At 39.8% G+C, this 70,089-nt stretch overlaps 7 protein-coding genes across 15 annotated transcripts in view; 4 read left to right on the forward strand and 3 right to left on the reverse strand.

Moving 5' to 3' along the window:
- The first annotated feature begins 8,285 nt into the window (after positions 1–8,285).
- LOC129743946 (uncharacterized) lies at positions 8,286–9,606 on the forward strand. Its single transcript, XM_055736197.1, has one exon. The coding sequence runs from the start codon at positions 8,344–8,346 to the stop codon at positions 9,598–9,600; it is 1,257 nt and encodes a 418-aa protein (XP_055592172.1). The 5' UTR covers positions 8,286–8,343; the 3' UTR covers positions 9,601–9,606.
- Positions 9,607–10,742: 1,136 nt separating this feature from the next.
- LOC129743945 (uncharacterized) lies at positions 10,743–12,645 on the reverse strand. Its single transcript, XM_055736196.1, has 3 exons — positions 12,012–12,645; positions 11,526–11,957; positions 10,743–11,461 (listed from the first exon to the last, which is right to left on the reverse strand). Exons 1-3 carry the CDS (start codon positions 12,180–12,182, stop codon positions 10,787–10,789), a joined length of 1,278 nt encoding a protein of 425 aa, XP_055592171.1. The 5' UTR covers positions 12,183–12,645; the 3' UTR covers positions 10,743–10,786.
- Positions 12,646–18,037: 5,392 nt separating this feature from the next.
- LOC129741097 (uncharacterized) lies at positions 18,038–19,450 on the forward strand. Its single transcript, XM_055732800.1, has 3 exons — positions 18,038–18,224; positions 18,292–18,723; positions 18,779–19,450. The coding sequence occupies exons 1-3, from the start codon at positions 18,054–18,056 to the stop codon at positions 19,448–19,450; spliced, it is 1,275 nt and encodes a 424-aa protein (XP_055588775.1). The 5' UTR covers positions 18,038–18,053.
- A 6,847-nt stretch (positions 19,451–26,297) lies between these two features.
- LOC129743944 (uncharacterized) lies at positions 26,298–27,939 on the reverse strand. The gene is made up of 3 exons (XM_055736195.1): positions 27,562–27,939; positions 27,061–27,492; positions 26,298–27,005 (listed from the first exon to the last, which is right to left on the reverse strand). The coding sequence occupies exons 1-3, from the start codon at positions 27,730–27,732 to the stop codon at positions 26,331–26,333; spliced, it is 1,278 nt and encodes a 425-aa protein (XP_055592170.1). The 5' UTR covers positions 27,733–27,939; the 3' UTR covers positions 26,298–26,330.
- Positions 27,940–34,972: 7,033 nt separating this feature from the next.
- LOC129743947 (uncharacterized) lies at positions 34,973–36,354 on the forward strand. Its single transcript, XM_055736198.1, has one exon. The coding sequence runs from the start codon at positions 35,036–35,038 to the stop codon at positions 36,278–36,280; it is 1,245 nt and encodes a 414-aa protein (XP_055592173.1). The 5' UTR covers positions 34,973–35,035; the 3' UTR covers positions 36,281–36,354.
- An 8,001-nt stretch (positions 36,355–44,355) lies between these two features.
- Positions 44,356–45,880, reverse strand: LOC129743943 (uncharacterized). 2 transcript variants are annotated; one of them, XM_055736194.1, is made up of 3 exons: positions 45,634–45,880; positions 45,137–45,571; positions 44,356–45,073 (listed from the first exon to the last, which is right to left on the reverse strand). In XM_055736194.1, the coding sequence occupies exons 1-3, from the start codon at positions 45,838–45,840 to the stop codon at positions 44,399–44,401; spliced, it is 1,317 nt and encodes a 438-aa protein (XP_055592169.1). In that variant the 5' UTR covers positions 45,841–45,880; the 3' UTR covers positions 44,356–44,398. The 2 variants fall into 2 exon arrangements, with proteins under 2 accessions (XP_055592169.1, XP_055592168.1); XM_055736193.1 differs by having other exon boundaries at positions 44,359–45,073; positions 45,137–45,574; positions 45,634–45,877.
- Positions 45,881–64,062: 18,182 nt separating this feature from the next.
- The window catches only part of LOC129743940 (uncharacterized), a 6,988-nt gene continuing 961 nt past the window's right edge, over positions 64,063–70,089 (forward strand). For 2 of the 8 annotated variants that reach the window (XR_008736743.1, XM_055736188.1), the window contains exons 1-6: positions 64,063–64,466; positions 64,542–64,643; positions 64,705–64,813; positions 64,999–65,061; positions 66,652–67,640; positions 69,727–70,089. The exon at positions 69,727–70,089 is cut by the window's right edge. Coding sequence is in view for 2 of the 8 variants with exons in the window: in XM_055736188.1 (XP_055592163.1) it covers positions 64,436–64,466; positions 64,542–64,643; positions 64,705–64,813; positions 64,999–65,061; positions 66,652–67,640; positions 69,727–70,089 (1,657 nt within the window). In the remaining 6 variants the exon portion in view is untranslated. Of the gene's footprint in view, positions 64,467–64,541; positions 64,644–64,704; positions 64,814–64,998; positions 65,062–66,651; positions 68,295–69,726 lie in introns of all 8 variants that reach the window. The other 6 variants (XR_008736744.1, XR_008736745.1, XR_008736747.1 and 3 more) reach the window with 6 other exon arrangements.

The raw sequence follows: 70,089 nt of genomic DNA on the forward strand, positions 1-70,089 counted from the left end.
CAGTCTGGGAATGCCGTTTAATGGCAGATTGCTTAAATCGTTTATGAATAATAAGAATAATAATGGCCCAATATTACTGCCTTGTGGTACACCCATATCAAGGGGTTCCAAGGAGCTTTCTGTTAGGTCGATAGAAATGGATTGTTTCCGACCTGTAAGGTAGCTTTTAATGATGGTATTAGTAACACCTCTTATACCATACCGATCAAGTTTTTTGAGAAGGATTTCGTGATCTTAAGTATCAAAGGCCGAATCAATCACTTCACACATAGCTATCAGTGTACTGCAGTCGGCTTGGAAGCCGTATTGCAAGTTGTATAAAATATTATTTTCATTTTTGAATTACTTTAGTCTGTTTATTAGAAGTTGTTCAAATACTTTACTAAAAACACTAACCGTTGAAATTGGACGGTAATTGGTGATAACATGTGGGGATCATCTGATTTAGTGCTCAATTTTTAGACACTTTTTCCTTCGTCTTCTTCTTCTTTTACCAACATAGCCAAAACATATAAGCATCCTGGAAAATGGAAGACTTACGTCCTTCAATTTTCTGTTCAGAGTAATCTCTGTTTCATTTAAAAATGCATTGCAGAGATTTTCTACGGCCAGGTCAACCATGTGGTTAATACCGCATACAAGAGGAGGAATAAAGCGTGGAGTTCCCTACTAAACACTTCATATGATTTATGTACAATAGCTCTGTATGAAAATTATACAATACAAAAGTCTAAAATCGTAAAAGCTGTTGGATCACACCAAAAAGGTTAATTATCTTCGACATTTGGCGGGAGCCAGTCTGATGCTGTTTTGATATCGGAACCTACTGCAACCGAAGTTTCTGAAGCTGATTTGCTTAACGTTCTTTCGATATGTGATCTAAAAAGCAGTTTTTCGTCAAACATTAGTCCTAAGTAAACAACCTCAGTGGACCATTGGACCCTTGTGCCGTCCATGATTACCGTACAGTTGGATGGAGGTTTAAGTTTTGGGAATTGTTTGTGGAGAAACATGATTGCTTGAGTCTTTGAGGCTTGATTTTGATTTTCCATGTTTTGGCATAGTTTGCAAAGGTGTTTAGGGATCGTTGCAGTTTGTTTGTGATTTCACGGGGCTTTCTTACCTTAACGGCAATTGCGGTGTCATCCGCATAAAGGTAAAACATGCAGCCGTCCCCAAGGGGAAGAATGTCAGAGGGGTAGATGATGTAGAGTAGTGGGCCCAGCAAACTACCTTGCGGAACACCTGCCGGGATGGAGATGATGTCGTATAAGCAACTGTTCAACGACACCCTAAACGACCTATGCTGAAGATAGTTTCGGGTGATTTTGATGAGATATACAACTAGTCCATCATGCCAAACATTGTCAAACGCTTTCTCGACGTCTAGTAGGGCCATGGCTGTAGACTCAGATACACTTTTGTTCCTTCTGATGTTGTTTATCACCCGAACTAGTTGGTGTGAGGTTGAATGCCCTTTCCTGAAATCAAATTGCTCAGGAAGGATAATTTTGTGTTCCTCCACAAACTTAAGCAACCGTTTTAGTATAAGCTTCTCAAAAAGTTTGCTCAGCGCTGAAAGAAGACTTATTGGTTTTTTCCAGGTTTACGGATGGGGATGATTTTGGCTATTTTCCAGCTAATCGGGAAGTAGTGAAGCTCCAGGCATTTATTAAGAATAGTACTAAGTAGTTGGTATACTTTGTTGCTGAGCTTTTTAAGAATTAGGTTAAAGATACCATCAAACCCAGGGGCCTTCATATTTTTGGAAAACTTCAGCGCTGAGCAAATCTGGTCAGCAGAGATTTTGTCTGATAGAAGGACTACACAAGGGGAGGAATCTAAATTGTGGACGCATTGCGCAACCTGAGATTCTAGCGGGCTTTGCACGTTAGAGCCAAGCAAATGCGATGTAAGAATATGGCCGCCTATGGCATTTGCCTTTTCTTCAGGGGTGACAAGAATTGAATCAGCAATTTGAAGAGGAGGGACAGGTTTGGGATGGGACCTAAGAACTTTGGCTATTTTCCAAAAAGGCTTGGAGCGATCATCCAGATTTTTCACGATGCGTTCAAAACTCTCGTTTCTGAGTGCAGTCAACCTGGAGGCAATCTGCCTATTCAGATCGGTCATATGTTGTTTAAGATTAAGATCATCGGACCTCTGAAATTGGCGTCTACGCAAATTCCGCAATCTAATAAGCAAATGGGTATGGGAATCAATGGCTACAAACTTACCCCTCACAGGAACACGCCGTACCAGAGCCACGTCAACCACAGATATGGCTCGTTGTAGTCCCGCGATTGCCAGGTCGATGTCCTCTTCTAAATTCAACCGTGGGTTCTCGTCGATGTTTCGGTCCACCATACGGCTGAAGTGAACCCAGTTCACATGATAGTAGTCCTTGCGCTGAGATCTCGGGACCGGAGTAACGTTGGAATCGACTTCTGCCACCACCGGTTGGTGATCGGAGCTGAGGTCGTTGTAGGTCACCGGCTTGGATAGGCCGATGTTCGTTAGGAAGAAGTCCAGCGTGGAAGTATTTCCCGCCGGAAAGATGAAAGTGGGCTCGTCTTTTTTTTATTAGTTGATCACCCAGGTGGTAAATCCTTTTTACGGATTGCATTCCAAGGCACGGCGAGCGACCGAGTCTCCCCAGTATGCTACTCTGGGTCCATGGGTGCAATTGGACGACTCATGATACTAAGTACCCCTACGCCATAAAATCCACCTGGGGCCTCTGGCCATAATTCCCATCCGGACCTGCAACGAAGGCTGTACCCAAGATGGGAGACCAAGTCCGCGCTTAAGCGCTCTTCGGCAAACTCCAGTTCGAGTCAAACTCCAGCATATATACCCTGCCTCTTGTTACGATTCAAGACTAAGGACCTCTCCTCTAACGACTCGAGATCCGGCCTTTACTCGCAACTCGAGACTAGCTTGGTTCCCACGAAAATCGTGCGCTCCGCCTCTGTTCGAGACCACTGCAAGAGACCAACGACCTCTCCTCTAACGACTCGAGGTCTTGGCTCCGCTTGGTTTGGCTCGAGGCCCTCTCCTCTTTGCCCGTCCGTGTGCCGATCGAGAGCAGCTTATCCTAGACACGCGCCTGGCACAGCACACGTCCGGGGCTTTACGAAAAACTACTCGGATGATTCCCGGCGAAGAATTCATCCTACACCGACTCAGATGACTCACCCGCCGACGACGTGAAGTCACCCTACCCGAGAGTATTTCGCGACGTAAATACTCTTCCCCCTACGAGTTCGACTACGAAGAAGGTCAAGTCTTATCCCCGCAGCCTCCCTCGTAGGGAGCGCGTTCTACTCAGATACTCCGCGGCGGTGGAGGTATCCTACACAACGATCGCGACGTACCTAAACAGCTCGGCATACGCAGAAGGTAGAGTCTTGTCTTTGTATGCTTTACTGCTAGGATCGGACGCACTCTACTCGAATGCCCCCCGCCGAAAGGACATTCTACTCCGACCGTGGTCCGGTCTTCCTCCTCCCTTTTTGGCTGGCAACCCTAGGGTTTTTGCCCGCCGTGTGCCGAATCGAGAGCAGCTTATCCTAGACTCGCGCCTGTCACAGCACACGTACGGGTCTTAGACGCTTGCGACTCAGATGAATCCCGACGGTGATGTCATCCTACCCGACTCGAGTGGCTCATCCGGCGGCGACGTGAGACCACTCTACCCGAGAGTATTCCGCGGCGTGAATACTCTTCCCCCTACGATTTCCACTGTGGAGAAGGTATTGTCTTATCCCCACAGCTTTCGTCGCAGGGAGCGCGTTCGACTCGGATACTCCGCGACGGTTACGTTGGAGGTATCCTACACACAGACGCGCGACGTACCTAGCAGCTCGGCATACGCAGAAGGTATTGTCTTATCTTTGTATGCTTTACTGCCAGGGTCGGACGCACACTACTCAGGAGCTCCCCGACGAAGGAGTCACCCTACACCGTTCGCGGACTGGTGCTGGTTCCAACTCCTCTGCAGGGCAGTCATGATGCGGGTGAACCCATCGCTGACCACGCGCCAAGTATTGGCGTCCTCGCACATCCTCCGCACGATGTTGTCGGCTGACGTGTCAGGTCCGCAGGCGGCAAGCATGTTAGCACGTACCTCTTCGAACCTTGGGCAGCTGAACACTACGTGCTCAGGTGTCTCTATTATGTCTCCGCAGGTTAGACAGGATGGCGAAGCCACGTGTCCAAACCGATGGTGGTACTGCATGAAACATCCATGACCAGTCAGGAACTGTGTCATGCAGAAGTCCACCTCACCATGTCTTCGATCCATCCAGGATCCGATATTAGGGATCAAGCGATGGGTCCACCGGCCACGTTCCGAGCTGTCCCACTGGTGCTGCCAGTTGGACAGCGAGTTCTCTCTGGCATGTTTCCGCACGTCGGGCATGTGCCTGTGCTCGTAGCAGAAGGTGTCTTCCTCTAGCAAGACCGAGATGGGCATGACCCCCGCCACAACATCAGCAGCTACCGAGGACACCGTTCGGTATGCGCTGATTACACGCAGGTTCATCAGCCGCTGCACACTGCAGAGCTTTTGCAGATTACACTGCCTGCACAAGGCTGCCTTCCAGGCTGCCACTCCGTAACGCAGAATGGACGAGGTCACGCTCGCCAGGACCCTCCTTCTGCTGCAGCGGATCGCCGAGTTGTTCGACATGGCCCGTGAGAGGGCTGCTGTCGCCATTGCCGCTCTTTTGCAGGCGTAGTCGACGTGGGCCGTAAAGCTCAGCCGGTCGTCGATCATCACCCCCAGGTATTTAACCGCACGCTTGGACTCGATCGCGCACGGTCCAACTGCGATCGTCCCTGATTGTGCTGAAATCAAGTTGGTGATCAGCACCATCTCGGTCTTGTGGTGAGCCAGGCGTAGGCTCTTGGAGCGCATCCAGTTTTCCACCTTCTCAATAGCTACCGTGGCGAGTAGCTGGACTTCCTCCGTTGACGGGCCCGATGCCAGGAGAACTACATCGTCGGCGAATCCCACAAGTCTCACTCCTGTGGGGAGACGCAGTCTCAGCAGTTCGTCGTAGACGATGTTCCACAATACCGGGCCAAGTATCGATCCTTGTGGAACCCCTGCCGAGACTCTCACTGTTTCCAGTCCCTCGCTGGTCATATACTGTAGTTGGCGGTCACGGAAGTAACACTCCACCATCCTACAGATATATGCCGGAATCCTCATGTTGATGAGCGACGACGCAATCGCTGCCCAACTGACGCTGTTAAACGCGTTCTTTACGTCGAGAGTGACCACTGCGCAGAACCGGTCACCTCTCCGTTTTCTCAACCTGGCTTCATCTGCCCTTTCGATGACCAGTCGGATGGCATCCACCGTGCTACGACCTTTCCGGAAACCGAACTGTTGGTCGGATAGGCCATTCGCACCCTCGGTGTAGAGCCGGATCCTACTCTGCAACACCTTTTCCAGAACCTTGCCAGCAGTGTCCAGCAGACATATCGGGCGATACGCTGATGGTTCACCAGGTGGCTTGCCCGGTTTTGGCAGGAGCACCAATCGCTGCCGCTTCCACACATCTGGGAAGACCCTATCATCCACGTACTGTTGCAGTGAAGTGGGCTCGTCTGGGAACTGCACCGTGTACAGTCCGTGCTGGGAGTGGTCGAACAGTAGTCGCCCGTTTTGGTTTTGCTGGTAGTTGCGCCATGCTTCGTGACGAGCGTTCAGATCGCCACCTACGACGAAACGGGAGCTGTTGCGAGTGATGGCCGTCAAGTCTTGCTTGAATTGGGCTGCTAGATCGTTGCTGTACTCTGACGGGGGCAGTGCACAACGATGACTTGAATAATACCGGATGATTACTGTAGTTCCACACCGAGGGACTCTATCACAATAGAGCGGAAGTGTGGCAGGATAAGGTACCGGATACCCTTTCTTACGATGATCGCAACACCATCCCTCCCCCCCCCTAGAGCTGGTGCGATCAAGTCGAATGATGTTGTGTTCTGGCAACCAGAAGCTCTCGCCTGACTTCAGGTGGGTTTCTGTCAAGAAGCCCACATCGATGTTATGCTTACGAAGAAAATCGGCAAGCTCGATTGTTTTCGCTCTAATAGAACGAGTGTTCCAAGTAAAGATGGTTAGTGGTTAAGACGCCATATTGGATGATAAATTTTCCGCGCACTTGGATCTGCTCGGGTTTGCTTCGACAATTGCGTAGGGCACTAGTCATGCTGACGAAGATTTCCATCAGTTCATCCGCAGAGAACAGATCGGATTGGTTGTTTGATGGAGCTGCTTGCCATTGGAATCCAGGGGGGATGATGATGAACCAACGGGAGGTTGGGCAGATGGCTTGGGGACCGAACCACGCGTTGGCAGAGTAGGAAAATTCACGTCAGTGAACGGCGGGGCAGCTCGAATCCTGTTTCGGCCTGGCTGGTGGTTGGTTGATGCATCCTTTCGGATCTGTTTGTATTCCTCGCGTTTTGGGTGTTGGCGGTCCGAACCCTGATGAGCCCCTCCGCAGTTCACACACTTGAATTCAACTGCTTCCGCCACAGGGCAGGTGGATGTTGAGTGTTTTTTCGGGTACCATGACTAAAACTTAAGCACCGCTGGCACTGGGTGACATCACGATGCGGTTCCCACCGGAAGATAATCGAAAAAAGCGATCGGACAGCTTGTAGGGCGTCCAGCGTAACTGTCCCTTTCTGAAAATGTACCAGAAAGAGACAATCCGGATGTTTTCGGGAGCTTTCATTCTTCCGTATTATACGAAAGATTCCTATGGGAACCAGCTTGTAGCGATTCTTGATTTCAGCCGCAATCACCTCGGTTTCGATGTTTGGAAGACCCCTGATGACGCCCTTGAACGGTTTTTCGCCGGGGATGTCATGGGTGAAGAACTCTGTTTTGGAATCCTTCAGAACCTTTGTGATCCGATCAAATTCATCCTTGACATGTAGCAGAACTTTGATGCCAATTGACGTGAGCTTGTATTCAGCTTGGGCGTTGACGGTGGCTAGCAAGCTAAACCAGTTTGTTAAGTGAAACATCCTTCACTACCAGTGGCGGGAGTTTCACTTTGATTTCAGGTTGGTTGATTGATGCGGTTGGGTTTCCGTCAGGCGTGAGGAACGTTCCGTGGTCGCTGAGGAACGGGAATGGGCCACGCTGGGAGTGAAATGAGATGCACTGGTCTCACTAGCAGATTCCATACTCTCGGATTCACGCTATGAGCGGTCGCTTCTCGAGCGAGCATGGCTTGGAGGACGCTTCCGTTTCGGAGAGGCACAGTCCGACGATTGTTGCCACCTTCGGCATCAGCCGCTTTCTTGCTTTTGGAGTTATTACTCTTCTTCCCTTTGCCCATCTTGGGCGACGGTAGGGGAACACAACTTATGCCGCTTGAAGCTCAAAAAGCACGACTGAACTTGTCTGCTCAACGGTCGAGCACAGAATGAAAAAAAGGACTCTCTTTTGCGAATTAGCGCTTCATAATATTGCACATCTTTTTAGTAAGTTGTTTACTGAAATGCTCAATCTAAGGGTAGCTTTTTTATTGATTGAAAATATCATTATTTCAAAAATTCATAATTTTGGAGAAGTAGAAATATCATACATACAAATTATGAGTTTAAAAAAGTTTTTATTTTTTTTTTAGTTTGAAACTCACATTAAGAAATAAATTAAATAGTTAAAGAGTCTGATTCATACTTTTCTAAAATCTGAGACTTCAATTAGGAGAAAGTGTTAAAAAAATCACCTGGGTGCCATTCTGTCCTTTGATTTTTATATCTAAATTTATCGATGTTTTTTCTCTAGTTTCGTTTTTCCTGAGTTTTGATATTCAACAGAACATTGTCAAACTACACAGATACGAATGGTGTTGATGAATATGCACCAATTTTATGACCTTCAGAAATAAGCTCGAATGATAGTCAGTTGTTCGAATGTCTTTTTTAAATTGTCTTTCAATTGCCATCAAATTAAATCAAATTAACTCAACCGAGTTTTAAATATTACCTTTTGTAACTAGAAATGTCGATATCATTCGAAAATAAAAGAATGTCTTCCATTTTCTAAATCATAGAATTTATATGTGTTATAGTTTTCACGCACCCATTTGTTTGAGGACACCCCTCAAGAACAAACCCTAAGCACATCACAAACACACCTCACATTCCGTTGTTATCGCTTTTCCCTGTTCATTTACAAACATATTCCAGTAAACAGTGGCCGATAGAGCTTTGTTTGTCATCATCTACAGCCAGTTGACTGGAGCCGGTTGTAAAAACATCATTCCATCATTCGTTCTCTTAGATAGGTCAAGTGCATTTCAATCAATGGATCCGGCAAGTTTCAATCTAACTCGAACGGACCTGGAAGAAATTTTACGGGTTTATGAATCGCATTCTAGGGTGCTGGTGACAGAAATCGTTGGTGCTCAAGTTGTACCATTCAGTAAAAGTCGTGTTGGATATTTAGGAGACCACTTTTTCCTGGAAATCAATGTAACGATTCGGAAGGACGAAGGAGAAGTCAAAACAAATGAGAGTTTGAAATTTTTCTTAAAGCGATTGTCCCAAGGTATTCCTGCGTTGGCCGAGTACCTGCAAGCGATTGGAACCTGCCGCAAGGAGATTCGTCTGTATAGAGATTTGTTTCCCAAGTTGTCTGATTTCAGTCGTTTTGCCCCACGAGCTTATCTGGGAAAAGATGATAGCTTATTGGTGCTAGAGAACGTGAGCTCAGAGGGGTTCCGAACGATAACCAATGCAAAGCTGGGAATTTTTGATAAGGCACATCTGGAGCAAGCTTTGAAGGCATTGGCTAGATTTCACTGTTCTTCTTTGTTGCTGGAAACCAAAACTGGACGTACCCTTACGGAATTATTCCCCGGAGCGTTAACCGAAAATTGTTGGATTCTCAACGATAATAATCCACGTGTCGCAGAGCTTGAAAATGCAATCAAAGTTTTGTGCGAGTTGGTGAAAATCGTTGAAAAAGATAACCCCGACTTGAACGATATTTTGAAAAAACTACCCAATTTTATTAACCAAATCTACGATCTGGTGAAACCGTCGGAAAAATTCCGCAATGTGGCCTGCCATGGAGATCTCTGGGGAAGTAACTTGATGTTCAAATACTCCGAGGAAAATGTGCCAATCGATTGTTTAATCGTAGACTTCCAATTCGCTCGCTATGCACCCCCAGCTTACGATCTGAACATGCTTATAACTTTGACGACTACCGGCGAATTTCGGAAGAAACACCGGAAGCAGCTCCTAGATTTCTACTACCAAACACTTCGGAACGAAATAATCCAACAGCACCTGGCGCCGGATGAAATTTTACCTAAGAAGCAGTTTTACGATTCCTGCTACCACTACGTAACGTCCGGTTTGATTGATAACTTTCTTATGAACCACGTGACACTGCTGCCGCGATCTTGTGTGGACGAGATTTTTTCCTCGGCCGAACAGTACAACAATTTCAGCGGAGATGATAAGATTCGGATGTGCCGAAGGATTATGGCGGAAGATCCGGAGTATCGTAATCGCATCGGTGGAATCATAAAAGACCTTCTCGAGGTGCTGTGATAAATTTTCGGCAGAGCTAAGTGCTTTTGACATTCCATTTTTTTAGGTAAATCAATTAAATATAAAAAGTTTAGAAATTCAAATGAGTTTCATTCAACTTGCGAACAATAAGTTAATATTGTTTCCAGATAAGATTCCAGATTTTAATTTTTCAATTTTTTATTTATGATTTCAGATAACAGAGTCAAATTTCCGACTCAGATTTCAGATTCAGATTCAGATTTCAGATTCAGATTTCAGATTCAGATTTCAGATTCGGATTTCAGATTCAGATTTCAGATTCAGATTTCAGATTCAGATTTCAGATTCAGATTTCAGATTCAGATTTCAGATTCAGATTTCAGATTCAGATTTCAGATTCAGATTTCAGATTCAGATTTCAGATTCAGATTTCAGATTCAGATTCAGATTTCAGGTTCAGATTTCAGATTAAGATTTCAGATTCAGATTTCAGATTCAGATTTCAGATTCAGATTTCACATTCAGATTTCAGATTCAGATTTCAGATTCAGATTTCAGATTCAGATTTCAGATTTTAGATTCAGATTTCGGATCAGATTTCAGATTCAGATTTCGGATCAGATTTCAGATTCAGATTTCAGATTCAGATTTCAGATTCAGATTTCAGATTCAGATTTCAGATTCAGATTTCAGATTCAGATTTCAAATTCAGATTTCAGATTCAGATTTCAGATTCAGATTTCAGATTCAGATTTCAGATTCAGATTTCAGATTCAGATTTCAGATTCAGATTTCAGATTCAGATTTCAGATTCAGATTTCAGATTCAGATTTCAGATTCAGATTTCAGATTCAGATTTCAGATTCAGATTTCAGATTCAGATTTCAGATTCAGATTTCAGATTCAGATTTCAGATTCAGATTTCAGATTCAGATTTCAGATTCAGATTTCAGATTCAGATTTCAGATTCAGATTTCAGGTTCAGATTTCATATTCAGATTTCAGATTCAGATTCAGATTTCAGATTCAGATTTCAGATTCAGATATCAGATTCAGATTTCAGATTCCGATTTCAGATTTCATATTCAGATTTCAGATTCAGATTTCATTTTACTCTCAGATACAGATTTCATACACAAGATTGTGTTCGCCTGAGTAACGGGAAACGAAAAAGAAAACGGTTAAATTAAAAAAAAAAATCCGAATTTATTCCATCACTGGTAAACTATTTGAAACCAAACAAAAACTCGACTGTTTCGTTGATAACATCCAAAAAACAATCCCGGAAGTATCCACCCTGCTGCAGATGCTCTTGGAGCACCTTGTCTCGACACACCAGACCAAACTCGTAGTACGCATCGGGATCTTTCTGTAGCAACTTTGCCATGTAGCAATCCGGTAGATTCACATACGGCAGCAGGTATCCGGATAAGAGAAGTCCAACCAGGCGGAAGTGTTCTAACGATGTCAGAAACTGACTCTTTGGTAAAATTTTATCTACTTTTAGGTTTAGTTTAGATAGATTTTCGCTTAGTTGTTTATAATAGTGCTGTACATAAGTTTCAAATAGTTCATCTCGATGGGCTCTTTTCGTGAGCAAATAAATTGCACACATGAAATCCACTGCTGGAGGTAAATACCTGGACAGTTGGAAGTCTATCAATAGACAGCTCGTGGGTTTGGTGTAATCTACTGATTCGTCCTTAGACCCTTTAGCAAACTGGAACATCATGTTTCCGTACCATAGATCCCGGTGATTTATTACGCACTGATAGCGATCAGTTGGCTGAACAAGATCATAAACTTTATCCATTCGTGGCATCATTTCTTCTTGGATCACTTTTCGGTATTTTGCATTTTCAGAATATTTCGAGTAGGATAAAGCTGCTTGCTGAATGGCCTGAAAATTACTTAGAGTATTTTAAATACTCTCACTGAAACTCAAGAAAAGTTAGTTGTCATACCTTTAATCCAACTTCGAACCAGGCATTGTCCCTTTTGATTGTTCCCTCAAATAGTATCGGTGAAAACTTTGGTTCCAATTTTTCTCCACCCATGCGGTTGTACTCCAAATTCAATGAACAGGCATGCATCTGAGCCATACAATCGAGCATCAACAGCATATGCTCTTTATTAAAGTCCTGTCCATAGGGCATCGTCTTGAAACCTTGCCCTTGTAGATCCTCAATAATAAGCAAATCATCTTTCATCAGCCAACAATTCGGTCTCCATTTGGTGACTTTTCCCTGAGACTGCTCGAAAAGAGCAAACAAGTCCCTGTAGATGTGTGCCTCCTTGGCAAACATTCCAAACTCTTGAACAATCTTTCGCTGCTTGGGATCACTATATGGTAAACTTTTAACGAAGTACCGAAGCTCATGGTTGCATCCTTTGATCTAAAACAGAATTCTTAATAAGTTTAATTACATTTTTTTTTTAATTATACTGACATCCTCTACTGTAACCAGCAAATAAGCGTACTCTCCCAAGTAGCCAGGTTGATCGGAAAGTTGTTCAACTCTGATGTTGAGAATCTTTTCCGGAGCTCTTTGGGGACGAGATTCGGCTACAACAGCTATACAATCCTTCAGACTGACAAGATTCGCTAAAGACACAGCCATTTGACAAGGGATATACAGCACAGGAATGCCAAACAGAGTTAATACTAAATTGCGTAGCTCTGTTCAAAAGCTCAACACCATTGCTACTGAACGATGTGTTTTTGCTTGATGATAAATCCCCTCTCGGCCGTTTGTTGTCCATCACTTCCAACCGGTTGCTTATCATTATCAGCTGTTCCCATACGAATATGTAAATACGCCTACAGCGATCACATAAAGATGTTTCGGAAATCGGGAATGGATGAGCATTTTATCAGGAGCGATAGTTGTCATAAAACATACAGTTTTACACAGTTTTTCGGAATTTAAGTACACAAAGCTTTGTAAATATTTCTTCACAATGGGAAAGGTCCTTTTTACTGAAAAATTCTTGAGAATTTTCCGAGGATGGAACTTTTTAATGTTACTTCGAGCTATTTTGGGATTTGTCATAAATGACCGGAAGTTGCCTGAATTCTTTACAATATGCGTATTGAAAGAAATTGTTCAACATGTATAAGTCAAATACTGTTGTCCGATGCATTCTTGAAATCCAAAATGGCAGATTGGCTCAACTTAAAAAAAACTGTAAACTTCCGCAAGTGTAATGGAATCTCTACTATATCGGTATTGGTTAAAAGGGCTCTACGAGTAGAATTAAAATTGTTTTTCGAAGCAATTCACTAAACACGTCTCATTCCTCACTTTTTATATAGCACAATCTTACTTCTCACGTTAAACGTCTCTTCTTCTCACGTTTCTTGTCTCATGCACAGTAATTTTCAGAAATGTCTGGAAGATTTTGAAAAAATCTCTGGAAAAGTCTGGATGGCGAACTTTATAGGTGATGACCTTATTTTCGGTCGCCAGGTCTCATTACTTGATAATAATCATACATTCTATACCCTTTTTTTTTAGTTGGTAACCACAGGTGGTAAATCCCGGTTTACGGATTGTATTCCAAGGCACGGCGAGCCACCGCGTCCCCCCAGTTTGCTACTCTGGGTCCATGGGTACAATGGGAAGACTCATGATATACTCCGTGTATACCCCCTACTCCCTAAACTCCCCCTGGGGCCGCAGACCTGGTTCCCACCTCGAACTGTTTAGTACACTATGCTTCAATAGTGGGAGGTCTATTCGCGCTAGTGCGCTCCAAGGCAATACTCATTAACGAGACCACTTTCAGCTAAACCTCTCATCCTTACGATTCGACGCCTGAACTCTCCTCTAACGACTTGAGAACCGACATCTCCTCGCAATGACTCGAGATTCCCACACAAACCTCTCCTCTTCGCGACTTGGGGCCTGATCTCTCCTCTAACGACTTGAGATCCGACCCCTCCTCGCATCGACTCGAGGTTTACCTCTCCTTTGCACGATTCAAGGCCCGATCTCTCCTCTAACGACTTGAAATCTGACCTCTCCTCGTAATGACTCGAGGTGACCACTTGTACCCCTCCTCTTGTTGGTAAGGGGCCTGGTCCCTCCTCTTACGACTCGAGACCCGACCCCTTATCATAAAGACTCGGGGTTTACCACGCAAACCTCTCTGCCTGAAGGTTTGAGGCCTGACCTCTCCTCTAACGACTCGAGGACCGATCTCTTATCTTCAGGGTTCGAGGTTTGCCACCTTGCCCGTCGTGTGCCAGATCGAGAGCAGCTTATCCTAGACTCGCGCCTGTCACGGCACACGCGCGGGACTTAACGCAACGACTCAGATGATTCCCGACGAAGACGTCATCCTACACCGACTCGAATGGCTCGCCCGGCGTCGAGAGCCACTCTACCCGTGGGTATTCCCCGAACGTGGAATAACCCTTTCCCAACGATTTCCACTGCGAAGAAGGTCATGTCTTATCCCCGCAGCTTCTGTCGTTGAGAACCGCTCTACTCGGATACTCCCCGAAGCTGAAGCATCCTACTCACGAACGCGGCGAACCCACGGCATCCGCTACGCAGAAGGTAGAGTCTTATCTTTGTAACTTCAAACCGTGGGGTCGGACGCACTCTACTCGACAGCCCCCCGTCGATGGGGTCAGTCTACTCCGACCGTTGTCCGGTCTTCTTTATCCGCCTTGGTTGGCAACCCTAGGATTTTTGGCCCGCGGATTTTCCTGCCCGTTGTGTGCCACAACTTGGATGTTTCCCGACGGTGACGACATCCTACACCGACTCGAGAGGCTCGCCCGGCGTCGAGAGCCTCTCTACCCGTGGGTATCCCCCGACAGTGGTTAACCCTCTTCCCTCGAGATCCGCTACGAGGAAGGTAAAGTTTTATCCCCGCAGTTTCCCTCTTAGGAAGCGGAACTACTCGGATACCCCCCGACGTTGGGGTATCCTACACACGTTCGCGGCGCACCCCTGACCTCCGCTACGCAGAAGATGTTGCCTTATCTTTGTAGCTTCGATCAAGGGATCGGACGCACACTACTCAGATGCTCCCCGCCGATGGAGTCATCCTACACCGTTCGCGGACTGCCGTTGGTTCCAGCTCCTCTGCAGGGCAGTCATGATCCGGGTGAACCCATCGCTGACCGCATGTCAAGTGTTGGAATCCGCACACATCCTCTGTACAACGTTATCTGCTGTCGTGTCAGGCCCACAGGCGGCAAATATGGAAGTACGTACCGCCGCAAACCTCGGACAGACAAACACCACATGTTCGGGTGTCTCCTCTTCATCACCACAATCTGGGCAATATGGCGAAGCCACATGTCCAAACCGGTAGTGGTACTTCATGAAGCATTTATGACCAGTCAGGAATTGCGTCATATAGAAGTCCACTTCACCGTGCCTTCTTCCGATCCAGCTCCCGATGTGCGGGATCAGACGATGGGTCCACCTTCCTCTCGTTGAGCTGTCCCACAGCTGCTGCCAGTTGGACATCGAGTCCTCATTGGCGAGATCTCGAACGTTGGGCGTGTCTTTGTTGTCGTAGCAATAGACATCCTCCTCAAGCAAAACCGAGATGGGCATAACACCCGCTACTACACAGGCGGCTTCGGACGACATGGTCCAGTATCCGCTGATAACCCGCAGGTTCATCAGCCGCTGAACGCTGCTAAGTCGCTGCAGGTTACAGCTTCCTCCCAAGGCCTGCCTCCAGGTCGCTGCTCCGTACCGCAAGATCGATGTGGTCACACTTGCCAGGATCCGCCTTTTGCTGCTTTGGATGGCCGAGGAGTTCGGCATCATCCGTGTGAGTGCGGCCGTGGCCATTGCCGCTCTCTTGCACACGTAATCGACATGGCTCGTAAAGCTGAGCCTGTCGTCAATCATCACTCCTAGGTACTTGATTGCGCGTTTGGACACGATATTGCACGGTCCAACGGCAATGGTACTTGTTTGGGGTGATTTCAGGTTGGTGATAAACACCATCTCGGTTTTGTGGTGGGCTAGACGCTGGCACTTGGAGTGCATCCAGCGTTCCACTGCCTGGATAGCTACCGTGGCCAGCTTTTATAAACGTTTCGTCGTCCATCTTTGTCAGCCTCTTCTCGTAGAGCTACCGTGCCCGAGTTTTAGCCGTCGATTGTTGCCGTTCATCGCGGTTTGGGAAGATCTGTACCTTGTAGGTATGTATGTAGTCCAGCTCTCTTCTTTGCATTCTGGTCGTAGCTCTGCGACATGCTGATAATTTTAGCGTAATCACGGCTTGAGACGTTGGGATTTGCTTTAATCATCCGCCTCACCTTTCATTCCGTCTTTTTGTTCTCTGGTCCCAGTTTTCTTCCACCTCTTTTGCCGTGGGCCAACGTCAACCGTTCTGTAACCGATTCAACACTCTGGAGACGGTTGAATTGTGAATGTTCAACATTTTTCCCAACTGCTGGTGCGACAGGTCAGGAAATCCCAAGTGTTTGGAAAGAATTTGTTCTCTCGGCTCGCGTTGGTTCACCTCTATTTGATTGAATCGAAAAACACGACTTCGAGTTTGACAGCATGTAAACAATACACATGAATATGAAAGTGTGCAAAATTTGGATGATTTTTACCCAATTGAAATTGTAAAAAAGTTATGCCCTGTTGAATATGTCGCAATAATTTAGTGTTCGGCCTTTACTGCAAGAATCTGTACGGTGTAATTTTTCAAAATTTCCTTTCTAGTTTTTTAATTTTTTCAATGTTTTGTGTTTTTGAGCAAATGTTTTAAGTCAAGCTACTGTGTTGTGTTCGTAACCGTAGCGGAGGCGAGAATTTAGAAGCTGATATAGGAACGATTCAGAGACACTTTGCCAAGACTCGTTGGCGCTCGGTCAAATCTTCCAGAAATCGCTGGAGTTAAGTATTGGATTTGTGGCTTTAGAATTTTGATCTGGCAAGCATTGTTGCGGCTTGCGGAGAACCGTGGTTGCTTTAGGGTGACCAGACCGACGCACAGTGGTTCAAATCCCCAAAAAGCTGGAAAAAAGTCCATTTTTCAAGTCGGCGACAGCCAAAATTTTTATGTTTGAACTCCAATTTTCAAGGAACGTTATGATGTAATTAGATATTTTATAGGACCTTTTATACACATTCCATGGAACAAACATGAACGACAACTTAAACACAAGAATTAAAAATAGAATTTTTTATTCTCATCCCAAAATAACTGAAAAAAGCATATAAGTCTTTAAAAATTCATAAATGTCTATAGCGAAGTGATATATTATAATCTACTTTACAATTTGGAGATAAAAATGTCCTCTGTATCATGAATTTACATAGTTTCGCTTGATTGAGAACCCAAAATTAGATTATAAGAATTTTTCAATTTACTCTATTTATTTTTCGGAAGCAAAAATAAAGCTTGCGCTGCCGATCGCCGTGGAAAATTATATGCCGTTGGATAGGTGAAGGGCTCATGAAAAACATATCTTAAAATCAGCTGCTAGTTTTTGCTATATTTTGAATACGATGTCTTTGAGTGGAACACTTTTCGGTTCAAAAATGAAAATTTTAAAGTATTTATAAAGAGTGAACCAAGCATTGTTTGCTTCGATGTATTTGCAAATTTACCATAAAACATCAGTTTTAATATTTATACAACTAACCTAGCTGTATTTAGGAGACCATACTTAATTTCAACAAAAATATTAATAAATAATTGAAAAATATAAAGTATAAAGATGAAACCCCGTTTTGGCAATAATAGAAAAAATAGCAAACTTTAAAAAAAAACCCTAATTTCTTAATTTTTTCAACTTTTCGCCTATAATCTTTAACAAAATAGATTTTTGTTAATTTTTTCCGCCTTTTTTTGATTTTGAACCACTGTGCGACGTCTCTAATCGTTGCCTAGAAAGAGGTTTTTGTAAAAACCTGGTGTAAAAATGCTTAAATATGAAATTTTCACACAAAGCTTGCAGCGGTCTACACTGTTCATATTTCGGTTAATTTAATTAGATAAGTTTAATATTCATCTCTACTGCGTTTAATAATAATAGTTGATTTTTTCTGTGTTCTTTTCGTTTTCTTACGGTTTGTCTGCCTTCTGAGACGCCTTAAGCCCGGATTGTTTTCAAGGCGTACAATCACTTAATTGTACGTCATACATTTGGACAATAAGACACTTGTGCTGAATCATGTGCATTTTGTAACTAAGAAATGTACCTAATTTTATTAGCTGATGCATTTAAGTATTTTCACTTTATTTTGGGGATTTCTAAACCGCTTCATGACTCTGAAACCTGAATCTTGAACAACAATTTGATCTCGGAAATTCCGAGCTTCACAACCGATCCAGTCTGTAGTTTCGCGTCAGCTCTAAACTAATTTGCAGTTTGATACTGGTTAGAATGGCGCGTCGATGCAATCATCATCATCACGCGAGAATGAGTTGCAGTGGAAAGTGCATCCAGAACAGACGGTTAATAGAGCTCTTACCAGGTGTAAATAGTGAAACTAATAATGGCTCAGTGTTTCGAAGATTTTCTCACAGTCGCGGACTGCGTAGTGATAGTGGGCAAGTCACATCCTCAATTCGTTGAAAGTGAAGTTTTGACCTTCCATCTGGACAGGGTCCCTGGACAGCCGGGATATTTGGGTGAATACGCATATTTGCTGATAACTATTGAAAATGTAAGAAAATTTACACAATGCGTTGTCAAGCGTTACGGCTAGTCATATACCTAGTTTAATTTTTTAGGCAAGAGGGAACCAACAAGATCTACGATACTTCGTCAAGTGCCTTCCTTTCAGCGATCCAGAACAGCGCAGTATCATTCAAAAATTTGGAATATTTGCCAAGGAATCACGAAGCTACCGAGATCTGCTTTCAAGATTCAATCAAGACGAGAGCAAAGTGATCAAATGGCGTCCGAACTGTTGGTTCATGCGTGATGATTTGTTGGTCATGGAGGATCTCCACGTTCAAGGATACCGATCGATGCCACATGGGCAGGACTTCGAACAAGATCACATGCTGCTGGTTTGGGAGCGCATGGCACAAATGCACGCTTGCTCATTGGAGCTTGAACATAAGCAAATGAACGGTGAAAAACTGGAACCAAAATTCTCCACAATGATGTCAGAAACAACTTTCATACGTGAGAATAGCTGGTTTGTCGTTGGTCTGGAGGTGAGATCTTACCTTTAAAATTTCGAATCTATTTTATGATTTTTGTTTGTTACAGGGTATTTTGAAAGTCGCTTTGAATGCTTCAAAATATTCAAATAAAGATGAATATCGTACAGGTATCGAGTCAACTATGCTGGACAAAATGAGTATAGTCTACGATCTAGTCCAGCCAACTGATTGCTATCAATGTGTACTCGTCCATAGAGATCTTTGGTTCAGTAATATTATGTTCCAGTTTTGTGAAAATTCTTCGAACACTGTAGACTTTGGCCAACCTATCAGTTGCGTTTTGTTAGATTTTCAAATGTCGCGGTATTTACCACCTGCAGTAGATTTTTGGTGTGCCTTATACCTCCTAACTCGAAGAAAGCATCGGGATAGATATTATGAAACCTACGTGAACTACTACTACAGTAAATTGGACGAGAAACTCAGACTTTTAAACCTGAACATCGCTTCGATTCTACCGAAAAAACAGTTTCTTGAAACTTTAGACCACTATCGCTTGGTGGGACTGCTGTGGTCCGGTGTACTGCTGGCCTTGGTGAAACTCCCGGAAGGTTTCATGGCAGAGCTCCATCAGGAAGATCCAGCTGCGTACCACGAGTTTGGGATGATCAGTAGAGATAAATTGATCATGGAATTCCTGCAGAAAGATCCCTACTATCGTGACTGTTTGCTGGATTCAGTAGAAGAAACCGTAGAGTATTTGTTTAGATTTAAATAGAAAAATATGTCTTATAAATTTTAAGATGTTGCTTCTGTAGAAAAAGCTCATAGCCAATGCTGAAAATAGTTTATTAAAAACACCAATATCTTTGCTCCTCCAGAGCAAAATACCTTGAAATTCTATTCATGCTGGAGACTCAAGGCAACTCCTCCTCATGGTCAGATCTTGAATCTAAGTATAAGTACTTTTTTATTTTTCCAAAAATCTCATATTTAGAGAATAGCTCAATAAACTGTTCTACTATGATTTTTTAAATTCGTTTTCGGATGCAGCCGCCCGATTTTCCATTAAAAGTGATCTTCGCCTTACTTAGTTCGTAAATGCTGTAAACTAGTGTAATCTAAAGGATGCAAATTAGCGCACGCGTTGGCGAAACTATGGTGAATAAGTGCACCCATGGTGGATATCCTACATACATACTAGGTACATACGAATAATATGACGTTATTGAATTCAAATAATCCACAAACGATCATACTGGAAACAATTTTTAATTGATCAGAGTCAAAGTGCTTTAAGCGCAAAACTTGTTAATTTTATGAAAATTATCCTAAATTATTTTTCATGTTTTTATTTAAATTTGTAATTTTTTTAATTTTTAGAATTTTATTTTCCTTACTTTTTATTCGATCGAAATCTCAAACATTTTAAAAAATGTATGGATAATCGTCCCATATGAAAACTTCAAAGCGTAATTTTCTAGAATTAGATTTTATGCACATCAGGTTGAAACAAATGGGTCATGTCGAATTTCGAAAACCGACCTTATACATTTTACAAATTCTCTCAAAAACTAACTTGTGCAAAATTTCAGCTCCAACGGGCTAAAATAAGGGGTGCCTCAAAGCGATCAAAGTTTCGGGTTATGACCATAAATAATCACCAAAAATCAGAAAACGCCAAATTTGAATGTTGAGCCAAACAACATAAAAATGCGTAAAACGTCGAATTCTGGTATCATCTATAAAAAAAAATTTGGTCAAAGATCGACTTTTTGGGACTGGAGCACACAAGATCTCGACATTTCATGCGTTTGTAAGTTATTTGGCATCGAAATTATTATTTCAATTTTCCGAATTTCCTTTTTCCCTTCTTACGTGATTTTTGAAATTCTAAAGTCGATTTTTGACAAAATAAAAATTATTCCGAGGGCATTAATTTATTGCATTAGTGCATTAGGGTGTTCCAAAAAAAAGGAGCTGAAATCGGTATTTGGCTTACCAGAAAGCCTCATGCCAAATTTCAGCTCACTTGTTTAACTCTGAGGGGTCGCTCAACGAGCCTCACATTTGTGTGGAAATTTTCAAAGTCATTTGATCTAGATAAATTGTAAAATGTACTTTTTTGGCTCTGCAAATTGCCCTACAAATTTGGTGTTCTTAATCATTTGATTCGAAGACCGTAAGGTGATACGAGCTACGACAGAAAAGTTATTCAGAGTAGAAAAGAGATAGGAACTCAAGATAAAAACTCCTTGTCGTTCCACATTGAAAGAGACAATGTTCGATGTTGTTATAGCCTTTAGATGGACTGATTCAATTGATGATTCAATATTCCCGTTCAAATAGTTTGAATTGTGTTACAATACTGGATTATGCTGAAATATGCAAAAAAACCAAACGTAATGGTTTCGTATGAATTAGAGAATTAGGAAGTTACTGTTATTTTTTGCGAAACCAATGCTAAATTTTTTGAAATATTTGGAAAGAATCGCTAGTGTTTCAAAGATTAATTATTTTTGTGAAAATATGAGTCTATCTCTATCATAAAGATTTGAGTTTCAGATCAGTACAAAAAAAAAACATTGATTGTTGTGAGAACAAATAAAACTAAAAATCTGTTGATACCCTTACAGTTATTTCAATGACTATTCAAAATGGTTTGTTGACTTTAAACGTTATGAAGGTCATTACAACGATAAGGCACAACCTTCCTAGCCGGTTTAAACTAACAGATGTTCAAATACCCTCGTCTAGAAAAATCACTTTTTTGTTCTCTTATCACGTTGGTTCCACTTGCATGATGAGTAATCTATAATTTCACGGAAAATTTAAAATTTCATAACCATTAAATAGAAATGATGCAACTGTTTCTGAAGCAAATTCTATGTGAGAATCTTAACAAATATCATTTAATTATGCCAATCAAATAATGACCAATAAAACCTTGAAAATCGCTTGCATCATTGTATTGTAATTTCCTCACACACCCAAATAAATGGATTACACGCAAGATGTTTTTTTTACTTTGACGGATAACACAAATTATTACTGAATAATTTTGTCTTAATCAGACAAATTACTAAAAAGCAATGTTTTTTTTTGAAGTTTTTAGAAAATATCGATTTAATCGACATTCGATTGGAGCTGGGTATTCTGTGCAAAAAAAATGTCAATTGTTTCCTTGTACTCGCCTCTTAAATGCAATTATGAACTAATTGTTAAATTTTCGAAGGTGGTGGAAAGTTTTAGATAAAAACATGAGATATCAAAGAAAAAAAGAACATAAGCCGAAAATACCATACATTTTTTTGAAAAAGATACAACAACGGCTCACCGACGGAACTTGAACCCGCAATTCCACTTCAGTACAACGGCGCGTTAGCTAGTTACACCACAATGAACGTGACAAAACAGTCTCCATTAGACCGCTGCAAGCTGTGTATGATTTTTTTTGACATAGAATTACGTCTTACGGCAACACTATAGGGGGGCAAATTGAAATTCGCGAACAGATCTCGCGTCACGAAAAACGCCTCTTTCAGAGACATCTTTCTTAAAAGACAAATCAAGCCTGCTCAACGTTGATTGGCTATTCGAAAATGGAAAAAAAAACTTGGACGCCCCGCCCCTACATGAGTTTTGTTTGTTTCTAGCTAACGAAAGGTATAAAAAAAGCGGTCGACGGACGGTTTGTTTCATTTGTTAGAAAAAATTCAAACGTATCGCATGGGCAGCAGCAGAGATGGGCAACAGTGGTGGAAACAAGTTGTGTCTCACCCATCACCCATCACCCATCACCCATCACACACACACACACACACACACACACACACACACACACACACACACACACACACACACACACACACACACACACACACACACACACACACACACACACACACACACACACACACACACACACACACACACACACACACACACACACACACACACACACACACACACACACACACACACACACACACACACACACACACACACACACACACACACACACACACACACACACACACACACACACACACACACACACACACACACACACACACACACACACACACACATACACACATACACACACATACACACACATACACACACACACACACACACACACACACACACACACACACACACACACACAAACACACACGCGCACACACACACATACACAGACACCTCCCATCAACACGACATGCAACACACACCTCCCATCAACACGACATGCAACACACACCTCCCATCACAAAAAACACCACCCACCAGCCGCCGCCCACTTCCCACATCATCCACCGTACATTTCTTCCCCACACTTCGCATCTTCACACTTCGCTCAACACCACCCATTCGTCGCTCATCACCAACCTGGCACCACCATCCTTACCACCCACCACACCACACGACCACCTTATATTAAAAACAAGTTCAAGAACAACTCTTTAAAAGTTTAGGGCCCTGAAAAGGGCCGTTTACGGATATTTGGTGGAATGAAAACATGGTTAATCTAACGCTTTCTCCGAAACCCTAGGTAAAAACAACATTTTTAGCTAGAGATTGCTATGTAAACTGAAGGGAAATGAAAACATGATACTGATTCCAACGAGGCGCATGAGCAGGGATGCCAACTGTTTTTCAGAAAAGTCTGGAAGATTTTGAAAAAAATGTCTGGAAAAGTCTGGATGGCTATCTTTGTAGGTGATGACCTTTTTTTTTTTTTGGTCGTCAAATCGCAATATTGTAGTAGTAAGGATCTATACTCATTCCTTGAAAATAATCAATGTCTGAGATTATGTGACCGAAAGCTTGAACAACCGAAAGCTTAGACCCATTCAGCTGTCAAAATAACTTCTGTATTCTGCTTCACAGTAAATTCAGTCTTGCAGTTATGAGCAATTGGATTTTAATAGCATTTTTTACTAAAACGTTGAGCTTATAGAAATTTCTGGACAAATCTGGATAATTTATGAAAAGTCTGGACCAGACAACATGAGGTCTGTATTTCTGGATGACACATGAAAATCTGGAAGATTCCAGAAAAATCTGGAAGGTTGGCAACGCTGCGCATGAGGCTAAACAGTTAGAGAGCTTTTGCATTGAGTCAAGCGTTTAGATCAAAGCAGTCATTGTAAGCTTTTCTCGCAAGCGTTTGATACGAAGCTCGTGTGTTGATCATATTATTTGCATAACAGCCGGGAGCAATCATTTCGACGACATCGGCCTTGTTTCTGCTTATACTTATATTTAATTCGCCTTTTGTTATGCAGTTGAACAAGCTGCATACTATCTTTATGGGTCGTTTTAGACCATTAATAGGAATTAAAACGACAATTTAGGGAAGAATGACTTTTCTTGAAGATAAATTCCTTTAAAAAAAATTCGACATACTTTACTCTAGAATGCTAATCTAAGACGAAAAACACATAAACACAGGACAGGCTGGCGTAATTCTACGTGAACTTATCGGTCGTTTCTTATATACAACCTCTGTAACTTTTTGTCTTTATTTGAGAGGTTTTCAGCCGCAGGCTGGTTCGCCTCTGTGTATGAAAAATTTATATTTATACATTTTTACACCTCCCATAACTTTTTTGGTTATTTTACTGCCACAAATAGCAATAAAAATTTTGGAAGCGATTCATTCAAATTAGCACAATGAGTTTTAATTTTGTATGGAAATTTGTATGGAAAAACAAAATTTTTATTGAAAAATCGCCAGAGATGTACTGAAAGATCAGAAAAATATAACTTTGAATGATTAATATTCCTTGATTCAGTACATTCCATGTAAACAAACCACAAAACTAACATGTACCGTAGAAAAGATATTCGATATTATACAAACATTTTTTTTTCAATATGTATTTTTGAATTTTTGCTTTTTTGACTGCTTATTTGAAAGCTATTTTACTGTAGAAGGAAAATAAAAATTTATAAAAAACTGCTATGCATAGCCAATGACCTTTTTGATTCATATAAGCTTTGCAAAAATATTTCATTAAATTATTGAAAGCCTTGTAGGGCTGCCAATTTTTGCCATTTTTGAACACTTTTCAATGGATCCAGATTTTTTATTTTGAAATGGTTATAACTTTTTTCATGAATTACTTAGCTTCTTTCCATGTTAACAAAAAACGAAGCTTAAGAATAGACCCAGCAAACATTTAAGAGGGTATATCGCAGGAACAACAGAATTATTCAAACAAATAAACCAGATGAAAAGATTGTATTAAACTTACCAAAATAGCATATAGCTACAAAAGTGGAGGCGATATATCTACGATGACAAGATTCCAACGATTCGATTTTCCCTCAAAAAGCAAAATAAACGAAAAAAATTTCCCCGACCGAGATTTGAACTCCAGTCCTCCGAGTTCGCTGTCCGACATCCTACCACGATGCCAACTCATCAGTAGATATGATCCACGCTATAGTTCTATAGGTGAGATTTTCTTTTTACGAACCGGTCAATGGAAGAGACAGGACAGAGTGTCAATTGAAGGACCGCCCATTTATCGTAAATCAGTTCAATCAAATCGTAAATGTCGAATTAGCATATTCTCAACTTTTTTGGAGACATATTTACGAATTGACTAAACTGCTATCCGATTCAACTCTTTTTGGGCAAAGCTGGTCGTAAATGAATGATAGAAAATCACTCAATACCAACTTGTTTACGATGGTTTTTGGAAGTGTCTTAATATTCGATTTGGATTATCATTTCTATTACGATTTCATGTTAGCTGGGGAAACAACCAATAATTAAAGACAAACTTCGTTTCAATCTTATTTGAATTTTCTGGATGAATTTATTTGCAAAAATATCTTCTTCCATACTAATTTCCATACAAAATTGAAAAACGTTGCGCTAATTCAGGAATCAACCAAATCATCTCAAATTTTTCACTGATTCTTAGTGACCCAAAAGGCATCGAAAAAACACATGGGAGCAAAAAGTCAATTTTTGAAGCGGGCTGATGCTTCATGCGTACTAGTCGAGTTCCATCGGTCGACTGCTGGATCGATACACTCCATGTCATGTAAAGATATCTCGCATGTGTTCTTTGCCCACTGTTGATCCCTCTCTGTGTTTTTTCTCGATCACCACTCATCGAGTCGAGTTTTTAGCTGAGCGCGCACATGGTAGATTGTGCTTGCCGCTACTTACGGATAAATAAAGAGCAACCCGCAATGCCAGGTAAATGTTTGACGTTCTGTAGTAAGGAAATACATATGTATGGCCTTTTTCAAAAGCTTCCCAAAAGCTCCCTAACTAATATAAAACCTTCTATGGAGCACATGGTGTCACTAGCGGGGAACTGAAATGAAGGGAGAAAATTCGTCAGTGATCACACAAATTGTGCAGCCAACGATTGAATTCGTGGCAATTTGTTAGAGAAAATTAGAAGGTTTGAGTTCAAATGAGAGAAACCAGTGCTCACTGAGAGTGAAAATGTGCTAATTGTTGCAAATTGTTGCAATTTGTGAAGCAGTTATGGAATTTTGATCATTACCAATCCAAATGCAAAGCATTCTCTCTTGATTTCGGTCCCTTGGTCACTTGTGTTTGTTTAATAATACAAAAGCAAACCGTTACTTCCTGTCATTTCTCAACAATATGAACTTTATTGAATTTATTCAAATCCGAACAAATATTCAACAGTCTCATCGACGGCATCCAGCAGCCGTGTTCGAAAGTACCCTTCCTTTCGGATGTTCTCCAAGATCACCTTGTCCCTGCTAATCAGTCCAAACTCGTGGTACGCCACCGGATCTCGCTGATGCAGATCTGCAATGTAACCATCCGGTAAATTCACGTACGCCAGTAGTACTCCGGACCAAAGCAATCCAACCAACCGGTAGTGGTCAAGCGTTTCCAGGAACTGTTCCTTTGGTAGTATTTTGACTATGCTAAGATTGAGGTTTTTGAGTTTTTCCGTTAAACTTTGATAGTAGTGCTCAACGTAGGTGTGGAAAAGTTCATCTCGATGGTGTTTCATAGTGAGGAGATGTAACGTGCATAGGAAATCTATCGCAGGTGGGAGGTATCGCGATACCTGAAAGTCTATAAGCACACAATCTAGTGGTTTGGTGTAGTCTACGGTGTCTTGCGAGGAACTTTGAGCGAATCGAAACATCATATTGTTAAACCAAAGGTCTCTGTGTATGATAACAGATTGGTAGCTATCCGCCGGTTGAACCAAGTTATAAATTCGATCCATCTTTGATACCATTTCCGTCTGCATGATTTTCCTGTAAACGTCATTTTGTGAATATTTTGACGCTTCTACTGCCACAGTCAATATTCCCTGAAAAATAACAAATTCTTAGCAGATTTTTTCTAATAAAAAGAGTATAAAGCACCTTCAGTCCAACACCAAACCAAACACTTTCGCGCATGAATGTGTTTTCCGCGAGCGCCGCTGCAAACTTTGGCTCTAGTTTCTCTCCCTTCAGCTGATTGTACTCCAAGTCTAGTGAGCATGCGTGCATCTGTGCCATTCGATCGAAGATTAGCATCATATGTTGCTTGCCGAATTCCTGACCGTAGGGCATCGAAAGAAAACCCGCTATTTGGAGATCTTCCATGATGATCAAATCATCGCGCATCAACCAACAATCGGGACGCCACTTGGTTACTTTTTGCGGGTCCTGGTTGAACCTTGAAAATAGCTCTCGATACCCGGTAGCTTCCTTGGCGAAAATTCCAAAGTCTTGTATAATTTTTCGCTGCTTTGGATCGCTGAACGGAAGACATTTGACAAAATACCGTAGATCATGTTGCTGTCCGTTTACCTACAAGGTATTCAAATGAGCTATTGAACTTCTTGAACTTTACCGTTTTCATTGAACACATTCACTAACATCTTCGAAAGTCACTGCCAAACGAGCGTATTCGCCCAGAAAGCCCAGCTGACCAGGGATTTGCTTCAAAGAAAACTGCAACACTTTACCTGCACCGAACTGCGGATGAGATCTGGCGACAACGTCCGCGCAATCCAGAGCCGTAACAAGATCGTCGAAGGATGTCACCATTCTCACGCGCAGCTGATTGCAAACGTCCAATTTCTGCAAATCTTTTTGTTGCTTGTAAGTATGTTTTGTCGCCGGAATGTGCGCAGTGGAGCTCGAGAATCTTACTGCGACCGAGAATCTCTGCGCTCGTTTGTCCGCTTAGCATGTGACGACTATGTGTGAATGTGACTCTTTAACTATATCAACACCCAATTTAGATAACGCTTGGCACTTGACGAGCGTATGAAAGATATTCATTCAAAATTTGGAGCTAGATAAGCAACGCGCATTAAAATTTTGGGACATATTTTTTCGTCTCCAAAGGCGCTAAACGGAGTGGAAACCATCACTTGAGACTAACGTATCCGAGCGTGTTTGTTTGGTTGATTCGTTTTAAACTTGCATGTTCAAATTTGATCAGATTATCCCTCATCATCGGAATACTGTTTCTCATCTGCTGGATAATGTTCATTACGTTTTGATCAACACAACCGGAAGCGGCAATTCAAATAATATTTAGGGAAAATTTCGGTTTCCAAAATTCGCACTGCTGGAAATGTTTCATTGATCACTTATTTGGATGTGATCATCCATCGGTCCAAACAGGTGTTCACTACGAATCCGGTGGGAACGCGACGAGCAGGGGTGCAACGAGCGAGGTGGTTAGACCAAGTGGAACGTGATCTGGCGAATGTGGAATGCTCGAGCGGTTGGAGAACGGTTGCTATGGACCGAGTGAATATGGTCCATCATCTTATGTCGTGAGATGGAAAACCATGTAAATAAAAAAAAATATCCATCTAGTCGGAGCACTTCGATTCTCCGAAAAGTAATCTCGCAATACCTCGCAAGGTAACCAGTGATATCAATTGATTTTTTTTTGTTTTTCAATGCCAAAAGTCATACCCTTTTTAAACAGTTAATAACTTTCTTACCTAATAAGATACGAAGTTGTTCAGCGGAAAATTTACTACTAAAACCATAAGCAGGCTCGGTTCCACAGAAGAAATAAAAATGATGTTGATTTCTCAGTACAAAATATTTACATAATTATCTCATACAAACCTAAAAGTTCAAATATACTCATGTAAACGTTAATTAATCTGCAAAAAACCATGGCTGAGTTTTGAACCAAAACGAAGCTTTTTAGACCCAAGAGTTTGAGAAATTCAAAAATGACCCCAAATCGACTCAGTATAATAATCATGAATGTTGGTTTTCCACCATGAGTGCACGGATTCACCGCAGTTTCTGCTTAGGTATGTGCTCACATGCATTCTTAGATTATTAAGTTAGACAAATCTCTAATGCAGCGCGTTCACCAAACCAACAACGCTTGTGTTGATGGAGGTATATTTTGGAAAAACGAGTCAACCAGGTAGGCTAATTTACTCACCTGGCCAGTTGGCAACTGATCGAACATTATCATTATATAGTTGGTTAGAAGAGGAAACACACATCTTACCTGTTGGTCACTTATGGGATTCGAACCCAAAAGTTTTCTTGACCATACCGGGAATCGAACTTCGAGAGAGTGATACATAATCCAATCATATATCTTCTCTATGACATTAAAATGAATGTTTGTCTGTCTGTCTGTCCCCTAAAGGCTCGGGACCTACTGAACCGATCATCCTGAAAATTGGTATCTGAGGGTGTTTGGAGCCGGAGGGTGGGAGGGCTCCCATACAAAATTTACCTAAAATATTACATAACTCAAACCATTTTCAAGCGATTTTCATCAGATTAGCCACACAAACCAAATTTATCACGATAAGATGATTTATTATATAATAAGAAAAGCTTTGATTCAGTCAGGTGAAGTATTGTATTGAATACTTCTTAATTTGTTGAACTGGGATAGTGTCCATTTCCCGGCCATTTTAGTGTTTCCGGGAATCGGGAAATCTGACGATCCTTTTCCCGGGAATTCCCGGGACCCCGGGAAAAATTGAAAATGATGATTTTAATACTCGACTGCATACGGATCCTTATATATACGGTTTTTAAATTTTTAGATAGTAGTATTGCAAATTTCAAATTTCTCAAATGCCTCAAAAATTCAATTAGCAGTTATAAAACCCAAGACCCAAAAATTAAGTACTTTAACCGACAAACTTGGCTGATTTTTGCTGCAAAATTTTTAAATAATTGAGAAAGATTTTCACTTGATAGACTTCAGGTTATTCATCAGATGAAAACAAATTTAGAGTTGAAATTTCTGAAAATAAGTTTAAGACATTTTTGTATTTTTATTCGAAACTCCATCTGCACCTCTTATTTTAAAGCCCACAAATCAAATAAACCTTTAAAAAAATTAGAACATTTCCTTTATTTTTGAAATGGTGTAGCGAAGCACACCGGGTCAGCTATAGCTATAGCCATGGCCGTAGGAACGGGGGGGGTTTGGGGGTTAAACCCCCCCCCCCCCCCATGAAGGTCCAAAAAAGCAAGCGAGGTATTCTACTCTACATTAAAAATTTTGAATTTTAAATCAAATTTTGATCATTCAGTAAAGTTATTCTTGAGTAACAATCTTGACTCAGAGATTATGCCAAAAACTCAGCTCAGTCTCAGTATTCTGCTTCAGTTTTTCGAAATTTTCTTCCTTTTGATAGAAACTCGTTTCTGAACATTCAGAACATTCGGAACAGATTCAGCACGTAAATGAGTTTCACAATCAAGATGACTAATTCGTTGTAAAATTCAAACTGCAGGAGATCGCATTTTTATAATATTGGGTTATTAGTTGCATTTCAAAATTTTAAATTTTTCCCCAATTCATTTTGAATACATGACTCTTCAGGAAATTACTAATTTTAAGTAAAATTTGAGTTTATTTGCCATTTTTAAAGGAAAAAACTGGTTTCTACTAGGAGTGCCATCAGGATGTATCTGATTTCAACTTCGAATAACAATCGCCTGTTTCAGTTGATTTTAAAAAAACAAGCAAGATTTTTTTAAAAAAATTTACACCATTTATTCCAAACCAGATTTAGAATAAAACATCGATAAAATTTCAATCTCCATGATTCACAAAAGCAGCTCTTTTGCAGGCATTCTGCTTAATATTGACCAGTATTTCGGGCTTTTTGCCTTAAGTTCATCAGTGATCTTCGGTTTGCTGGTGTAAACTTTACTTTTCAAATTTATCCCCACAGACGCTGACGAATAGAAACCTGGCGATTTGCTAAAGACTCGTACTCAAGGAAATTCGTCTCCAAACTACGGATCGTCTTGATTGTGAGCGCTTATCCTGCCATATTTTCTACGAAAGCACGCATAGTTTTCATAATTGAACTTAAGCTTCAAGTGTGTATCAACTCATTCGAAAATGTGTTCATCTGTCAAAATCGGCTGATAAATGGCAGAGTTATTCGACGTTGAAATAGGATACATCCTGTTGGCGCACGCTGTATATTTAAAAATTAATCCACAGGATTTGAATTATGGAATTGATTTTCAATGGCAAATATTTTCTAGCATTTTTCAGTACAACAAATTGCAAAGAATTTAAAAATTTTAGTGTATTGTTTAACATTGTTTATATTCCAGTCTTTTCAAAGGCCTAATTTCAAACGAAAATTTTGTATTTGGAAAGATTTAGCAAGAATCAGATTCGAACCGTAGCATTTTGACCCTTTAATGAATAGTGTTGTTTTCAAACAACACTAATAAAAATCCAAATATCTCAAAACGCGTGGATATTTTTGAGTGATGTTTTCACAAAAAATATTCTAGAGATTTAAAAAAATAGCCCGTGGTATTTTTATTACGACATTTCAATGTAGGTATGTCTGAGATATCGAACAAAGCATGCGAAAAAAATTAGAAAATAAAATTTATTTATTTTTTTTATAAAAAGTAGTTTTTGGAAAATCGCTGTTATTTCTTCAGATTTGCAAATTCTAACAATTTTTTTAATATTCATAAATCACAAACACCCCCCGAAACCCAATTTAAAAGGTTTTGAAGAAATAAGCAAAACCGTATGGAAATGAAACAATAATTTCAAAAATTATTTTTCAACTTTGATGGGCCATAACTTTTATAATACTCAAAATAACGACTTCAAACCTAATGAGTTTTGTTATTCGAATTGAAATGTTATCATTTCACTGAATCAATAACTGCAACTCTCATTAAAAAAGTCATTTATTTAAGGATCAATCAATTTCTTTTATTTTTGAAAACTTGATTCCTCATGTAGGCTTTCTTAAGAAAAATTTGAAATCGAATAAGCTTAAATAACCTTATTTTTTAGTTTATTCAAATATGTATTTCAAGTTTCTAGTTTGTTACTTATGAATTTTTTATTTAAATATAGTTTCTAATATAAATAAATTTTCTATGTAATACAAAAAGCTGTGACTGCTGTGAGGGTGAAAGAACTTAAAAATAAAAAACCAAATGGTATAAAAACAATTCTTTTTAATTTGTATCATTTATGCATTGTTTGAGCCAAAGTATCATAGAAAAAAATGGGTGGCCTACACCCACCCCTCCCCCCTCCCCATAAGGTGGTTCTTACTACGGCCCTGGCTATAGTAAAAATTAAGGCTAGGCCGTGAAATCAATGCTCAACATCCTCAGGAATATTAAAGTTCTACGAAGCATTTTAAGTTTTAAACTTTAAACTTTAAATTCACGGAAAATTGATTATGAAATGAACTCATCAATCAAAAATTTTAATTTATAAACCAAGCGGTTCAAAAGTAAGAAAATTATCAGTTTTGAGTGGTACTGATGAACAAAAATTACAAAATAAACATCAAAAAGTAATTTATACTCAATTTATAATCCTTTATTTATTATCTTTTTCGATTGACGAAATTAAAATGCTGTTTTTAACGTTTTCGGCCTACTTATCTTTCGGCCATCCTCAGATTAACTAAATTTATTAAATGAAATTAAATGGATGAAATTAATTACAAACTAAATTTTATTTTTGAGTTTGTTAATGCACTCGGAAATTGAAACTCACAACTTTTTTGCCGCGTGTTTCCTCAACGGCCGTCTCACGTTTTTTGAAATCGACGCTCTTTCAGTTGATTTAATTATCGAATAATTTATCAAGCTTTTCAAAAAAATACCTTAAACTAGGGTTGCCATCCGTCCCGCAAAAACGGGACATGTCCCGCTTTTTTGTTGAATGTCCCGCTGTCCCGCTTTTTCCTCAAAATGTCCCGTTTTTTTTTCTTGGAAAACTTTTACAAAGTTGACTGACTAACACTGGGAAAAATCAAACTTTAGTCTCAATTTGAATTCAGTGATGAACTGAAAATCTTTAAAATACGTCTTTTTCTCAAAATTTGCAGGATTTTTCATAGTTTATATAATACAATACTGAATAACTCTAAAGTTCTTAACATTACAGTAAGATTATGATTTAGTTAAGCATTCTTGGAGCACGTCCAACCAATGTATGAAGAAAAAATTGGTTACGTTGCTTCCAACAATTATAAATTATAGAAATTTAGAGTTTATTTTTTCCACCGGAATCTTAGTTAAACTGCCTTATATTATAAACCACTCTTTTCGTCAATTGTTCAAAGTATATAAAGATGGAAGTTTACTTGAGTTTTCAATTTTTTAAACAAATTTTTATACAAATTACACTAAGATTTTTTACGTGGTTTCAAATCCACCGTTTGCTCGTACGACTTGAAATATTTTCTCCCAAACTTTGTAATTCGCGAAAACCGTGGAAAATAACAGGGCATATGGCAAAAAACCTTTGTAAATAGAAGTCATGTAAGAAAAACTGAGCGAAATCAGTCAGCGTTAAAAACAAAACCTAGTGTACTTTCTATGGCTGATGGTAAACGTATAAGTTTATCTTTACAATTAACCGTTTTTTTAAAGTTTTTCTCAAATGTCCCGCTTTTTTCGACTGTGTCCCGCTTTTTTTTCGAGAAAAGTCCCGCTTTTTTCTGAAAGTATCTGGCAAGCCTACCTTAAACCAAGGTTCCGAAATTCGCTCGCGATAGCTTCAATCTATACACTTTTCTGATAGCACCCTCAGGCAGCGTTGGTTAGCCACTGCCTTTGCTGTACGAACCGAGGAAATGCTGTGCGACATTTCATTTCCAAATTATCAAAGCGGGCCTTCCGTTTTCTTGTTTACGGATGAGGGGAAGGCTCTGCCCAAGACACAAATTGATGGACGACTCACAACAGAATTTTCCGTCTGATGCATAGTTGCGCAGCGATCTTAGAAGGGGAAATTTTTCGTTTGTTGCATTCGCTCGCGATCGTCTCTACGTACTATTCAGCAGTGAAACATTCGGAAGTGAACTGCTCAAAATGTATCGCTTATATACCAATCGTAGACGCCGGGTAAGGCGGGAATGGGGGGTAAAAAAATTATGCTTCCCCTGCTAAAAGCTACAAGCACCAAAGATTGCTGCGACAATCAGGAAAACAAAAACAGCTCGGATAGTCTGCTCGTGAATAGTTCACCAAAGATGCGCTCAGCAATGATCTGCGACAACTAGAATTTTGAATGTTGCAGATCACCATTGAGCGTCTTCGTTGTTGATACTATATTGTTGCATTCGCTTGACTGCCTTATACATGAAGATAGATGCAACATACGCCTTCCTCTTTGGCTGAAAAATGGCAAACTTGATTGCAGCAGGAAGGAAAAATAAAATTTTTGTTTCTGTGATGAGTTGGCTCGCTTGGTGATTAGAGGAAAAGAGCGAATTTCGGACCCTTGCCTTAAACATTGTTTTTCTCCCCTTCGTGATTTTTGGTAAAAATCAAAGGCTAGGGGAGGGGCGGACTAAAGAAGAATTTGATATTTGTTCCGGCTATTTATTGAACTTGAAAATCATGTGTTCAAAACAAAAAAATAAATGACATATGATTTCCAGTTTCTATCATTTTCAAAGTAGTACAAAAATAATGCCATGTAAAGGGTGTTACTGAGCGCCATTTAGTCTTACTTAGTTGAAGGCAGGTTTATTCGTATTGTTTTCCTACAAAGGAAAGTTTTTTTTTTTAAGTTAGGATAAAAAGGCTTTAATTATTATTTCATTACATATCTTTCCGGAATGATAACAACAGCGATAAACGATTCAAGCTTGGCCAGCCCATGTAAGCGATTAATCTTACCTGTTTTGTAAATTTCTCCAGGTAAAGCCTAACTGGGGTGCCATAAATCTATCAATTTTATCTCATGGTCAACAAAGCTCAGATGCTGGTGGACATTCGAGCTACCTCAAGTCGCATATTCTGTTTTTATGTTCCCCAGAGGTATTTCCAAAATCCCTATCAGTCGGTTTTCAGAATCAGAACCATCCGTTTGTCGCGTTGAAGCATGGTGAAACCGGTAGAGGTTGGGCTGTTTGAAGATGATATCAGAGAAGTCGTTTCTCGTTACTATCGGCTGCAAGGTGATGTTCATCAGGGAACAGTTTTGGACTACTGGATAGAACACTTTGGAGGAAGTCCAAGCGGGTTTCTTGCAGATCACTACGACTTGCGAATCAAGGTCAACAACGATGAAAACACAACCGACGAGCTTTCGTTTTTTCTCAAAGTTATTCCCACGAAAAATGACGTCCTCGCAAACTATCTGAACGAAATGGGAAGTTTCCGAAAGGAAGTTACGTTATTTCAAAATATTCTCCCCAAAATCTACGAACTTGTTCCAACCAAGCAAGTTATGCCCAGATGTTTACTCACAAAAGATGAAAACCTACTTGTGATGGAGAACGTTAAGCTCAAAGGGTTCGATATACTTAAGGACAATCATGGCTTTATGGATTATGCATTTTTGACGAAGGCCTTGGAATCCCTGGCTCATATTCATGCAGGTTCTATAATTTTGGAAGAACGAGACAAGGTCAGTTTAGTCGAAAAATTCCCCAACGCTCTTCGAGAAAACGGTTGGACTGGAGTAGGAACCAGAAAGAGAGATGTCGAAAATGTGATCGTGCTGTGGTGTGAATTCATGCGAATAGTTGAAAGAGATTCTTCAAAATTGAAGAAAATTTTAGCTGAATTACCAGGTACCATAAGAAGGATGTACGATTATGTCAAACCTTCGCAAAAGTGGCGCAATGTTCTTAACCATGGAGATCTTTGGAGTAACAACGTCATGTTCAAAACATCAGCGTCTGGTGATCCACAGGATTGTATTTTGGTCGATTTTCAATTATCACGATACACTCCTGCGGCTTACGATGTTAATCTACTGCTTGCGTTGACTACAACTGGAGAATTCAGATCCCAACATATGGTATCACTTCTGGACAACTATTTTTCGACCTTTCAATCAATTTTAACGGATAACAAAATCGATCCAAACGTGGTCTACACCAAAGATGAATTTTTAGAAAGCTGTGAGTACTACCGATTGGCGGGACAAATCCACGGATGCGTCATTGCCCCCGAGGTTTTGCTACCCCAATGCTACCTGGATCAGGTATTCGATTCCGGGGCCGAGTGTGCAGGATTCATGCCGCAGTCCAAGGTTCAGATTTGTCTGCAGGCCTTCCGAAATGATCACTTCTATCGGGACCGGGTAATGGAGATGATTCAGGAATTAATCACTCAATAAAGTAAATTTTAAGTATCAGTCCAAATATTTATAAATCTTCACTTGTTTCAAGAATAAACCAGAAAAAAATGTAGACGGCTTATAACTGAACACATTGAAATTTTTTCTTTCTTATCACGTTTCCAATTTTTGGATGGTACAATAAGTAGTAGAATTAACGAAGATATCTTGGTAGGCTGTGGGCGAAGAAAGCAGACAATTTTGTTGACAGGAAAATTTTCCTAAATTTGTGATATTGGTGAAAAATTCGAGAAACGAAGCCTTTATGGTGGTTGAAATACGAGAAATGGAAACGACCAGTGCCCCTCCCAAAAGAAGACCTACTATCTAGCCTTGGTTCCTCCGAAGAAGCGAAGCCGGCAGTTTTTCCAATATCACCTGATCCAGTCAAGTCACGTTTCCGGAAATTTTTACAGGAGTTCAATCTATTTCTGCGTTTTCCGTAATCATCGTTTCCCTTTGATTTGATGAGCTCGTTCTGTATTATTTTTATCTTGTTTTTTTTTTTAAATCTTATTACTCTCCCAAATAACCAAAACTCTATATGGTCGGGGTTCGACCAGACCGAACTGAACGCCATCACCATTTTTCCGAGTCACTTGAGTTTAATGTACAAATATGTTCATCTATAGACGAAATTTCTAAAAGTTTTAAACCAAAATCAATAATGTTAAATCTATGGAACAAATCCCATTGAATTATTTTAGATTTTCCGGTCGCACATAAGAGTAACAAGAGTTTCAAAATCCGCCGTTCAAATTTTTTCTCATGGCGTTCAGTTCGGTCTGGTCGAAGGCAGGCCATATAATCATATGAAGCGTTTGGTAGGGAGCTCCACGCTTCATTCCTCCCTTGAACCTGTATCTTTTGCGTTTTACATCTCATGGTTGGCCTGGCCGTAGTAGTATCTGCAATGCATGTTCTATGTATCAGATACTATGTTGAAAAGAAAAATGAAGAACGCAAGTTTTTCATTTTCCAGGATGCTTACAAGTTTTGGCCATGTTGGTGTGAGAAGAAGGAGAAGAAGAAGGTACAATAAGTAGTAGAATTAACATATTTATAATTTTTTAAAGGGGGTCAAAAATTACAGGAAAAATTAGTGTTTGACACTGCAATATCCAAATAACTAACTTTTTCCGTGGAAGTCCTTGTTTTGACATCCATGTCGTGAACTTCTTTGAGATTTTTAAAATATCGTACAAATTGCGCCGGAGGTCTTCAGATTTTTCCCAAATTTTCCAATTTTAATGACTTAAAACAATGAGCACCAACATTTGAAAAAGATATATAAAAGCCAAAGCAAACAAAACCCTTTTTCAGTGGATTCAAGTAGCCCAATATATACTCTACTTATTACAAAAACCTTTTTGAGCTTACCAGCTTTCATTAGATTTGAAATGCAAAAGATCTATAGGTGGCCAAACAGTGGCCCGCGAACGCTAATTTGTGGCCCGCAAAGCTTTGATCAGCTTCAATGTTACAAAATAGAGCAAGGTCAAAATGTTTGTGAACATCTTATAAAATCACATTTTTTTGCAAAATTCGCAGAATTTTGCTTCGCTTTTTGAAATTTGGATCAACTAATTATTTTTTATTTTAGCGGCAGCTTCATTCACGAAAAAAGGCGGAGTTATTCGACTTTCAAATCGGATACATCCTGATAAAGAACCCCTGTATTTGAACGAAGAGAAGTATCCTGCATTTAAAAAACATGGTTTGTCGGTGATTTCATTTTTTGGAAACACCTACAGATATGAAGAGCCTTTCAATCGAAACGAGCAAATAAATACTTGAAAAGAATACGAATTAATGATAAACATTTGGAATACTATTAGCAAAGCAACAACACAAATCTAGATATCAATCTTTTTAACGCATAACTTTGTTTTTGAATGAGTATAGCAATCACTGATTAAGTAAAACAATATCAGTTTAATTTGAATAACGCAACTGAACAAATTTTAAATAAAGTTGAAACACAATTTTCGAACTTGCTAATTTGTTTCTATAATATTTAAAAAAAAAATAAACTAAAGCTAATTGATTGCTGGAAGATGTTATTAGGTAATTAATTGTTGGATCACAAAATTTTTCGAAATTAGCTAAAGAAAGTTGGTTTGTTGTTCATAACTCTGATATTTATCCCATACATATGTACATTGAAATAATGTAATAGAAATACCATTAGTCTTTTTGAAATCTAGGATATTCTTAATATAATAGGAAATATTTACAAAAAAATAAATGAAAAAAAATATGCTAAAAATCTGTTTTGGTTCACAGACAAATCTTATTTCTAAAATTGGGCCCGTTGGCTGAATATTTTGGAAAACCATGATCTAAAAGATGTATAGCCATTATATAACATTACCCCTCTGAAAATTGGTCAAACACCCTTCGATGTTCAAAGCAAAAAAAAAATTTAAAAGGGGAAAAGGCAAAAAGCTATTCACTCACTCATAAAGAGTGTTAAAAAAAATCCGGCAATTTTATCTCTATCCTCCGAGAAACCGTAAGTTTTTGGCTCAGTTAAGGTTTTTCGGGACAAACTGGACTCCTTTCTCTTCATACCATTCTTGAAGGACTTTGCTGTAATAACAGCTTGTCAAATCTGGCCAAAACATTACGGGATGGTCGTGGGATCGAATGAACGGCAAAATTCATAGGTTTCATCGTCCATCAGAAGGCTCCCGTTGAACTTGGGCTGGTCGTATATTTAGCTTCCGTGTACGGAATTGGCCACACTATTCTTTTTTATAGTCCGATTTGGCTGTTTCCTCCCCGTAGTCGAATTCTCCTCACGGTATAATGGGCAGCACCAGATTTTCTGGCCAAATCACGGTCCGACAGATTGGAATTCCTCTTAATCGTCTTCAAAATCCTATCACGCAGGTTGGCTTGAGGCCTCCGAATCGTCTTGTCAATGTTTCCTTATTATACCGTTTGATAATGCTCCATACGGTGTATTTGGGCAATTTCAGCTGTTTAGCTAGCCTAGATACAGACCACAATAAATTTTCCAAACAACTGTGCACAATTTTTCCCTTCTTTCGGCTTCCATGTTGATTGTTTACATAGTACAGTGTCAATGTCAAAATTACCTACGTGAAGCTGACAAAATTCTCGACAAGTGGGCGCCAAGAACTTCTAAATCCGTCCGACAGAAATCCGACGAATCAAATTAATTCATTTGAGTAGCTGATAGAATGTCAATGCGTGCTGATGTGCTATTTAAGAATGTCAGTTGAAAAATTGATAATTTTTTGTATATCGAAGTTTAATGTAGAGATTAACCACCGTAATGTTTTTATGTTACTTTAATTTGTCGGCCTTAGCGGTGAAAAGTGATGTCCTTTTTAGTAGGGACATCTAAAGATTATAAATTTGTTTTATATAGGTGGATAGAAGGTTATATGAAATAAAAGATGTTGAAAATGAGCGGGTAGAATTTATTCAGAAGCATACCACAGCATACCATCACATATCAAATTTTTGTTCCTCACGGGCCTACTACTATGAAGCGGTAGATACAGATAGAGTTGCATCTACCACCACACATTAGTAGGCCAAGCGTATTTTTGTATATCGTTATTTACCTTAAAGATCTGCTTAGCGTTGGCGATCGTATGGAGCTGATAAAGTAGATCAAGCTATCCCTTTCCAAAAACCTTCAGATGACGGACCTTGGAGAAGTGAGCCACTCTCTCGGAATCAAGATCCGTACAAGACGAAGTACATGCTGGCCTGCGGATCTGAGATCGACCGAACCCACTTGTCCAGTAATAGCAAGGTCACGATCGACGGCGACGAGCTGAAGATAGTCGAAGACTTTGTCTAACTCGGCTCACTGGTTACCGCAGACAATGACACCAGTCGTGAGATCCGGCGGCGAATGATCAGCGGAAGTCGTGCCTACTATGGACTCCACAAGCAACTACGGTCGAGAAGACTTAGCCCCCGCACAAAGTGTATCCTGTACACAACGCTCATTAGACCGATTGTCCTCTACGGGCACGGATGTGGTAATTGCTTGTTAGAGATTTTCTTAACTTGACTAATGTGTGGGAATGCGCAAAGGCAATGGAAATAACTCCACCACAATAAAATAGGCCCCAACAAAATTAAAACTAATATTCATTGCTTTGCATGTATTCAGAGAAATTATTATGAGCACTTACTCTTTGTCATCGCGTGACCTCTGCAGCATGCAGCAAGACGAACGCTGCTTAGCAGCAACGATTTTCCGCAACTGGAACATGCATGTGAAGAAGCGCGCCGGCCTCCTCGTTAGCACCACAAAATCCTGAGAAGAGTATTGGTGGATTGTCGAGCATGCCACACCAATAAATTGTCCTTCGCAAATCCGGGAGATCCGGATCAAGCATGCAATGTCCTAAGCACCGAAACTCCTGCTGGTGCTGCCACCTCGCGACGAACGGTAATACTTGACACAGCACTTCCTGGCCTTGGTGCCGAATCCAGGTCTTTCCTTGATGCAGAGTCCTGCGCCGGTCCTCCTATGATAAGCACTTTTGGATGTCGGAATGCTTTTTCCCTCGACGACTGCAACTTTGCTGATGCCGCTTTGGCGGTCACTCCTTCCAGCGATGCTGGCTTAGAACGTTTCTTTCCGAAGACACAATCCGACCAATATGTTTCCGGACACTGTTGCTTTCGTATTATTCTTGGCGATCGGTGGGTGCGACGAGTTCTCGATGGTGAAGCGTCGCCGGTTGAAGCCAGATTGACCAGACGATCTGCGAAGAAACCACATCCACAGACACGCAGTAGCTGAAGTGGCAAAACAAAACCCTACCGGAGGAACTGAATTAGTTTTTGATTCTGTGTTGTTGTTTTTCGGAACTTACCCTAGATTGGGGTTGTTGTTCAAGGGTTCTGCCTCCTGGTCAGTGTGCTGCACTCTGCACTGCAGTGAACTGCGGTTATCTGCGTGCACAGTAAGTGAAGTGAGGTTAGCTGCATGTACATGTGCATGTCACATTGAGGTTAACTCACCTGTATAATTTCGCTTCCGTCCTGACCTTAACACGGACGATTAAATTTTGCTGATACAGCTCTCGTAGGTTGCGCTGCTGGCTGGTCCACCCAATATCGGCGATTTGTAATCCGACGAACGAATCTGTCCAAAATACTTGGTGAGATTTTGCGTGTCGTGGTTATAGCGATCTTGGCAACTCACCCAACTTTGTCGCTTAATTCTTTTGTCCGGATGGAATCCTGCACTCGCCGATGCCGTTCAGATTTTGTGCTGTCCGGATGCTTATTAACCGCGCCAATTCTTTTACGGTAGCACCGATTCCGTCCCGCAGCGCACACAAAAACCACACCAACTGAAAAGCGACACTCCGACCGATTTTTGCCACGCTAATCGCATTTTTTCCGTTTTTTCATGCACGGGAGGAAATGTCTATGGTTTTTGACAAAATTCTCTTCTTGACACCTACCTCGAACGAGGGGTGTGTGAAACTATGTGAAAAGTCCACACTGAGGCAATTAGAGTATCGGTTTGTTATATTCTTAAGTGCGAATAATTCTTGCTGAATATATGAAATATTAAACATAACTGATACATGCTGTCCTGCAAAACAGGTGTTTGCTACGAATCCGGTAGGAACGAGACGTGGAGCGTGATCTGGCGAATGTGAGATGTCCGAGAAATTGAAGAACGTTTTCCATGGACCAAATGAGTTTTTGGAATAAAGTTTGTAAAGTTATGTCGTGAGACGGAATACTATGAAAATAAAATGAATAATGATCGTACTGCTGGTTCGATGTCTCTGATTCAAGAAGTCGCTGTTGGAGAAATTCGGCATAAAAGATTGCAACCACATAAAGACGCCAATGTAGAAGGCCTGTTTTCTCATAACGAATGAAGGAAATCCGATCTGTCATCCGTATCGTGAGCTAGTTAGAAGTCTCATGTACACAATGCTGTGTGTCCGTCCCGATATTTCCTTTGCGGTAGCATACTTGGAACGTTTTCAAAATCAACCTGGCGAAGCACACTGACAAGCGCTGAAAAGAGAGGTCCGATACATGAAGGGCACGAAGAACCTCAAGCTCCAGTTTAGGCGAGACGAGAAGGCTGAAGCACCTATCGGGTACGCTGATGCGGATTGGGCGTCGGATACTGAAAATAGGAAATCTGCCAGCGGTTATGTCTTCAAGGTATTCGGCAACACGGTGTATGTACTGGGTCAGTAGAAAGCAACAAACCGTTGCATTGAACTTATATAGGGAAGTGATGATTGACGATCGGCACAACACTTTAAAAACCACGTTGAGTATATGTGCAAGAAGGCGGCAACAGCAACGGCCGCACTGACGACCATGGCGAGAAGCATGGGGAGAAAGCATGGCGTAGTGGATTTCTACATGGCTCTCAATTCCTGACTGGTCATGGATGCTTCATGAAGCATCACCAAAGGTTCGGACATGTGTCCTCGCCGGTCTGTCTAACATGCGGTGACGTAGACGAGACACCCGAACACGTGGTATTCTATTGTCCAGGATTTGAAGAGGAACGTGCCAACATATTCGCCGCCTGTGGACCAGACACGACAACGAACAACATGTTGCAGAAGATGTGTGATGACATCAACACATGGCAGGCAGTCAGCGTTGGGCTGGCCCGGATAATGACTGCTATGCAAAGGAGTTGGAGACTGACGCAAATTGCGATCGACGTAAGATAACGTAACTTAACTTAACTAAGCTTAATGAGTCCAAAACTATGCGAGTGTTGCATGAGTGCGCGTATGCATGAATTAGACCCCCTTCCGAAGTATTGCTTTAAGGTAGTTACCGGTTTGGGAAATGGTCTGAGGCCCCAGGTAGAGTTTAGGGCGTAAGTACATATATACGGATGATTATATAACGAGTCGACCTATTGGTTCCATGGAAACGTGGCATGCGACGTGCATATGGACCGATTAGTAAAATGCCTTCTTCGAATTTACCACCTGGGTTACCAAAAAAAATCTGTCATCCTCTGAGGCAGAATATGCAGCCTTAAGCGTAGCTGCTCCCGAAGGACTGTGGCTACAAGGAATCTTAGAAGATCTGCAGCAAGTTCCCTCTGGAAAACCGTTCAAGATTTTTGAAGACAATCGTGGCTGCATTGCGATGGCCGCAAACACCGAAAACAAGCGTGTGAAGCACGGAAGGCTGCAGATCGTAGCAATAGGAACAGCAAACCAACTTGCGTATGCGTTCACCAAAGCTGCGACGTTTCTGCAACCTGCGGCCCCTCCTGGGATTGACCGATTCATGGCGGGTATTGGAATAATCGGCAATCGAAGAATGCTGGTTACTGGTCACCTCTATGGAAACGGAATTTTTCTTTAATAAACAACCGCAACCGCAAGCTCTGATGACCTTCCTAGGAGGTGGAATTATCGGCATAAGATTCTATGCCGGACCGGCACTAACAAGCTTTCTCATCGCCGGCATAGTTCTCCCAGCACAATCGCATTGCATATGTCTGAAACAAAGCAAATAAAAGATATCCCATATCTTATCACAAGACAAAGCAGGATGGAAACAATCAGCCAGCAAGGATATTGTCGAATGATGTACCGAGTGCTGTGTGAGTATGTAAACTGGCATACGAAAAAAAAACATTCTTTGTTTCCAACCCCCGGAAAACAACCACCGGCTAAGATGTCCGGCAGTACCAGTTTCTCGCTTCCCATTCCCATCTCATTTCCAAAGAAGGATGAAAAACATCATCTTTGGTATCCCTTCACCTCTGTATTAAAAAGTAGAAAAAAATGAAAAATTTGGATCTAGCGCACCCAAAATAGTCAAAATTAGCTCTTAAACTCTTGCCACCTCGGGAAATGGTGAATGTTGTTGACTTGTGTAATCAACTTCGACTTGTACGCCAATATTCTGTGCCTTTTTCATTTGCTCATGCAAGCGAAATTTAAAAGCTGAGCAAAAACTGAAAATAAGGTGACTAATAAGGACATTCGTATTATAAACCGATTCGATTTTATTTCAGAAAAAAAGTTTTAAGATAAAGCTCTTTTATTTCAAACCTATTGATTTTTTTTTGAACTTATAAAAAAATTATAAAAACAGCTACTTTTGTCAATTTTTAAAACCGAAAAAGAACTCCAACAACTCCTCAACGCATTCGGTCATCGTTTCGCGATAGAATTCATCACTATCCATGTACTGAAGAACAAAATCATCCCGATCGATATTGCAAATGTAATGATAACGATCCGGATCCGAGTTGTGGAGATCGTCCAAAACATTCTCGGGAAGGTTAGTCAGGGCCAGGTAAATGACGGCAAAAGTTAGGGGAATCATCCGGTAATGATCCATACTGGTTTGGAACTCGGACCAGCTGAGAGTTTTCTCCGGATCGAGATTGAAACTGCGCAACTTCGAGCTGAACTTCTCATAGTAGAACTCTAGATACTGATCGAGATGTGCGTCACGTTGTTTTCTGCGCGTGGTCATATGCAACAGTTGAAGAACGTCAATGCAAGGAGGAAGATAGCGACAGATTTGAAAATCTATCAACATACAAGCCTGTGGCGCATCAAGCTTGTAATTTCCACTGGAATCTTTCTCGAAGGAAAACATCAAGTTGTTCAACCAGATGTCTCTGTGAACGAGCGTACACTGAAACGTGGTCGTTGGTTTTACTATTTCGAAAATTTGGTTCAATTTTTCATCGATCTCACTCTCGATTTGCCGTTTGTTTTGCGGAATTTTACTGTATCTAGTTTTGTTCAACGCAATAGCTTTGATGGCCTGAAATTTAAAGTTTTGTGCAACAATTTAAGTTTAGAATAATTCTTTATTGTTAGTCTATACCTTAAGTCCAGCAACAAACCATCCATTTTTCCGTTGCACCGCAATTTCCTTCAAAACATCTGCATGAATGTCATCTAAGCGTTTTCCTTGAACAACATTCTTTTCGTAATTTAGCGATTCAGCATGCATCTGCGCTACATTCTCAAGCACTAGATGTAGAAAAGGTTTCTCCAGTGCAGTTTTGAAATGTATCATACTGAAACTCTGTCGCCATTTCAAGTCTTCCAGAACGATTAGGTCATCACGTGTATAGTAGCAATTCGGGCGCCATTTGTGACTTCCTTCCTTCCCATCGATAAACTTGGCCAGAATTCTCGAGTAAACAAGAACTTCTTTCCGGAAGAATCCAAGTTCTTCCATCATAGCCCGCTGATTTTCATCTCCGATAGGAAGGGATTTGACGAAATACTTTTCAGTACTTTGACTTCCGCCATCCTTCTAGAATACAAATTAAGTACTTAAATCGAGCTTAACAAGACGACTTCATCGTAATTCACCTGCACTATCACAGTCAGTGAAAAGTATTCACCGAGAAATCCGAGATGTCCGGGGATTGTATCCAGGCTGTAGGAAACGATGCTGAATGCACCCTTCCCGAGGGCATTTTCCACTATTTGTCGACACTCACTGTCACTGATAACGTTGTCGCGGTAGGATTTAGTAAGCGGTTTTGTTTGGCCGTGACTTTGACTTCCAGTCTCCATCGCTGGCCGGCTGTTAATAACAGCAAATACAATACCTCTAATCATGAATGGGGAAGGCAATCATATTCTGGCTCTGAACTGAACTGACAACAACAGCCAGTGCGCCTGAGCAAATCACTCACACTTATCTGGAGGAGCCGGACCAATTTTGCTGAGCAAATAATTTTGAAATGAATTTATGAAGAGTGGTTGACTCGATTTTTTTTTAAATAAAGTTGCAGTTGAAGCAAAATTACAATGAAAAATGTTTTGGCCTGTAGATTGTGGCTATCTAACAGTCTGAGACTTAAATGACCAAAAATTACGAAAATGTCAATCATGTCGAAGATGACGGATATGATTTATTTAAATTTAAAAAAAGTTTTGAAGAACCTCTCGGTCAAATGAATCTCCGAAAGGAGGTGGTCGATGATTTCTTTTTAATTCGGTCAAAGTACTTTGGTTGAATTTAAAAGAAGTCAGCGGCTACCTCCAAACAAAATGATAAAATTTACAAAAAAAAATGTAAAAAAGGCAAGAATAACTAAAACAAAAATGATGGAAATGGAAAAAATACAAACATAAAAAAGACAGAAATAACAGAAATGACAAAAATGACGTAAAATGTGACAAAAATGATAAAATTTTCAAACCTAAGAAAAATGAAATAAAAAACATTAAAACGAATGTGTAGGTGTATAAGGGTGACTATCAGCTCAACCGGACTTGATTTAGGGGTGCCTCAACGCGCCTGAAGTTTCGGTATTTGACCCTCAAAAATCACAAAATGGGGGACCAAAGGAAATCGGAAAAATCTTAATTTTAATTTTGATGCCAAATAACTTAGAAATGCATGAAACGTTGAGATTTGGTAATATCCCGAAAAAAATTTTTTTTTGCCAACAATCGACTTTTATTCTATTGGTCGATATTTAGTCTATTGGTTTTTGAGATAGCGTCCAAAGAAGAAACTATTTGACTTTAAATGTTTGGGCAACACGTGCACCATCTATAATGTATACTATGGATCACCTTTTTTCCAAATCAAGGCTTTTTTGATAAAGTTTTCTGTTTCCTGAAGCTTGATCTTCAAAATAACTCAAAACTTCGAATTTGGAGTTATAACAAATTTAGCCGATTGTCCTCCTCTGGCACAAAAACAACATATTTAACTTTTTATCACTCCAACAGCATAATGACACGATTCAAGTTCCAACTTTTACAGAGTTTAAACTTTGGGGGACCTTTTGAAGTTCTTTTCATATAAAACGGTCGCATTTGAAGGCAGACTTTTTTGTATATTTAGCCATTCATCGTGTCAATCGTTACAGTTTCCACAGATCTTCGGCCTCCTCAAATACTAGACATTAATTTTTCAGTTTTGTCTCCTTGTTTATCTCCGGAAAAATACAGGCGAGACTTTGTCAACGAAAAGTTTCTGGATGGAGTCCTTCCAGGTGATCGCTAAAGGGTTCGTTTTACATTTACATTTATTACATTTATTATTATCACATTTCATCTGACTGAAAAGTCTACATGAAAGATCAATTCTAAGTTTAACGGGAACATTACAAATATAATTCACTAAAATGTATAATTTTCTATCGAGACAATCAGATTTCTAAGTTGTGGCGAATTTCTTATTCTAGATCTAAAACAGTTAGTTGTAATGTCAAATTCGTAAAGTTCAAAAAACCAGTTGAAGATCCGACTCATGCTTCTTATTGGTTCATGTTGTCCGTCATTAGTTCGTCGGAAGTCGATTTGAAGGAAATCTCGTTGCCTTAATGTTCTTGCCGGAACGTTGATATTAAAGGAGCTGAGTAATTCCGGGCAGTCGATAGTGCCTGTGAAGATCTTGTTCACAAGTAAAGCTCGTGCTGTGACTCTTCTCTCCAGAAGAGTGTCTAGACCAAGCAGTCTGCAATGTTCGCTGTAGTCAGTGAGCTCCTGGGGGTGGTTCCACGGCAGGAATCTGAGTGCGTATTTCACAAATCTCGATTGAACAGCTTCAAGTCTTTTGGACCAAACCATCGTGTAAGGAGACCAAACTTCCGAGGCATACTCTAGTAATGAGCGCACTAGGGAACAGTATAAGGATCGAAGGCAGTAAGGGTCTCGGAACTCTTTCGATACTCTTTTGAGGAATCCGAGATTGCGATTTGCTCTGGAGATTATGTGAGAATAGTGATCGCGAAAGGTCAATTTCGAGTCTAGAAGCACTCCGAGGTCCTTAAAAGCAACCACTCTTTCGATTTGTGTATTACAAATATGATAAGGAAACTGTATCGGATCGACTCTTCGGTTGAACGATATAATAGCGCATTTGTTAACACTAACGCATAGACAGTTTGTTTCACACCATTTGATGAATTTATCGATGAGAGTTTGTAATGTGAAGCAGTCAGCATCAGATCTGATTTTAGCAAAAATTTTAAGATCATCTGCGTAAGACATCCTGCATTCTTGTGGGAGCAGCAAGTGTACATCATTGAAAAAAATTGAGAACAACAGAGGACCTAGGTTGCTGCCTTGTGGGACTCCAGAAAAGTTGGTGAATTCACTGGACTCACAGCTCCCTAATTTAACGGTCATTTTCCTGTCTGTTAGGTAGGATTTTAGCCATTGAACTAATTCGCGTGAGAATCCCAGTCGTTGTAGCTTGGCTAGTAGAAGATGATGGTTGACTCTATCAAAGGCGGCTTTCAGATCTGTATATATTGTGTCGATCTGAAACCCATCCTCAATTACTTTCAGACAGGTCGAAGTAAACAGCAGAAGATTCGTAGTTGTTGAGCGTCCTGGGTAGAATCCGTGTTGGTTTAATGATATGTATGCTTTGACATTCGTGAGAATTGTCGTTGATATCAGTTTTTCCATGAGCTTAGAACATGCACAGAGTGAGGTAACGCCTCTGTAGTTCCGAACATCCTGTTTGTCTCCTTTTTTAAATGCGGGAAACATGGTCGAATTTTTCCATCGTGAAGGAAACGTAGATGTCTGCAGCGAACGGTTGAAAAGAATCGTCAATGGTTTACAGAGAACATGGGCGCAGTTTTTTAGCACTATTGTGGGTATACCATCTGGTCCTGGGCAAGTGGGTGGTTTGAGTTTCGTGATCGCAATTCGAACTTCCTCTTCGGTGTATGTTGGAACGGAAATGTGGAATGAATCAGCAGGAAGATTTACGAGTGCTTTCTGGATATCTGAATCATGAATTGGATCGTTCGAAAAGACGCAAGAGAAATGCTCCCCGAAAAGCTCGCAATGTTCGCTGGCGTTGTTGCTGTTTTTGTCCCCGAGGTATATCGTTAAGGGAAGCCCATTTTCTTTCCTTTTGTTGTTCACAAAATCCCAGAAGTTCTTAGGGTTGCGTTTAAGGTTTGATTGAGATTGCAATACATAACGCCGGTAAAGAAAACGGTTTTGCTTCTTGTAAGCGTTACTTGCTGCAGTAAAAGCAGCTTTCGATGTGGGATTTCTGTTATGCGTATAAAATTTCAATGTTGAGGCTCTTTTGCCTTTTTTTGCTGTCCATTTCGAAATTTTTCAAAATATATCCGCACAAGCAGTCCAAATATTTTGCGCACGATTTGACCACCGTATTTTGTTTATTTTACTGGTGGGTAGCTTTTCTACCTTGTAGAAAGTCAGGCCTATTTATAAGTCAAAGATATCAAACATCTTAACTTTTATTTAAATTTTATCTAACTATTTGATCCTCTAGGACTTCTTAAACGATCTAACATGTGAATTTTTGTCGAATAGTTGATTTTCAGCTATTTTTTGGGTCTTCCACTGGAACTTTTCTGGGTTTTGTCTCGATTCTGCCCAAAAAAATTTGTCAACTTCAGTATTAGACGGTATCTCAAAAACCACTTGACAGATTGTCACCAAATTTTGCACACGTACACATTACAATACTAGGTAGCTTCACTGAAAATGTGATTAATTTTTATCCATGCAATCAAAAGTTATTCACAAAACAAAGTGTTGCATTTTTTTCGAATACAGTCCTTATGTGTTATAAGCCTAAAGTCTGTTTCATTTAATATTGGAACACAAACAATTGCGTGTAGTTCAGTCATTTATTAACGAATTCATAATTTGTTTTTCATACAAATGTAGCATTTTCTTTACTCTTTCATAAAAAAAAATTATAAAAATTATTCATTGCTGTTTCGAAGAAATTCTCGTACTTTTCCCGTAATACGGCACATTAGGCGGCGCACACCCTTTTCGTCCACCGTTTTGGCGATTTGATTCCACCAGTTCTTAATTTGAGTCATGTTCCTAACAAGTTTTCCCTTTGCCTTAAGCCTCCGCTTCGTGATTGCCCAGTATTTCTCTATCGGCCGGAACTGGGGGCAGTTTGGGGGGTTGAGGTCCTTCGGTATTACGCTGACCCCGTTCGTTGCGTACCATTCCATAACCGTTTTGCTGTAATGGCAGCTTGCGAGGTCCGGCCAAAACATTAGTGGACGGTCGTGGGCACGAATAAACGGCAGAATCCGTTTCTGTAGGCACTCTTTTTTGTAGACTTCTGATGTCATTGTCTTGGCAGTGAGAAAGACTTTGGTTTTCTGTCCACAACTGCATATCCCCTGCCAAATCATGTACTTGCGGGCGAATTTATCCGCAAACACGAACTTAAATTTTGTAGGTACATCCCCCCGAGCCGTCGCCAAATAAAATTTTTGACCTGGGATTTGCCCAAAGTCCGCCTTCACGTAGGTCTCATCGTCCATCAGAATACATCCGTCGAACTTGGTCAGCACTTGGTCGTACAGCTTTCGAGCACGGATTCTGGCCACATTGTTCTGCTTCAGCGTCCGATTTGGCTGTTTGCTGGCTCGGAATGACCTTATTCCTTCCCGGAAACGAATTCGTCGCACCGTACTGTGAGCGGCCTGGAACTTATTGGCCAAATCGCGGTCTGAAAGATTGGGATTCCTCTTGACGGCCTTGATGACTTTCCCACGCAGTTTCCGGTCGACAGTTCCACTCCGACGCTTCGAATGCGGCTTCCGAGCCGTCGTCAATGTTTCCTTGTACTGCTTGATAACACGCCATACGGTATTTCTGGGCATTTTAAGCTGTTTAGCTAGCTTCGATGCCGACAACAATGGATTTTCAAGAAAACTGTGCACAATTTGATCTCTCCGTTCGGCTTCCATGGCGGTTGTTTACAAAATGCTATCGTTTGGTGTTATGACATAAATACATGGTGAAAGGTAATGAATTTCCCGACACGTGGGTGAAAAAAGTTTCCAAATCCGTCCACTAGGAGCGCCACAATGAGCAAAAGAATTTGTTCCAATATTAAATGAAGCAGACTTTAATTGGTTGAGTAATTCTACTGAATCAAAGCAATCGAAAGGTTTCCTTTACTTCAACCGCACAAAATGGACCAAGGTGTGTATATATAGGAGGTGTAACGATATGTGAAATTCCCGATTCAGCCATTTTGATTTGTCTACTGCGGAGTTCGTGGAGTTTGTTTACCAACAAAGCCCTCAGCTCAAGCAAATTTACCAATGTTTACTAACAAACTCACTGAATCTCACCGCGCTCTCCTCGCCTACTCACTGACAAAGTCAGAGAACCTTGTGATCTAATAACCTTGAAATGGACATGACTGTATAAAACGTAAAAATGATAAAATCAAAAAAAAAAATGCCAACTAAACATCCATAGAAAAATGAAAAAAAAAAAAACAAAAAAATGATGAAATTTTCAAAAATTAAAAAAATAACAATATTGACACTGAGTCCAAAATAACCAAAATTATGCTATTCACAAAAATGTAAATATGATAAAATTTACAAATAACAAAAATAATTAATGTGACAGGCATGACTACAATATACAATATACGACGAAAAAAGATTTTTTATAAAATTGACGAAAACGATAGAAATTACAGAATTGATAAAAATAACGAAAACGATATAGAAGACACAAAATGGTAAAAAATAACAGAAGTGACAAACAAAAGACAAAATGACAATATAAACGAAATTTTTGAAAATGTTCAAATAATAAAATAGCAGAATGATAAAATTTCAAAAAAAAAATATAACATAAATGGAAAAGACGATTAAAGCGGCCAAAATTATAAAACAATACGAAATTGATAAAAATTACAAAACGATGAGAATGACAAACTTTTTTTAATTACGAAATTATTAAAAATTTACAGAGGGAAAAATTACAAATGACAAAAATGTTAGAAATTACAGAATTGACAATATAAAAGAAAATTTTTGAAAATGTTCAAATAATAAAATAACAGACTTATAAAATTTCCAAAAATTAAAAAATTGCAACAAAAATGGAAAAATGCTGAAAGTGACAAAAAATACATACCCAATCTATAAAAATTTCAAAACTACGAAAATGACATTTTATTCATTACAAAATTATTAAAAACTAGCTGGATCAGTAGGCTGCGGTCGAATCGGTTAGACGTGTTTTTTTCTGGCAGCTAATTTTCAGAGCTCCAGAATATTGAAAAAGAACGAAAAATGTCGGTTTTAGTGAGACTGTTTCATGTTTTGAAACGATTGAACGGTGCAATTTAAATTTTTGATACCTTGAGGGCTGTAATTGAAACGAGTGAAGTAATTTTTTTTCAACTGTATAACGTTTTTTGGTGGAAAAAATCTTACAAAGTTGGTGTGCAGAGGAAGAAGGCTCTTCCACTGGCTGCTGGAAGGTTTGCAGCGAAATTAGAGTTCCTGACTTTCATATTAACGTGACTGGAAGAGAACGGTATCAAACCGTTTGAACAGTACCATTGGATGGGAGTGTTTGCGAGCTGATGCGGATTTTGCTGCTGCTTAATTGGTGAGCTCGTTCCTTGAAATATCTTTATTAACATTTGCAATTCCGGTTTTAAATGAATCTGTGTAAGGCGCATGTTAGTGAAATATTTCATATTTCATATTTTGTATGAAAGTGATGAAAGAATCGATAAAAATTCAAAATTTGAAGCAAAAGCAAATTACTAGCGATCCCCGGGTTTTGGAAAGTTTTTTTTCCATATTGCCATACTGCAGGCTTGCTGCGACGATATAAGTTTGCTACTTTTTAAATCTTATGCAACAGGTATAGATGTTTGAGCCTGTGGTTAGTTAATCAGAATGCGTCATTTTTCTACTCCGTAATTTGGTTTTAAAAGACAAAATAGTTTTGTTAATATGCATTGGGTTCTTGATTTCTTTTGAAAACAGGCAAAATAACAATCATGCATTGGAATTGCAGGTGGTAACAAGGTAAAATATGATACATTGTTGTATTTATCGATTGATTATATAATAAAATAGCTTAACTCTATTCTTGGGGATTATAGGGGGGCAGGACAGGGCATCAAACAAGCGGAAAACTGATATACAATGGATTGTGGGTTCAAGCCAGCCGGAGTATCTCGGCAAATTAAGAATCATGGGTGGGGTACTAAGGTACCTTCTCAGGATTCTTTATTTGTTTCGAACAGTTGGAAGGGAGTAAGATGAGTCAAACCTGTCCCAAACCAGTGGTAACGGACCCCTTGGTAGTGCTGCAATTATTGTTGATGAGTTAAGCATGAACAATATTTGAATGTGCGATTGAGACTTCCCGTACCGCCTCGGGTCGAAAGACCTATCAGCCCATGCGCGGTCCTATGGGGGGGGGGGGGGGGGGGGGGTGATCGGGGTGATCACCCCCCCCCCCAAGCGGCAAAAATCCGTTACAAAATACCCGTAAAAGCTCGAATTTCTATAAAAAGTTGAAACTTTTCTTAGTAGATGTGCTTTACAATTTTAAAAATTTTCCACTCCCTGGGGGTGTTTATTCAACAAAAAAGTTAATTTATCACTTTAAAAGGCTCAATATTGAAAAAAGTCGGTCCATCAAACTCAAACAGCTCTAACTTAGGATTCCCTGGACTGAATTATACCAAATAACTTTTGTTGATAAGTTACTCAACTCAAGTTACATATTTGTTCTGCTTTCATCATACATTTATTGCCTTTAATTGCGAAATAAAAAAATCAGCTTCTGAATCACAGTAAAGATTCTCTTTCGCGAGAATTTTTCACCTTCAATTAATCCACCATTCAAATATGAATTATAAACTTAAAATTAATAACCTATATTATGAAATTAAAAAACTAAAACTTAAATTTTAGATCTGTTTTTTTTTTAAATTCTGTTTAAAATGTATCACATCAAACATTCATATTATGGATGACTGTGAAAAAAATATAAATACTGCCAAACCGAAATCGAATATAAAATATTCATAGTAAGAGTTTAAATTTAAATAAATCTTTTTGTTGCAAAATGACTTTTGCGTTTCCTATGAGTTTTTAGTGCCGAAAAGGAACAAAAAAGTATTTATATCAGCTGTTTCAGGAATTGGTGTTGGATATAGAGATTCAAATTCATCTCTAGAACCCAAAATCTGCATTCAAAACTATAACACAAGAAAACAAAATTCACATTTCCCGAAGTGCAAAGAATATGAAAACTGATTTTAACTTATTTAGAAGCTCTAAATGCAAATTTTTTATTATTTTATCAGCTCTTTTTTCCGGTATAAATTTTGAAAATACAAGGCTCATTGGAGAAATGTGTGCTCTTTTTAGCAAAAGTGTAAAACATCAAAAAAAAGTTATTAACTAAATGATCAATTTTCATAAAGACTGTAAGTAATTTACCCTGAGAAAAAATTATAGAAGTAAGTATCTTTCCCCATTTTGAAAAATACAAAGATTATCAAGACGAAATCTATATTGTTTTTTTTCCGGGAATTTGTTACTTTTTAGCATTCTTCTCTCTGGCCTGCATCGTTGAATGAATAAAGGATAATGGAAAGATTTAACATATTTTTTGTTGCTCAGGTTAGTTACTTCATCAATTATCATTGATCGATTTCACTCTGAACTGCTAAGTTTTAAAATTACTCAATGCCAGAAAATAAGAAGAGGAAAAACAGACAAAAACCGAGTTTGAGACGCAAAAAGCTTCCAAAATCAGTTTGCCACGGTTTTAATTTTTCCCTTGTGAATTGAAATTATCCCCTTATCATTTCACTATTTTTCGGCAACAAGGCATTCTATCATGCAAAACAGTCAGAAGATCTTTTAGTGATTTTTAACCAACACTCCTGGATTTCTAGATCTACAGCAATTATGTCACCGATACTGCTTTCAAATATAGCTTAAGGTTTGATATTCTTAATCTGAAAGCTTGGCTATATCAATTGCAAATGATTGAGACTGTTCACTAAAGAAGAATATTAACATTCAAAATTTACCCTTCATTTCATAATTTTCTTAATAATTCAAAATTATTTAAAAAATTGGTAATTATGTGAAGGTGAACAAAGATTAATCACTTTCCTTTGTAATTTATTTATTGTAATACAATTTAGATTGAAAATTTTGAATTAAAACTTTAAATTCAAGAGCAAATCAAATAAAATTCGGTTCCAGAATTTAGAAATTGATTTTGATAATTGCTTTTTTCTACTTATTTATATTTAAAGTGTTGATTTTATATATTGCGTTTCCAAATTTGCAAATTATAATACTAAATTTCCAAATCACGATTCAGTAAAATACCCCAATGAAGAATTCAATGCCCGTTAGTTCTGTTTGTTAATTTGTTTATTGAGCTTATCGGTGAAAAGTAAAATACTTCCGATAAATTATAAAATACCAGAGCCCTAATATTTAGAAGCTCAGGAAAAAAATGAAGATAACTTGAATTTTTTTTCTACGTGTTCATCTCTCAACAACGTATGCATTATTTTCATTGAAAAAATTACATTTATAACTAGAATTTTTTTAAAGAGCTCTTAAAGTGACAATTCTAAAATACCAGATATGTATACCTAAGAAAAATATCAACATTTTTTCGCAGTGGTTATTATTGATTCGCTGGTTGTTTTATAAAGGGATAAACCCCCCCTCCCCATCCCTTCTCCTTTCGCTCACTCAAATGATTGCTTTTTTCACCAGATATTAACGTTCCTTAATATTAACTGATTTTTGAAAATTGGAAAATCACCCCCCCCCAAGAGCCGACTCTAGGACCGCCCCTGTATCAGCCACTGGTGGGTTTTCATACATACATACATACATATATACAAAATTATTAAAAACTAGCTGACCCGATAAACTTCGTTTTACCTTTTACTTAATAAATCGTTAGACAATGTTTTACTTCATCTACACATCTATAAATTCTTCGTGCTCGTGTATTAATTTTCATGAAAGTTGTCTTAAAGTTGTTCGAGTTGTGTCCTATTTCCGATCGTTTATACCTGATGGTGTTACAAAGAAAACGCATTCATTTTTATGTATAAGATAACAAGAGAATATGATTTTGTATGGGAGCCTCCCTTCCATAAAAAGTTAGATTCTCGAAATTATTAGACATACCATCTCTGTCTCGAAAAACCCTCGGATACCAAATTTCACTTCATTCCGACCATCCGTTTATACGTAATGGTGTTACAAAGAAAACGCCTCCATTTTTATATACAATATTTACAAATGAGAAAAATTTAAAAAATGACGAAAATTACAAAAAAAAAATACTTTTTTTTATTTACAACTAGTTTATTGAAGGCCTTTTACTTTTACAAAAATACTTACACGGAAAATAATAAAAAGGTAAAATTTACCGAGATAGCCAAGGTAAACGATCGTGAAAGCCAAAAAGGTAACTTCTACCTCTTCGAGGTGAAACTCACCTCACAGCACGGTAAAATTTACCTGAATCGAGGTTGAAAAAAAGGTACAATTCACCGAGGAAAAAGGTGAATCCAAAAAAGGTAAATCTTACCTCGTAGCGAGGTGAAGTTCACCTGAATTGAGCTGAATAAAAAAGTATAATTCACCTAGAAAAAAAGGTAAAACCAATTAAGGTAAAACTTACCTCGTAGCGAGGTGAAGTTGACCTGGATTGAGCTAAACAAAACGGTACAATTCTTCTCGAAAAAAAGTGATTATTCGCCGAACCCGTTTATTTAGGTTAAGGTGTTTTGTCATTCAGGAACAAGTTTTGCTTTGTGCATAATATGTGAAAATCGGAATAGAATGGTAAGTGTTTTCTTATATATCATTTTGTTGTGCTGGTTCTCATCATAATACATTGCTTTTGTTTCAGATCGACCCATAGAGCTTATAGGTGTATTCCACGTCATCCTCCAGCCGGAAAAGCCGAACCTGACCGGATTAGCCGAACAGAGGAGGTCATGAATGTACGCAACGCAGGAGTATTTAGCGGCCATGGCGGCTCGAAAGAATGCGAAGCCGAATTATCAGTCCCTATTTATCTCCAATAAATATAATTTTTTTCATTCGTTCCGCATAACTCGTCGTGAGTGGTCGCCTTTTATATTTCTCCGCGTTAGTGAAGCTGGAAAAATTAGTGTGGTTTGAGTTCTGCTGCATTGCTTCATAAACTTACCCGCGGGTTGTTGAAGGTTCCCGAAATATCCGAATTGAAGTGCCGTTACCGGGAAACGTAGTGGTTTTATCACCGTCTTCAAGTGCGCAACAAAAGAAGGTTCATCAACAGAAGCCAACACAAAAGACCGCGTTGGCATCAGGTGGTATAGGGTGGCTCGTATATTAGGGCGCACCTAATTTTTTTTTTCTTCGAAAAAAAATTTTTTTTTTTTTTTAATTGTTTTTTATTGGTTTGGTTTAATTCATTTATCCCTGAATTCTGCTGTACATTTCGTTTATATTCTTATTTATTATTATTATTTTTTTTGAGTTTTGATAATTCTTTAAGTTTTAAGGTTTTGTTCTCCGCTCGAACCCATTAGCTCGGAAATTGCCGACTCATGGATGACGACGGCGAGGCGTGTACCTCTCGGACACGGAAGATACCCCTCCCCCCTTACCGCAAACCCCTTCTTCCCAAACTCCCTTTGTATTTGGCAACTCCCAGTCATTGTCAACTCCTCAAGTGAACACCCCATCATCATCAACCCCTCTCGAAAAAGCTAACGAGTTGCCTCAAGCTGCCCCTCGTCGTCGGGTTTACCAACCTGAATCGACGGGACCTTGGGTAGTTTATATCCGGTCCAAACCGAATGGGAAATCACCCAATGTGATTTCAATCGCCCGGGACCTTGATCGATCTTACCCTTCCGTAATTAGCTACCAGCCGATGAGACCGCATAAGATGCGCATTGTTGTTGGTAGCTTGAAGGAAGCAAATGCCATTGCTTGTGACCCGAAGTTTACGATCGAATACCGCGTTTACGTTCCCGCTCGTGACGTGGAAATCGACGGAGTGGTAACGGAAGAGGGTTTGACCGTCGATGATCTGGTGGAGTCCGGGGTTGGCCGATTCAAAGACCCTGCTCTTCCCACGATCAAGGTGTTGGACGCGCGTCAACTAAAGTCAGCATCTGACGAGGGGGAAAAACGGACGTTTTCCCTGTCGAACTCTTTTCGGGTTACCTTTTCCGGCACTGCACTTCCTGATTACGTTGCGATCGGGAAGGTTCGTCTACCTGTGAGACTTTATGTACCTTCGGTCATGTTCTGCCAGAAGTGCAAGCAGTTGGATCATACGGCCGCCTACTGTTGCAATCAGGCACGCTGCTCTAAGTGCGGGGAGAAGCATGAGGAAGCTTCGTGTACAACACCAGCAGCAAACAGGTGTTTGTATTGCACTGGGGAAGCATCTCATGCTCTCTCGGCGTGTCCGAAGTACATATCGCGCCGGGAAAAAATCAAGACTTCTCTAAAAACTCGTGTCAAAAAGTCCTATAGAGACATGCTGATAAAGTCTTTGCCAATCGTCTCAGAAAACCAGTTTGGCCTTCTTAGTGAGAATGAGTCCGAAGGGGAGGATCCATGTGAAGGAACATCAACTGGGCCATCCTTCAATAAAAAAGTTTCACAGGCTCCAAAAAGGAAACGCACAACTAACACACAACCCCTATTAGCTGCCAGCAAAATTAAAACTAAAAGAAATCCTCAAAGTGGAAATAGTACTTCTTCCCCTCCTATTCAGAATCCTCCGGGTTTTAATCCATCCCCGAAGGACTTCCCTCCACTTTCTGGGAAGTCAAAACCCCAGGCCTCCCTTCAGAATTCAGGCCCATCAGTAGCTAACAGGAATGCAACAATTTCCAGAGAAACTGCATCTGATCCATCGTCGAATAGTTTTCCCAGCTTTTCGGCTGATGGTAAGATGAAATTCTCGGAAATTGTTTCGTTCATCCTGGACTTTTTCAGTGTACCAGCAGGATGGAGGACTATGATTAATATGTTTGTACCCCTTTTGAGAGAAATTTTAAAAAAGAAAGCTCTCACCATGACCCTCATTTCGGAAACAATTTATTTTGATGGCTAATTCATTCAATGAGGGAAGAGACATTGTTTCTGTATTACAATGGAACTGCAGAAGTATTCTACCAAAATTAGACTCTTTTCAAGCTTTGGTACACAATTTGAATTGTGATGTGTTCGCCTTATGCGAAACTTGGCTCTCTCCAAACGTAGATTTCTCCTTCCACAGCCACAACATTATTCGCCTGGATCGTGATGGTCAAAGAGGGGGCGGCGTTCTTTTGGGGATCAAGAAATGCCACTCTTTCTATCGTATTCCACTACAACCATCCCCAGGTATTGAAGTCGTTAGTTGCCAAGCTAGAATAAAAGGTCAAGACATTTGTCTAGCCTCGGTTTATATTCCGCCATCTTCAAGCGTTAGCCGGAACCAATTGGCGAATATTATTTCACTTCTCCCAGAACCCCGGCTAGTTCTGGGAGATTTTAACTCCCATGGCGTGGGCTGGGGTAGCTCACGTGATGATGATCGTGCTAACATTATTTATGAGCTGTGTGACGACTTCAACATGACTGTCTTAAACAATGGGGAAGTGACTCGAATTAATGGATCCCAATCACAGCATAGTATTTTAGACCTTTCTTTAGCTTCTTCCTCTCTGAGCTTGGATTGTACGTGGAAGGTAATCCAGGACCCTCAGGGAAGCGATCATTTGCCTATCCATATTTCTATCACCAGTGGTCGTAGTCCACCCGAAGAAATCAATATTCCTTATGACCTCACAAGGAATATTGATTGGAAAAAGTATGCATCGGATGTCATTGAAGCCATCGACTCAACAGACGAACTGCCTCCGGAGGCAGAGTACAGTTTTATTTCCGGGACAATTGTGGACTGTGCAATCGGGGCACAGGTCAGACGGAATGAAAGCTCAACGATACAAAAACGGCCTCCCACTCCGTGGTGGGATGGAGACTGCTCACGTGCGCGAGGAGAAAAGTGCAAGGCGTTTGCCGAGTTTCGCAGGACCGGATTGCCAGAGAAGTTCCAACGTTACTTGGCCTTGGAACGCAAGTTCAAGAACTTGATCAAGGGCAAGAAACGGGGGTACTGGCGGCGATTCGTGGATGGGTTATCTCGAGAAACGTCTTTGCACACGCTTTGGAGAACGGCACGAAACATGCGAAATCACACTCCTTCGAACGAAAGTGAGGAAAGCTCGAGTCGATGGTTGATACAGTTCGCGAAAAAGGTCTGCCCGGACGCAGCACCTGCTCAGAAAAACTATCGGGGTACAGAGAATTGTTGCGTAACGGAAGATCAATTCTCGATGGTCGAACTTTCACTTGCGCTCTGGTCATGCAACAATTCAGCCCCCGGACTGGATAGAATCAAATTCAACTTGTTGAAAAATCTGCCAGATACCGCTAAAAAACGCTTGTTGAATTTATTCAATAAGTGTTTGGAGCTAAATATTGTTCCGCATGACTGGAGACAAGTGAAAGTCATCGCCATTCAAAAACCGGGAAAACCAGCTTCTGAGTACAATTCGTATAGGCCGATTGCAATGCTCTCGTGTCTCCGGAAATTGCTCGAAAAAATGATTCTCTTTCGGCTGGATAAATGGGTTGAATCGAACAATCTGTTGTCAAGTACACAATTTGGATTCCGTAGAGGCAAGGGTACGAACGACTGTCTAGCATTACTTTCATCAGACATTCAATTAGCGTTTGCCCAAAAAGAGCAGATGGGGGCAGTATTTCTGGACATCAAAGGGGCATTCGATTCGGTGTCCATAGAAGTGCTATCTAGTAATCTTAACTCTTGCGGACTTTCACCAATATTGAACAATTTTTTATACAACCTGTTGTCTGAAAAATACATGCATTTTAGCCATGGAGAAACAAACGTTGAACGAATTAGTTACATGGGTCTACCCCAAGGCTCATGTTTAAGCCCCCTGCTATACAACTTTTATGTCCGAGAAATCGATGCTTGTATCGCACAAAATTGCACGCTAAGACAGCTTGCGGATGACTGTGTTGTTCATATCACAGGTAAAACAGACACTCAAATAAAACCTCCTTTGCAAGAAACTCTAAATAACTTATCACATTGGGCCAGGAATCTAGGTATCGAGTTTTCACCTAGTAAAACCGAGTTAGTAGTTTTTTCAAGGAAGCATTCCCCTCCTCAAATACAGCTCCTTATGATGGGTAGAACTCTAACTCAATCACTTAGTTTTAAATATTTGGGTGTCTGGTTCGACTCTAAATGCCTCTGGGGAAAACACATTAGGTACTTGACTCAAAAATGCCAAAAGAGAATCAATTTCCTTCGAACGATTACTGGGACCTGGTGGGGTGCTCACCCGCAGGACCTCATCAGGTTATACCAAACAACGATACTGTCGGTCATAGAATACGGAAGCTTTTGCTTTGAGTCCGCCGCGAAAACTCACTTGATCAAACTAGAACGAATACAGTATCGTTGTTTGCGTATTGCCATGGGTTGTATGCAGTCGACACATACGATGAGTCTCGAAGTACTGGCGGGAGTGATGCCGTTGAAAAATCGGTTCTTCGATTTATCGCTACGTTTCCTAATTCGAAGTGTAACTATGAATCCTTTGGTGATAGAAAATTTGGAAAGGCTTGTGAATATTAATCCGCAAGTAAAATATGTACACAATTATCATACTTTTAGTCAATTTGAAATTAATCCTTCTTTATTAAGTTCGGACACGAGTCACTTTTACCCGATTAGCAGTTCCTTGATAAAATTCGATCTGTCCATGATCGCTGACATCCGTGGAATACCAGATCACGTCCGACCCAACATCATTCCTTCAATCTTTGCTTCAAAAGTACGTGAAATTGATCCTACAAAAATGTTCTTTACTGATGGTTCAAGAATCGACGGCGCGACTGGTTTCGCAGTGTACAATGAGGGCTTTGAAGCTTCGTTCAAGCTTCGAGAGCCATGCTCCGTTTACGTTGCCGAACTAGCCGCAATTTATTGTACCTTGGAACACATTCGCACACTGCCCGCAGACCACTATTTCATCTATTCGGATAGTCTCAGCTCCGTTGAGGCGATTCGATCGATGAAATTGATGAAGCGCTCTTCCCATTTTTTGCTAGAAATTTCAGGGGTATTGGGCGCTTTGATCGAAAATTCGTATAGGATTACCTTAGCTTGGATCCCGTCTCATTGTCTTATTCAAGGCAATGAGAAGGCGGACTCATTAGCTAAGGTGGGCGCGTTACAAGGTGAAATCTTTGAGAGGATAATAACTTACAATGAATACTTTTCAATACCTCGCACTTTAGCGATTAACGCTTGGCAGTCTAGCTGGGATGATGGCACACTGGGACGTTGGCTCCATACGATTATCCCTAAGGTTCCGACGAAGGCATGGTTTAAGCATTTTAACATGAGTCGCGATTTCATTCGCGTGGTTTCTCGGCTCATGTCAAATCACTACCGGCTTGACGCGCATTTGTTTCGTATACAACTAGTTACAAGCAATGTTTGTATTTGTGGGGATGGCTACCACGACATTGATCATGTTGTGTGGACGTGTGAACGGTTTGATCGATCGAGGGCTTGGCTACTGGATACCCTTAGGGCCCGATGTAAACTACCTGGTGTCCCAATTCGAGACATCTTGGCAAGCTTCGATCTTGAATATTTGTACCCTATTTACAAATTTCTTAAAATGTCTGACTTGGTTGTCTAGTCCTCCTACCTTTGTAACTTCCCCCCTGTAGTTGTACCCTATTAATGTTTTCTTTGTCTAATTGATAGAGTAATCTTCCATCCGATGGGTTCGACAAACTCCACCAAAAGGCTGGCCAGGAAGACGATTACCTGGGGTAGCTACTGCAACCACAGCTACAGAATGCCACCACCGAGCGCAGATGGAAAATCATTTTATAGTGAACCCTACACGTCCCCCTTCCCTTTCCCAAACTAGAATCAAAGCTAACGTTGAGTCGCCGCGACTATTACGGCTCCCCCTCTACTAACATAGATTAAAAAGTGATCCACTCGGCAAAATAAAACTTTATAAGTAAAATGCCTTAATAAACAAACCTATGATTAATAATAATATAATTTTTGATAGAATTTTGTATTTTTTTAATTCTTATTGAAGAAACCAATCAAACCAACCAGCATTCACCTTTTAAATCAGTAAATGGGAAAACGGTATTATTTACTATTTTGCTAGGTGAATGCGAAAAAGGTAAAATATACCGTTTTGCTAGGTGAATTGAAAAAAGGTATAATTTACCTTTTTGCTAGGTGAATGAAAAAAAGGTAAAATTTACCTCGAAAGAGGGGTGGAAAAAATTCACCTCGCAAAAAGGTAAATTTTACCTTTTTTTTATTTTCCGTGTATGAAAATAATTAGAAAAGGACGAAAACGACAGAAACATCTAGAATGACAATTTGACAAAAATATCAAAAATAAAAAAAAAAGAAAAATTAAACTTAGATTTTAACATCGAATCAGAATCTTAAATCTGAATGTGGGTCCGAAATCTGATTCTGAAAACTTAATTCGGAAATCATGGTTCTGAAATCAAAATCTGATTCTAAAACTTGAAGTTGAAATCTGACATTTGAATCTGAGATGTGAATCTGAAATTAATAAACCAAATCTTAAACTGTCAACTTAACGCGTGGTCATTTCTCATTTCTGAGGAACAAAAAGCATTCAAAAATATTGTGGTGTCGACGATTGAACAGAAACTTGTTTGTTAAACTCTAAATTTGAGTAAAAACTTTTGAAAGATCATTTTTATTTTTTATTTTTTCTTGACAATAAACAGTACCTGAATGAAACAGTCTAGAAAATTCTAGCACAGCCGTTAACTGATGGATAAAATAGCGAAACCCCTATGGAAGGTTAAAGGTGTTCTTGAATACAGCAATCGCTTCTCGATGAGTGACGCAATAAAAATATAAATAAAACCTCTTATCAATTGGCAAACTCATTCAATGTTTTATTAAGGCACGCACTTTCAGTTAGTGACAGGGCTAGATGCTCCCGATTTGATAGATACAAATAAGTTGCCCTGTGATGATACGTGCATAAAGTATCGCTTCTAAGTGCAATTCAAGTGAAATCATCATCGATCATCAATAGCGCAGCGACTACCGACAAACGCTGTTGTACAGAGAATGAGAGTGTTATAGGAAAGCCACTTCATGAATGCTTTGCACACGTTTGATTCGGCGTATAGACTATTCGTGTCAAAACATTGAAATCAGTTGTCCATTCTCGGGGTGCTAGTGAATGCCACAGCTCGGCACAATTTATGTTTTCGGTGAGTAAATCCGTGGAATTAGTCGCTTTCGGGCACTTATCAGCACACTTCATACAGTGACCTTTGTTTTTCTAGCACGCCGTCTAGGAAGAAGGTCATTGCCGTTCAGCTGGGGCAGTAAATTTGGCCGGGAATGCAATAAAATTGCTCGTACATTCTCCATAGATCAGTTTTCGGGTGAGTAAAATTATGTCACAACTTTCCCATCTGATGCACGTCGCATTCCATTAACGCGCAGTGGCTGTCAAATTTGTTTTGCCAGGTACCGTAACGGAGAGAAATCGAACATGGACTAACATTTGTAGTGCTCCCTGGTTGAGGCCGGCTAGCACCAACTCCGTCAAAGTGTAAGTGAAATATTTTTTTCGTATTAAAATTGAACTAAATTTTGTTTTATTTAATTTAACATTCATGAACAATAATAACTCAGTTTTTTTTTATTGAGAGTAATACACACAAAAATTTTAATACATTAAGAACTTTTTAATTACTCTGTTACAAACATCTTTTCTATTTTTATCAAACCCAAAAGAACGCGTCAATTTTGTATTGGACATAAACGCCTTAATCTAGGTAGTTTGCTTGTTTTAAAGCTGTAAGTATATTGTATTTTTGGCTTTCTGGAAATTCAAAACTTTTTTTTTGTACTTTTGTCATTAATAATAGTGTAACTCAAGACTGTATATTTTCTTTACTTTCTTTTTTTTTTGTTATTATTTTGTTAAAAACACCCATTAGGCTATTTTTAAATTTTCGTATGCTTATACGCATAAAACTTATTCTAATCACGATTTGAACACTTTGAAATTCTTATTCAACTCGGTCACTCTCGATTGTCTTCAATTAATTTTAAGCTAACTAGACAATATTTTACCGACAGGTAGCAACAGAAATAATATTTAGCTTAAGTCGAGCGTTCTGAACAAAAATCTTAATAAGGTACACCGGGGTAAGTGTGGACGCGGGGTAAGTGTGGACGATGGCTATTAAAACAATCCTGTGCACTATTTTCTCAAACTTTTAAAGCAGAATGTTCAGTTTACTTGTAATCTATCCAATAACTGTGAAAAAGATACGATTCAGAAAATAACGTATGTTTACAGCGACTTTTTTGAAATTTTCTATTTTCAACTACGATGTCGAGTTGATGTGCATCTTTTTCAATTGCAAATTTCTCGTAAACTAGCTGGCTCTCGATGAAAAACATTGAAACAATCCTTACATTCCAAACAACCAGTTAGGAAAAGAAACGGCGGTTAAAAACGAAGAAAAAAGAGTTTATTTACAAAAAACTAAAATTTTGTCTCCAACCCTGCCTGGGGTAAGTGTGGACGGCTTCAAAAAGACTTGATGTTTACACATTTTTTCAACTTTCTGTCCTTCATTCTTCATGAATTGTATTATTTAGCTATATTTAGCATTCGGATCAGGAAAAGTTGGGTAAATTACTTGTTTGTTCTGTGTTTTTGATAAAATCGGATCTCGTGTGTTGCAACATAAATTACTCACAAAAATTATTGAAAGATGCCTTACTAATAGTATCAAGAACTTTTTTTCAAAATTTCGGACGGTTCGATCAATAAAATAAAGTATTCAACTAAGAAAACACAATTTTTTTTTGAAAATTTCCTGAGAAATCAAAGGGAAAATCTACCGTCCACACTTACCCCATAAAGCGGGGTAAGTGAAGACACCAGCAGTCCATTACAATTTACGTGATAACTTTTCTCGCTTTGCTTCTATCGAGCTCATCTCTTCAGCGTTTGTAAACAACATGTTAAGCATCACATTGAATGTAATTTTATGAAATTTGCTCCACTGCTGATTTTTTAATAATTTTTTAAAATTGAACTATACGAAAAACCGTCCACACTTACCCCGGTTTACCTTACATACTTTTTTTTTAATAGTAGGTAGGTAGGTATGACTTATGTATTTTCCATTGCCGAGTCATAAAATCAAATTCAAATAATTAAAGAGGGGCTCGTAAACGTTCGAATCTATTTTCGCCAAAAATTAATTTGAAAATCTGAATCATCTGCTAAAAATACGCTATTACCCAGGATTACGTCAGCGTTGTTAATCCGTTAGAAATTAATGCGGGTAAACCAAGCCCTCAAGCGAAAAAACACATGTTTGTCTTTTATCTTATCATAATGTTTGATCTGTCGTTCTACCGTTTCAGACTTATCAAAGAATGCATTGGTGGCGCATCAGGAAAGTCAGGTAGTGGTCCGCAGCTTCCGCATTTGCTACGCTATTTCAGATCAGTTCGTCAAATCCACTCAACGAAGATGGATCCGGCCAAGTTTGGGCTAACCGAGGAAGACGTCGAGTTGATCGTGAAACGTTATCTGCTTGAGAAGCGCGAAAAGTATAATGCGAAATTCCGAGTCCTATCGTACCACATCAAGCGGCTTAGTGAAGAACCGATTGGCTACCTCGGGGATCACTATTTTCTGAATGTTGTGCTTCGCGAAAAAATGGTTCACTATTCGGCCGAGGAAGAAGAATACGCCGAAGAAGAGTACTTAAGTTTCTTTATGAAAATTTTGCCCGAACAGGTTCCTAAGCTGGCAGATTACGTTCGTGAGATGGGATGTTTCAAGAAAGAATCCCAACTTTACACCCATTTGATACCGAGATTGCAAGATGTATCGATTGGAACCAAACCGTTCGCTCCACGTGCTTATTTAACCAAGGACGATAAACTGTTGGTTTTTGAGAACCTGAAAGCCGAAGGTTACCGCATGGTTCAGAACAACAAGAGTCTCTTGGACTATGCCCATCTCAAAGTGGCACTCAAAACCGTGGCCAAACTGCATGCTGCCTCGTTAGTCCTTGAAGAAAGAACCAAACAACCGATTACGCAACTTTACTCGGGTCATCTGAACGAAAACGTCTACATAGATGACGATAGATACGTTCGCAAAACAAACTTGGACAATGCTATCAAAGCTCTGTGTGAACTGATCAAGCGTATTGAAAAATATAAAACCTCCGATCGTTTAGACTTTATCCTGGAAAAGTTTCCCCAAGTGATAAGAAAGATTTATGAATTCGCAAAACCTTCTACCGTATACCGAAACGTCTTCAATCATGGGGATCTGTGGAACAATAATCTTATGTTTAAATACGAAGAACTCAACTCTTCGCGCACAAGCAGTGATGCAGGTAATAATCACGCTACTAACAACAATAACAACACCCATGACATCCATCAGCTTTCCGGCTTGCCACTAACCGGGTGCTGTCCACCTAATCCCCTGGAAGCCGTACTAGTGGACTATCAGTTCTCGCGCTTGGCACCACCGGCTTACGATGTGATGTCCCTTATCATGATATCTACTCTCAGCTCGTTTCGGGAGGTGCATCTCGAAGCCTGGAAGAATATTTACTTAGACGAGCTGAGTGTGTTGCTGGCGGAGGCCTCGCTCTCGCTTGAAGCACTCATACCGAAGGCAGTATTTTTCGAATCTTGTCGCGAGTTCCACCTGGCCGGGCTAATCGAAAGCTGCATGTACTTTCATTGGCCTCCGCAACCGGACTGCTACGAGATAGCTCCGGGTGCTGATTGGTTCGACGAGTCGCGGAAACCGGAGGTCTTCGTCAAAGCCAGCATAAACGGGTTTGAACGATATGAAGATTATCGGTATCGAATAAGTGATATGATTATGCAGATTGTAGATAATTATGTGTTGAACGAATAAATTGTTTAGTTAAAAAGGGAAATTCATTCGGTTGATCGATTCGTAATGTTACGCTCAGAGGAGATAAAGCTGTTGAAAAAAAATAGCAAAATTCGGTTAGGTATTACATTTTCTCAAGGTAAGTGCTTTAAAAATTGTTCTCATGAAAGACACTAAGGAACTAAGGAAATTTTTAAATAAAATCTGGATTGACAGTTTTAATTAACGTACTTTTTAGGAAATTTCCGATTATCGAGTTTGGTTATTAATTTGCAAAGCTAATGCTTTCCAAGTTGGCGAACGTTCCAACCGTAGCCATTTTACGAAAACGTGCAACTATCAACAGATCGAAATTTTAAGTGTAAAATATGGCATTTACCCTATTTCAAAATTGCTTGTTTCGCTTATTGCCAAAACAATCGCTAACGATATAACTTTCTTAACCGTCGAGGTTTTATCGATTTTTAGAGATTCAATAGTTCTGGAAAAAAGTTTGAACATAAAACTACAGGGCCCTCTCGATTTTGACACGAACGGTTTTCTAAAACAAAAAATTCTAATTATTTACATTCTCTGGATCAACATAGTTTAAAAACAAACACCATACTTTTATGTTCTTTAGTGATGCTTAAAGATATCATCAACAATTAAATCTCAAATAAAATGGCTAAAAGTAGGTACTCAACATTGACAAAAAAGATTTAAAATATTTATGAATTTAATAAACAAACACAAAACACTAAAAATGACCAAAAAAAAAACAACAAATTTGGCTATCGTAACAATGGTTCTGAATAAAACAAAATAGTGCAAAATGTGAATAAAACAAAAACAAATTAAATTAATATTAGTTTAACATTTTCAAAAATTTGCAAAGAATCTCAATACTGACAAACAATGATTTTGGTGTAAAAGAAATAAAAAAAAATACAAAAAAACGCTCAGCCTTCAGACGGTTTGCCAAATTCAAAAAGCAAAACTGTGTATTTGAAAAGGTTAAAATTTATCCTTACAAACTTTTAAAACTCTCTTTAGTCAGGAATCCAACTGTGTGTTAACTATTAGAAATTTCTCAGTTCTGTTATTGAAAGATTCCTAATGATTTTTTTTTTTAAATTGAATTGATAAATGCAGTATATTTTTTTGTTGAAATGAACTAAAACTGGATAGAAGGTCAATGATTTAGCTTTCAGAGAAGTTGACAAAAAGATTAGGTTTTTTTTAAATTATTTAGATATGTTATTCAATTTATATTTTTTATAATTTGATATTTTGGGTTTGAGCTTCAGGGTAACATTAAACCTTGAAGGTGAGTTTATTAAAAATTTGCTAATAAGTTATTTTCAATCACATACTTAATTAATTCATATTAACGATTTCCTTATCAATTTACATAGCAAATATTTTCGAAGCGCTTAAAAACTTTTCTGTCTAGGTATCAAGATGGCCTTCTTTCGATCAATCTTGCAACGCAACACATTTCACCCTACAAATGTTCTTCATCTGTCGCTGAATTGGAAACGATTCTGATACTTTGATTTTTTATTTTGTTGCATTCTCGTCATACACAGGTATCGTACAAGAAGCTAGTGCTAGCGCTCTGCAACAAAACGGTGGTCGAAGGCGACGCAAAAGGTCTTCCATTCACCGGCCGAATCCTTTCAACTATCCCGACATCGAGCTACGGTCCGGAACCATTCCATCCAACTGTTTGATGATTGATTTCCAAATTGCACGTTATTCGCCGCCGGCCTATGATGTGATGTCCGTGTTGAATACAACCACGACCCGGTCCTTCCGGGCTATTCACATGGACCGGTTGGTCGAGGTGTATTATGAATATTTGGCACAGCAGCTGGAATGGTTCCAGATCGACCTGAAAGATGTATTGTCGGCCGAAGACTATCGAATGTCATGTGAGGAATACAAGCTGG

This window comes from Uranotaenia lowii, chromosome 2 (genome assembly GCF_029784155.1).
Source record: "Uranotaenia lowii strain MFRU-FL chromosome 2, ASM2978415v1, whole genome shotgun sequence".
NCBI classification, from domain to species: Eukaryota; Metazoa; Arthropoda; class Insecta; order Diptera; family Culicidae; genus Uranotaenia; species Uranotaenia lowii.

What these genes read in the sequence shown, in the direction of transcription:
- LOC129743946 (XM_055736197.1), top strand. Translation starts at nt 8,344, where the DNA reads ATGGATCCGGCAAGTTTCAATCTAACTCGAACGGACCTGGAAGAAATT.
- LOC129743945 (XM_055736196.1), bottom strand. Translation starts at nt 12,182, where the DNA reads ATGGCTGTGTCTTTAGCGAATCTTGTCAGTCTGAAGGATTGTATAGCT. An exon ending in TGCTGGTTACAGTAGAGGAT is followed by an intron (nt 11,958 to 12,011) that starts GTCAGTATAATT and finishes ATTCTGTTTTAG; the next exon opens with ATCAAAGGATGCAACCATGA. An exon ending in GGTTCGAAGTTGGATTAAAG is followed by an intron (nt 11,462 to 11,525) that starts GTATGACAACTA and finishes AGTAATTTTCAG; the next exon opens with GCCATTCAGCAAGCAGCTTT.
- LOC129741097 (XM_055732800.1), top strand. Translation starts at nt 18,054, where the DNA reads ATGGCTCAGTGTTTCGAAGATTTTCTCACAGTCGCGGACTGCGTAGTG. An exon ending in TGCTGATAACTATTGAAAAT is followed by an intron (nt 18,225 to 18,291) that starts GTAAGAAAATTT and finishes TTAATTTTTTAG; the next exon opens with GCAAGAGGGAACCAACAAGA. An exon ending in GGTTTGTCGTTGGTCTGGAG is followed by an intron (nt 18,724 to 18,778) that starts GTGAGATCTTAC and finishes TGTTTGTTACAG; the next exon opens with GGTATTTTGAAAGTCGCTTT.
- LOC129743944 (XM_055736195.1), bottom strand. Translation starts at nt 27,732, where the DNA reads ATGGTGACATCCTTCGACGATCTTGTTACGGCTCTGGATTGCGCGGAC. An exon ending in TGGCAGTGACTTTCGAAGAT is followed by an intron (nt 27,493 to 27,561) that starts GTTAGTGAATGT and finishes AATACCTTGTAG; the next exon opens with GTAAACGGACAGCAACATGA. An exon ending in GGTTTGGTGTTGGACTGAAG is followed by an intron (nt 27,006 to 27,060) that starts GTGCTTTATACT and finishes GTTATTTTTCAG; the next exon opens with GGAATATTGACTGTGGCAGT.
- LOC129743947 (XM_055736198.1), top strand. Translation starts at nt 35,036, where the DNA reads ATGGTGAAACCGGTAGAGGTTGGGCTGTTTGAAGATGATATCAGAGAA.
- LOC129743943 (XM_055736193.1), bottom strand. Translation starts at nt 45,840, where the DNA reads ATGGAGACTGGAAGTCAAAGTCACGGCCAAACAAAACCGCTTACTAAA. An exon ending in CACTGACTGTGATAGTGCAG is followed by an intron (nt 45,575 to 45,633) that starts GTGAATTACGAT and finishes TTTGTATTCTAG; the next exon opens with AAGGATGGCGGAAGTCAAAG. An exon ending in GGTTTGTTGCTGGACTTAAG is followed by an intron (nt 45,074 to 45,136) that starts GTATAGACTAAC and finishes TTTAAATTTCAG; the next exon opens with GCCATCAAAGCTATTGCGTT.